The sequence below is a fragment of the Telmatherina bonti genome, assembly GCF_933228915.1.
Source record: "Telmatherina bonti genome assembly, chromosome: 24".
Classification (NCBI taxonomy): domain Eukaryota; kingdom Metazoa; phylum Chordata; class Actinopteri; order Atheriniformes; family Telmatherinidae; genus Telmatherina; species Telmatherina bonti.
In genome coordinates, this window is record NC_136633.1 from 31,314,947 (window position 1) to 31,386,693 (window position 71,747).

General features: G+C 49.5%; 1 protein-coding gene across 2 annotated transcripts; it reads left to right on the forward strand.

The window, feature by feature from the left end:
- Nucleotides 1-25,458: 25,458 nt before the first annotated feature.
- Nucleotides 25,459-52,619, forward strand: xirp2a (xin actin binding repeat containing 2a). 2 transcript variants are annotated; one of them, XM_079264193.1, is made up of 9 exons: nucleotides 25,459-25,618; nucleotides 31,140-31,285; nucleotides 36,847-36,984; nucleotides 40,907-40,981; nucleotides 41,097-41,157; nucleotides 41,465-41,568; nucleotides 42,056-51,107; nucleotides 52,262-52,395; nucleotides 52,481-52,619. In XM_079264193.1, exons 2-8 carry the CDS (start codon nucleotides 31,229-31,231, stop codon nucleotides 52,372-52,374), a joined length of 9,600 nt encoding a protein of 3,199 aa, XP_079120319.1. In that variant the 5' UTR covers nucleotides 25,459-25,618; nucleotides 31,140-31,228; the 3' UTR covers nucleotides 52,375-52,395; nucleotides 52,481-52,619. The 2 variants fall into 2 exon arrangements, with proteins under 2 accessions (XP_079120319.1, XP_079120320.1); XM_079264194.1 differs by lacking the exons at nucleotides 25,459-25,618; nucleotides 31,140-31,285; nucleotides 36,847-36,984 and adding an exon at nucleotides 39,486-39,588.
- Nucleotides 52,620-71,747: the final 19,128 nt, after the last annotated feature.

The following is a 71,747-nucleotide window of genomic DNA, read 5'->3' on the forward strand; positions in this document are numbered from 1 at the left end:
GGGAAATAAGCTAATCAGTCTCTTTGGGGATCTCCAGGGAGGCGTCCAACGCTACAAGGGTCAGCTTTGTTTCTGGCTCTGGCTTTGGCAGGAGCCAAATGTTAGGGTCGGCGGAGGTCACCGCCTCCTTTTCTGTTGCTGCTGCAGTCGGATGTAAACTCACGGACACGTCTGTCCAACCACATCTGTCGAATCACGTCCGTCCGTTTATCTCCCTCTACTGTACGGTGCTAGCGCTGCGTTGGCATCATGTTTTATCCCCCTCTACTGTACGGTGCTAGCGCTGCGATGGCATCATGTTTTATCTCCTGTACTGTACGGTGCTAGTGCTGCGATGGCATCATGTTTTATCTACTCTACGGTACGGTCCTAGCGCTGCGATGGCATCATGTTTTATCTCCTGTACTGTACGGTGCTAGTGCTGCGATGGCATCATGTTTTATCTACTCTACTGTACGGTGCTAGCGCTGTGATGGCATCATGTTTTATCCCCCTCTACTGTACGGTGCTAGCGCTGTGATGGCATCATGTTTTATCTCCTGTACTGTACGGTGCTAGTGCTGCGATGGCATCATGTTTTATCTACTCTACTGTACGGTGCTAGCGCTGCGATGGCATCATGTTTTATCTCCTGTACTGTACGGTGCTAGTGCTGCGATGGCATCATGTTTTATCTACTCTACTGTACGGTGCTAGCGCTGCGATGGCATCATGTTTTATCCCCCTCTACTGTACGGTGCTAGCGCTGCGTTGGCATCATGTTTTATCTCCTGTACTGTACAGTGCTAGTGCTGCGATGGCATCATGTTTTATCTACTCTACTGTACGGTGCTAGCGCTGCGATGGCATCATGTTTTATCTCCCTCTACTGTACGGTGCTAGCGCTGCGTTGGCATCATGTTTTATCTCCCTCTACTGTACGGTGCTAGCGCTGTGATGGCATCATGTTTTATCTCCCTCTACTGTACGGTGCTAGCGCTGCGTTGGCATCATGTTTTATCTCCCTCTACTGTACGGTGCTAGCGCTGCGTTGGCATCATGTTTTATCTCCCTCTACTGTACGGTGCTAGCGCTGCGATGGCATCATGTTTTATCTCCCTCATTGCCTTACAAACATGTAAGGCAGGGCGATATACCGCAGTGGCTCATCGTGGGAAATAAGCTAATCAGTCTCTTTGGGGAACTCCAGGGAGGCGTCCAACGCTACAAGGGTCAGCTTTGTTTCTGGCTCTGGCTTTGGCAGGAGCCAAATGTTAGGGTCGGCGGAGGTCACCGCCTCCTTTTCTGTTGCTGCTGCAGTCGGATGTAAACTCACGGACACGTCTGTCCAACCACATCTGTCGAATCACGTCCGTCCGTTTATCTCCCTCTACTGTACGGTGCTAGTGCTGCGATGGCATCACGTTTTATCCCCCTCTACTGTACGGTGCTAGCGCTGCGATGGCATCATGTTTTATCTCCTGTACTGTACGGTGCTAGTGCTGCGATGGCATCATGTTTTATCTACTCTACTGTACGGTGCTAGCGCTGCGTTGGCATCATGTTTTATCTCCTGTACTGTACAGTGCTAGTGCTGCGATGGCATCATGTTTTATCTACTCTACTGTACGGTGCTAGCGCTGCGATGGCATCATGTTTTATCTCCCTCTACTGTACGGTGCTAGCGCTGCGTTGGCATCATGTTTTATCTACTCTACTGTACGGTGCTAGCGCTGCGATGGCATCATGTTTTATCTCCCTCTACTGTACGGTGCTAGCGCTGCGTTGGCATCATGTTTTATCTACTCTACTGTACGGTGCTAGCGCTGCGTTGGCATCATGTTTTATCTCCCTCTACTGTACGGTGCTAGCGCTGCGATTGCATCATGTTTTATCTCCCTCTACTGTACGGTGCTAGTGCTGCGATGGCATCATGTTTTATCTCCCTCATTGCCTTACAAACATGTAAGGCAGGGCGATATACCGCAGTGGCTCATCGTGGGAAATAAGCTAATCAGTCTCTTTGGGGAACTCCAGGGAGGCGTCCAACGCTACAAGGGTCAGCTTTGTTTCTGGCTCTGGCTTTGGCAGGAGCCAAATGTTAGGGTCGGCGGAGGTCACCGCCTCCTTTTCTGTTGCTGCTGCAGTCGGATGTAAACTCACGGACACGTCTGTCCAACCACATCTGTCGAATCACGTCCGTCCGTTTATCTCCCTCTACTGTACGGTGCTAGCGCTGCGTTGGCATCATGTTTTATCCCCCTCTACTGTACGGTGCTAGCGCTGCGATGGCATCATGTTTTATCTCCTGTACTGTACGGTGCTAGCGCTGCGATGGCATCATGTTTTATCTCCCTCTACTGTACGGTGCTAGCGCTGCGTTGGCATCATGTTTTATCTCCTGTACTGTACAGTGCTAGTGCTGCGATGGCATCATGTTTTATCTACTCTACTGTACGGTGCTAGCGCTGCGATGGCATCATGTTTTATCTCCCTCTACTGTACGGTGCTAGCGCTGCGTTGGCATCATGTTTTATCTCCCTCTACTGTACGGTGCTAGCGCTGCGTTGGCATCATGTTTTATCTCCCTCTACTGTACGGTGCTATCGCTGCGATGGCATCATGTTTTATCTCCCTCATTGCCTTACAAACATGTAAGGCAGGGCGATATACCGCAGTGGCTCATCGTGGGAAATAAGCTAATCAGTCTCTTTGGGGAACTCCAGGGAGGCGTCCAACGCTACAAGGGTCAGCTTTGTTTCTGGCTCTGGCTTTGGCAGGAGCCAAATGTTAGGGTCGGCGGAGGTCACCGCCTCCTTTTCTGTTGCTGCTGCAGTCGGATGTAAACTCACGGACACGTCTGTCCAACCACATCTGTCGAATGACGTCCGTCCGTTTATCTCCCTCTACTGTACGGTGCTAGCGCTGCGTTGGCATCACGTTTTATCCCCCTCTACTGTACGGTGCTAGCGCTGTGATGGCATCATGTTTTATCCCCCTCTACTGTACGGTGCAAACGCTGTGATGGCATCATGTTTGATCCCCCTCTACTGTACGGTGCTAGCGCTGTGATGGCATCATGTTTTATCCCCCTCTACTGTACGGTGCTAGCGCTGCGTTGGCATCATGTTTTATCCCCCTCTACTGTACGGTGCTAGCGCTGTGATGGCATCATGTTTTATCCCCCTCTACTGTACGGTGCTAGCGCTGTGATGGCATCATGTTTTATCCCCCTCTACTGTACGGTGCTAGCGCTGCGATGGCATCATGTTTTATCTACTCTACTGTACGGTGCTAGCGCTGCGATGGCATCATGTTTTATCTACTCTACTGTACGATGCTAGCGCTGCGATGGCATCATGTTTTATCTCCCTCTACTGTACGGTGCTAGCGCTGCGTTGGCATCATGTTTTATCTCCTGTACTGTACGGTGCTAGCGCTGCGTTGGCATCATGTTTTATCTCCTGTACTGTACGGTGCTAGCGCTGCGTTGGCATCATGTTTTATCCCCCTCTACTGTACGGTGCTAGTGCTGCGATGACATCATGTTTTATCTACTGTACTGTACGGTGCTAGCGCTGTGTTGGCATCATGTTTTATCTCCTGTACTGTACGGTGCTAGCGCTGCGTTGGCATCATGTTTTATCTCCTGTACTGTACGGTGCTAGCGCTGCGTTGGCATCATGTTTTATCTCCTGTACTGTACGGTGCTAGCGCTGCGTTGGCATCATGTTTTATCTCCTGTACTGTACGGTGCTAGCGCTGCGATGGCATCATGTTTTATCTCCTGTACTGTACGGTGCTAGCGCTGCGTTGGCATCATGTTTTATCTCCTGTACTGTACGGTGCTAGCGCTGCGTTGGCATCATGTTTTATCTCCTGTACTGTACGGTGCTAGCGCTGCGTTGGCATCATGTTTTATCTACTCTACTGTATGGTGCTAGTGCTGCGTTGGCATCATGTTTTATCTCCTGTACTGTACAGTGCTAGTGCTGCGATGGCATTATGTTTTATCTCCTCTACTGTACGGTGCTAGTGCTGCGTTGGTATCATGTTTTATCTCCTGTACTGTACGGTGCTAGCGCTGCGATGGCATCATGTTTTATCTACTCTACTGTACGGTGCTAGCGCTGCGATGGCATCATGTTTTATCTACTCTACTGTACGGTGCTAGTGCTGCGATGGCATCATGTTTTATCTCCCTCTACTGTACGGTGCTAGCGCTGCGTTGGCATCATGTTTTATCTACTCTACTGTACGGTGCTAGCGCTGCGTTGGCATCATGTTTTATCCCCCTCTACTGTACGGTGCTAGCGCTGCGTTGGCATCATGTTTTATCTACTCTACTGTACGATGCTAGCGCTGCGATGGCATCATGTTTTATCTCCCTCTACTGTACGGTGCTAGCGCTGCGTTGGCATCATGTTTTATCTCCTGTACTGTACAGTGCTAGTGCTGCGATGGCATCATGTTTTATCTCCTGTACTGTACGGTGCTAGCGCTGCGTTGGCATCATGTTTTATCCCCCTCTACTGTACGGTGCTAGTGCTGCGATGACATCATGTTTTATCTACTGTACTGTACGGTGCTAGCGCTGTGTTGGCATCATGTTTTATCTCCTGTACTGTACGGTGCTAGCGCTGCGTTGGCATCATGTTTTATCTCCTGTACTGTACGGTGCTAGCGCTGCGTTGGCATCATGTTTTATCTCCTGTACTGTACGGTGCTAGCGCTGCGTTGGCATCATGTTTTATCTCCTGTACTGTACGGTGCTAGCGCTGCGATGGCATCATGTTTTATCTCCTGTACTGTACGGTGCTAGCGCTGCGTTGGCATCATGTTTTATCTCCTGTACTGTACGGTGCTAGCGCTGCGTTGGCATCATGTTTTATCTCCTGTACTGTACGGTGCTAGCGCTGCGTTGGCATCATGTTTTATCTACTCTACTGTATGGTGCTAGTGCTGCGTTGGCATCATGTTTTATCTCCTGTACTGTACAGTGCTAGTGCTGCGATGGCATTATGTTTTATCTCCTCTACTGTACGGTGCTAGTGCTGCGTTGGTATCATGTTTTATCTCCTGTACTGTACGGTGCTAGCGCTGCGATGGCATCATGTTTTATCTACTCTACTGTACGGTGCTAGCGCTGCGATGGCATCATGTTTTATCTACTCTACTGTACGGTGCTAGTGCTGCGATGGCATCATGTTTTATCTCCCTCTACTGTACGGTGCTAGCGCTGCGTTGGCATCATGTTTTATCTACTCTACTGTACGGTGCTAGCGCTGCGATGACATCATGTTTTATCTCCTGTACTGTACGGTGCTAGCGCTGCGTTGGCATCATGTTTTATCTCCTGTACTGTACGGTGCTAGCGCTGCGTTGGCATCATGTTTTATCTCCTGTACTGTACGGTGCTAGTGCTGCGTTGGCATCATGTTTTATCTCCTGTACTGTACGGTGCTAGCGCTGCGTTGGCATCATGTTTTATCTCCTGTACTGTACGGTGCTAGTGCTGCGTTGGCATCATGTTTTATCTCCTGTACTGTACGGTGCTAGCGCTGCGATGGCATCATGTTTCATCTCCCTCTACTGTACGGTGCTAGTGCTGCGATGGCATCATGTTTTATCCCCCTCTACTGTACGGTGCTAGCGCTGCGTTGGCATCATGTTTTATCTACTGTACTGTACAGTGCTAGTGCTGCGATGGCATCATGTTTTATCTACTCTACTGTACGGTGCTAGCGCTGCGATGGCATCATGTTTTATCTCCTGTACTGTTCGGTGCTAGCGCTGCGTTGGCATCATGTTTTATCCCCCTCTACTGTACGGTGCTAGCGCTGCGTTGGCATCATGTTTTATCTACTCTACTTTACGGTGCTAGCGCTGCGTTGGCATCATGTTTTATCTCCTGTACTGTACAGTGCTAGCGCTGCGTTGGCATCATGTTTTATCTCCCTCTACTGTACAGTGCTAGCGCTGCGTTGGCATCATGTTTCATCTACTCTACTTTACGGTGCTAGCGCTGCGTTGGCATCATGTTTCATCTACTCTACTGTACGGTGCTAGCGCTGCGTTGGCATCATGTTTCATCTACTCTACTGTACGGTGCTAGCGCTGCGATGGCATCATGTTTTATCTACTCTACTGTACGGTGCTAGCGCTGCGATGGCATCATGCTTTATCTCCCTCTACTGTACGGTGCTAGCGCTGCGTTGGCATCATGTTTTATCTCCTGTACTGTACGGTGCTAGGGCTGCGTTGGCATCATGTTTTATCTCCTGTACTGTACGGTGCTAGCGCTGCGTTGGCATCATGTTTTATCTACTCTACTGTACGGTGCTAGCGCTGCGTTGGCATCATGTTTTATCTCCTGTACTGTACGGTGCTAGCGCCGCGATGGCATCATGTTTTATCTCCTGTACTGTACGGTGCTAGCGCTGCATTGGCATCATGTTTTATCCCCCTCTACTGTACGGTGCTAGCGCCGCGATGGCATCATGTTTTATCTCCTGTACTGTACCGTGCTAGCGCTGCGATGGCATCATGTTTTATCTCCTGTACTGTACGGTGCTAGCGCCGCGATGGCATCATGTTTTATCTCCTGTACTGTACGGTGCTAGTGCTGCGTTGGCATCATGTTTTATCTCCTGTACTGTACGGTGCTAGCGCTGCGTTGGCATCATGTTTTATCTCCTGTACTGTACGGTGCTAGCGCTGCGTTGGCATCATGTTTTATCTCCTGTACTGTACGGTGCTAGTGCTGCGTTGGCATCATGTTTTATCTCCTGTACTGTACGGTGCTAGCGCTGCGTTGGCATCATGTTTTATCTCCTGTACTGTACGGTGCTAGCGCTGCGATGGCATCATAGCTGCAACGAAGGGAAAGCCGTGTTTTATCTCCTGTACTCTACGGGACAAACATTCGGCAGGGAACAGCTTCTAAACACCAGATAAGGCCGCCTCGCTGGCAGCTGTTTTATTGGGAAGCTGAAGGCCTGACTGCGATAGCGCCGCTGTGGCGGTCCCTCCACTTTGTTTTCCACTAGCAGACAGATGGAGCTGCCAGGACAGTCCCTGTTCCTTCCAGACACAACGAAAGGCAGGCAGAACTTCAGCAAAGGACTCAAACCTCCATCCTGTTTCTGGAAAATTTCTTTCTTCTCATGTGGAATGTGAAACATGTAAGGCAGGGCGATATACCGCAGTGGCTCATCGTGGGAAATAAGCTAATCAGTCTCTTCAGGGAACTCCAGGGAGGCATCCAACGCTACAAGGGTCAGCTTTGTTTCGGGCTCTGGCTTTGGCAGGAGCCAAATGTTAGGGTCGGCGGAGGTCACCGCCTCCTTTTCTGTTGCTGCTGCAGTCGGATGTAAACTCACGGGCACGTCTGTCCAACTACGTCTGTCCAACCACATCTGTCGAATCACGTCCGTCCAACCACGTCTGTCCAACCACATCCATCCATCCACATCTGTCCAACTACATCCGTCCAACCCCATCTGACCAACCACGTCTGTCCAACTACATCCGTCCAACCACGTCTGTTCAACTACATCCGTCCAACCACGTCTGTTGGAGAGAAACCTGGTGTTGGACGGTAAACTGAGAAGGTTTTAAACTAAATAAGGTTTTATCCTGACGGAATCTACACACACACACACACACACACACACTCACACACACACGAGATGAACCTTCCAGCTGTGTAATCTGATTGGAGGCTGGGTTGGTGTGTTGGTGTGTGTGCATGCCATCAGGTGGACACAGAGAACCAAACTAGGTGTTTACATATTTTCCCGACTTTGTTTAATAGTTTATTTCTTCCCGGTGTCTAGAGGCCGTAGAAGTGCTTCTAGCTGATATTCTGGACTTTCTCTGGATATCAGTGTGTAGTCAAACGGCCGACCTGACCTGGACCCAGTCTGGACACCATCACACTGCACGTTAACCCCTTAATCGGCGGGATGCATGAAGTTGAGCTAAGAATGCAAAGCTATGTGACGGTCAGAAATCTGGACAACGTACCACGAGATGAAAGTTATTGTACGTTTTCATGAAGCTCCATCGTCTAATCATGCTGAAACTCGTCCCGTTTGCTTCCTCTGTGTTGAGAAGGAAGCAGCTTTCTGACCTCTTCCTGATAACTTCTGACTTGGTAATCAGTAAATTTTCCCTCTTCTTTGGTGTAAATATGTGGTTTTATAACATTAATAAGACGAGTTTTCCCAGAAGTATTGTAGCTGTTAGTGTGAGAAGAGTTAAAAGCTGTTTATTTTAGTGTTTGTAACCGAAAGGTTATTGCATGTTCTTCGTACGGGAGTGCTTGTCTGGGAAAAACGGCTCCAGAAACGTGTGGGATAAAAGTCCCAGCACCATCAGACCAGTTGGAAGGTGACATAAAATCGTCCGTGTTGTCACAAAGACAAAATGCAAGATGATCACCAGCTTTAGTCTTTAACTCCCACGTCAGGATGGTTTGACTTGTGCCTTCTGCTTGTTTATCAGACCTGCAGCATGTCAGCCACGTCGTTTATTTGGGGAATGAATGACATCAAGTACATGACACCATATAGCAGATGACTTAGCTCCCTTTAAATAACCCTGGCATAACAACGGCAGGTGCTGGAAGTAAACTCCGAATGTCATTTGTGAAAAATGCCAAACTTGTTGATGTTAGACTGGAAGGACTGGAAAAGTAACCGAGATCCGCCTGATCTGCACCTTGCTGGTAAAATACCTCCAGCTGGAGGGTAAAGGATTTTCTCCATGAAAATATCTGAGGAATAAACCAAAGACTTTCCATGCTGGATAGAAGGCGGCGGAGCGCAGAGACACAAGTTTTCTCATGGACATCACTCAAAGTGTGTTCAGACAGAGGCTTCTTCAGCTTCACTGTAGTGAAGCATCAAGCTGAACTGCTCGGGTTGATGCAACACTGTTATGGGGGGGGGGGGGGGGGTAAAAGAGAGAGATAAAGAGAAAGAAGCTCAGTGTATCAGGAAATGTCCCTCAGCAGTCTAAACCTATAGCAGCATAACTAAGGGATGCTAACCATCCCTAGCTATAGGACTTATCAAAAAGATAAGTCTTCAGCCTAGTCTTAAAGGTGGGGAGGGTGTCTGCTTCCCTAACACTAACTGGGAGCTTATTCCATAAGAGAGGGGCCTGATAACCAAAGGCTCTGCCTCCTGCTCGGCTCTTTGAGACTCTAGGAACCACAAGTAAGCCTGCAGTCTGGGAACGAAGTGCAGAAATCTGAGGTCAAACCAAACCCTTCATTATAACCAAACGGAGTATGGACAGGGATGGGCAAGGAACTGCGGTTGCAAATAAAACTAGGTGCTAAGCAGGCGATTGACATGGCAGGTCCAAGTGTCAGCTCTGTGGAATGATCTGTCATAGAAGAAATTAAAGCAGGAGTAGATAAACCACAACCACAGCTTGATGATTGCAAGGCAGGTTGAGTTGCAAAGAGACCAGTAGTTTAGAATTAAGAAAACTAATTTACATCTGGAACATTGAGTTGTTTAAAACGTGTGATGGATAAAACCGAGTGACTTTTCTCTCAATCCACTTCAGTTGTGTTTCAGATGAAAGACATTATAAGTATTTGCCACAGAAGTTATAAGTAAAGTAACTCTCTGGTCTGTGTCATATTTTTGAAGGATATAAATGTTTGTATAATGGGTGCAGATGTGTTGGTGTGAAGGCAGTACAGGTAGGGTAGGTAGTACAGGTAGGGTAGGCAGTACAGGTAGTACAGGTAGGGTAGGTAGTACAGGTAGGGTAGGCAGTACAGGTAGTACAGGTAGGGTAGGTAGTACAGGTAGGGTAGGTAGTACAGGTAGTACAGGTAGGGTAGGTCGTACAGGTAGGGTAGGTAGTACAGGTAGGGTAGGTCGTACAGGTAGGGTAGGCAGTACAGGTAGGGTAGGTAGTACAGGTAGTACAGGTAGGGTAGGTCGTACAGGTAGGGTAGGCAGTACAGGTAGGGTAGGTAGTACAGGTAGTACAGGTAGGGTAGGTCGTACAGGTAGGGTAGGCAGTACAGGTAGGGTAGGTAGTACAGGTAGGGTAGGCAGTACAGGTAGGGTAGGCCATACAGGTAGTACAGGTAGGGTAGGTAGTACAGGTAGTACAGGTAGGGTAGGCAGTACAGGTAGTACAGGTAGGGTAGGCAGTACAGGTAGGGTAGGTAGTACAGGTAGTACAGGTAGGGTAGGCCGTACAGGTAGTACAGGTAGGGTAGGCAGTACAGGTAGTACAGGTAGGGTAGGTAGTACAGGTAGGGTAGGCAGTACAGGTAGGGTAGGTAGTACAGGTAGGGTAGGCAGTGCAGGTAGTACAGGTAGGGTAGGTCGTACAGGTAGTACAGGTAGGGTAGGCAGTACAGGTAGGGTAGGTAGTACAGGTAGGGTAGGTAGTACAGGTAGTACAGGTAGGGTAGGCCGTACAGGTAGTACAGGTAGGGTAGGCAGTACAGGTAGTACAGGTAGGGTAGGTAGTACAGGTAGGGTAGGTAGTACAGGTAGTACAGGTAGGGTAGGCAGTACAGGTAGTACAGGTAGGGTAGGCCGTACAGGTAGGGTAGGCAGTACAGGTAGTACAGGTAGGGTACGCAGTACAGGTAGGGTAGGCAGTACAGGTAGTACAGGTAGGGTAGGTAGTACAGGTAGGGTAAGTAGTACAGATAAGGGTAGGTAGTAAAGGCAGGGTAAGTAGTACAGGTAGGGTAAGTAGTACAGATGAGGGTAGGTAGTACAGGTAGGGTAGTCAGTACAGGTGGGGTAGGTAGTACAGGTAGGGTAGTCAGTACAGGTAGGGTAGGTAGTACAGGTAGGGTAGTCAGTACAGGTAGTACAGGTAGGGTAGGCAGTACAGGTAGGGTAGGTAGTACAGGTAGGGTAGTTAGTACAGGTAGTACAGGTGGGGTAGGCAGTACAGGTAGGGTAGGTAGTACAGGTAGGGTGAGTAGTACAGGTGGGGTAGGCAGTACAGGTAGGGTAGGTAGTACAGGTAGGGTAGTCAGTACAGGTAGTACAGGTAGGGTAGGCAGTACAGGTAGGGTAGGTAGTACAGGTAGGGTGAGTAGTACAGGTGGGGTAGGCAGTACAGGTAGGGTGAGTAGTACAGGTGGGGTAGGCAGTACAGGTAGGGTAGGTAGTACAGGTGGGGTAGGCAGTACAGGTAGGGTAGGCAGTACAGGTGGGGTAGGCAGTACAGGTAGGGTGAGTAGTACAGGTGGGGTAGGCAGTACAGGTAGGGTAGGTAGTACAGGTAGGGTAGTCAGTACAGGTAGTACAGGTAGGGTAGGCAGTACAGGTAGGGTAGGTAGTACAGGTAGGGTAGGTAGTACAGGTGGGGTAGGCAGTACAGGTAGGGTAGGCAGTACAGGTGGGGTAGGCAGTACAGGTAGGGTAGGCAGTACAGGTAGGGTAGGTAGGGGAGACAGTACTCGTAGTACAGGTAGTACAGGTAGGGTAGGTAGGGGAGACAGTACTCGTAGTACAGGTAGTACAGGTAGGGTAGGTAGGGGAGACAGTACTCGTAGTACAGGTAGTACAGGTAGGGTAGGTAGGGGAGACAGTACTCGTAGTACAGGTAGTACAGGTAGGGTAGGTAGGGGAGACAGTACTCGTAGTACAGGTAGTACAGGTAGGGTAGGTAGGGGAGACAGTACTCGTAGTACAGGTAGTACAGGTAGGGTAGGCAGTACAGGTAGGGTAGGTAGTACAGGTAGGGTGAGTAGTACAGGTGGGGTAGGCAGTACAGGTAGGGTAGGTAGTACAGGTAGGGTAGGCAGTACAGGTAGGGTAGGTAGTACAGGTAGTACAGGTAGGGTAGGCAGTACAGGTAGGGTAGGTAGTACAGGTAGTACAGGTAGGGTAGGTAGGGGAGACAGTACTCGTAGTACAGGTAGTACAGGTAGGGTAGGTAGGGGAGACAGTACTCGTAGTACAGGTAGTACAGGTAGGGTAGGTAGGGGAGACAGTACTCGTAGTACAGGTAGTACAGGTAGGGTAGGTAGGGGAGACAGTACTCGTAGTACAGGTAGTACAGGTAGGGTAGACAGTACAGACAGTACCCACTTTATTGCAATTGGTGAGAGTGTACCATTGGGAGCCATTTGGTCCCATTGACTTGCATTATAATCACACAGTTTGGACAAACTGTCCTTTTTATATAATGCATATTCTGTTTTTGTTTTTGTTTTCATAAAAGTTGGGTTTCTATAAATCTATATAAATCTATAAATATAATTAAAATATTTACATTTGCATTGAGATCTAAAGTTGCCACAAAGATCTGGTATGAAAACATTTAAATAAAACATTGATTTTCATATTTTAGTATATTTTTGTACTTAAGGGTGTAAAAGATTTTTTTTTCTCAACCATCGTCTTTGGTTAGAATTTCTGTGATTTAATTTCAATACATGATTGATAGATACAAGTCATTTCTATCTCTCTCTCTCTCTCTCTCTCTCTCTCTCTCTCTCTGTATATATATATATATATATATATGTGTGTGTGTGTGTGTGTGTATACAGCGAGGCTCCAAGGTTTGGGCACCCCTGGTAAAAATTTATTTTAATGCCAACAAAAGATGGAAAATCTCAAAGGCGTCAAATTACAGATTAGACATTCTTATAACACGTCAAAAAAGGTTTGATCTTATTTCCATCATTTTGACTTTTAAAATAACAGAAAACAAAAAATGGCCTCTGTAAAAGTTTGGGCACCCTGCGGAGTTTGTACGCCCCCAGTTTGACAACAGAGACCTGACAGTGTCCTGGACTGTTTACAGTTAGAGTCTGGAAAGACCAGGCGATGTCAGTCTCAAAGGTTTTAAATGCTCAGACTCATCTGACCTCGCCTCAACAATCGGCACCATGGGTTCCTCTAAGCAGCTGTCAAGAACACTGGAACTGAAAATAGTTGATGCTCACAAAGCAGGAGAAGGGTGTAAGAAAATAGCAAAGTGTTTTCAGATGCTAATATCCTCTGTTCCGAATGTAATCAAGAAATGTCGGTCATTGGGAACAGTGGAAGTTAAAGCAAAGTCTGGAAGACCAAGAAAAAATCAGACAGAACAGCTCGCAGGATTGTAAGAAAAACAAGTCAAATCCCAAGTTTGACTGCAGGATCCCTCCAGGAAGATCTGGCTGATACTGGAGTCATGGTACACCATTCCACTATAAAGAGGTACTTGTACAAATATGGCCTTCATGGAAGAGTCATCAGAAGGAAACTTCTTTTACGTCCTTACCACAAAAATCTGCATTTGAAGTTTGCAAAGGAACATATAGACAAGCCTGATGCTTTTTGGAAACAAGTTCTGTGGACTGATGAGGTTAAAATTGAACTTTTTGGCCGGAATGAGCACAGGTACGTTTGGAGAAGAAAGGGCACATAATTTAATGAAAAGAACCTCTATCCTACTGTTAAGCATGGGGGTGGATCAATCATGCTTTGGGGTTGTATTGCAGCCAGTGGCACAGGAAACACGTCACGAGTAGAAGGAAAAATGGATTCAATGGGATTTGAGCAAATTTTGGATGCTGACCTAATGCCATCTGTGAAAAAGCTGCAGTTAAAGAGAGGATGGTTCTACAAATGGATAATGATCCTAAAAACACCTCAAAATCCAGGGTGGATTACATCAAGAGGCATGAACTGAAGGTTTTGCCATGGCCTTCACAATCTCCTGACCTCAACATGATTGAAAGTCTATGGATAGACCTGAAAAGAGCAGTGCGCCACAGATGGCCCAGAAATCTCAAAGATCTGCAAGACTTTTGCAAGGAAGAATGGGTGAAGATACCTCAAACAAGATCTGAAAGACTATTGGCTGGCTATGAAAAGTGTTTACAAGCTGTCATACTTGCCAAAGGGGGGAATAGAAGGTACTAACTCTGCAGGGTGCCCAAACTTTTGCAGAGGCCATTTTTTGTTTTCTGTTTTTGACGTGTTATAAGAATGTCTAATCTGTAATTTGATGCCTTTTGGAGATGTTCCATCTTTTGTTAGCTTCTTTTTGGCACGTTAAAATAACTTTTTACCAGGGGTGCCCAAACTTTGGAGCCCCACTATATATATATATATATATATATATATATATATATATATATATATATATATATATATATATATATATATATATATATATATATACATATATATATATATATATATATATATATATATATATATATATATATATATATATATATATTCTGATAATCTGATATATATATTTTATATATATAAAATTTTAATTTTGCAATTTTCTAAATGTCTTGCTTGTTTATAAATCTGAGGAAAAAGTTTTGTTTGTATTTACTGGAGAAGAACATGGATACTGTTTTGTCAACATTGAGAGTAAGATTGGAAATATGATTTCACAACTTTACGTGTTTTGAGTCACTAATTTGATAGCAGTTCAAGCTAGCTGTAATGACGTGATGTGTTAGCTCCGTTTCTGTTTCCCATCAACCTGCAATAAACTGAAACATGGTTATGTTTTGACATCATGAAAATAGAAAACAGCAATGTGGTGACTGGTGAGTAGTTAATGTTATGGCTAGTGGACATGATGGCTAGTGGACGTTATGGCTAGTAGATGTTTTGACTAGTTAATGTTAAGCTAGTGGACATGATGGCTAGTGGACGTTATGGCTAGTAGATATTCTGACTAGTTAATGTTTAATTTGGCAATTTTCTAAATGTTTTGCTTGTTTATAAATCTGAGGAAAAAGTTTTGTTTGTATTTACTGGAGAAGAACATGGATACTGTTTTGTCAACATTGAGAGTAAGATTGGAAATATGATTTCACAACTTTACGTGTTTTGAGTCACTAATTTGATAGCAGTTCAAGCTAGCTGTAATGACGTGATGTGTTAGCTCCGTTTCTGTTTCCCATCAACCTGCAATAAACTGAAACATGGTTATGTTTTGACATCATGAAAATAGAAAACAGCAATGTGGTGACTGGTGAGTAGTTAATGTTATGGCTAGTGGACATGATGGCTAGTGGACGTTATGGCTAGTAGATGTTTTGACTAGTTAATGTTAAGCTAGTGGACATGATGGCTAGTGGACGTTATGGCTAGTAGATATTCTGACTAGTTAATGTTTAATTTGGCAATTTTCTAAATGTTTTGCTTGTTTATAAATCTGAGGAAAAAGTTTTGTTTGTATTTACTGGAGAAGAACATGGATACTGTTTTGTCAACATTGAGAGTAAGATTGGAAATATGATTTCACAACTTTACGTGTTTTGAGTCACTAATTTGATAGCAGTTCAAGCTAGCTGTAATGACGTGATGTGTTAGCTCCGTTTCTGTTTCCCATCAACCTGCAATAAACTGAAACATGGTTATGTTTTGACATCATGAAAATAGAAAACAGCAATGTGGTGACTGGAGAGGGTAGTAATCTGAAGCGACAGATGTGTTGCCAGGTCCCAAACCGGTGTCAAGGTACATGAGCGCTTGTGCTCGTAAATTTAACCAGCGCATGCAGAAACTCAGTATCTGGCTCCTGTGTTGTGTTTCACGCCGCTAAGTCTCAGTTTTCTAAAATTAGAGAGCGTTGATGATCCCGGCGATGCTCCGACTGAGCGACAGCTTGTGTTCAGGATGATGAGTTGACGGTGACAACACAACACTGCCAGGTCAGATGACTGACAATAGAAACAAAGTGTGGAGGAGGTGAAAAACCACCATGTTTAAATAAAGCGTAGCAGAGGAGTACCAGCACAGTAGTATGTGTTGATTTCTTTATAGCTATTTTCGTTTAATACAAATAGTGGCTGGCTCAAGATAAATGTCTGCGTCTGGAGGAGGATTAGCCACAATCCAGTTTTTATTTAAAGGTGGAGTATGTAAGATTTTCAATATTTTCAAAATAAATTACCTAAAAAAATAACTACAATCATAATTAGATAGTTTTTTTTAAAAAAGATGTAGGTTCCAGTCTGTCCATATTTGATGTGTTATTAAATTACAAGCTTAATTAATGACAAAGACCCTTCTTAAATGTTTGCCTACCAGTAAAAAAAAAAGTGCTTTTTGTCATTTGTCATTAATCAAACTTGTAATTTAATAACGCATCAAATATGAACAGACTGGAACCTACATGTTTAAAAAAAACTATCTAATTATGATTGTAGTTATTTTATTAGGGTTTTTTTTTTTTTTTTTTAAATATTGAAAATCTTACATACTCCACCTTTAAGGTAGTCTCCTGGATCGACTAATGATGTCATTATAATATCTAACAACCAGATAGGATGATGACTGAGGGGTTAATGTGTGACATATCAGATGTTTCTTCCTGCAACATGTAAGCCTGGGAAACTGCAAGAATCTTCTTACATAAAGAAAGTAAAGTCGCGCAAAATTCAGATTATTTATGTGATGAGGGATAGAAAATGAAAGCCAATATTTCACAGATTAATTGTGCCAGCAGATATCAGCAGATGCGATAGCAAGCAAAGGTCATAACTCGTGGAATTAAGGAAAATGGACATTGTTGATAGCAGACACTGGCAGATATTATGTTTGATGAACACCAGTGGACGTTAAGGCTAGTAAGCATTATGTCTAGCGCACGTTATGTCTAGAGGACATTATGGCTAGTGGACATTATGGCTAGCGGACATTATGGCTAGCGGACGTTATGTCTAGCGGACTTTATGTCTAGCAGACGTTATGTCTAGCGGACATTATGACTAGTGGACATTATGGCTAGCGGACGTTATCGCTAGTAGATGTTGTGGCTAGTTAATGTTATGGCTAGTGGACATGATGGCTAGTGGACGTTATCGCTAGTAGATGTTTTGACTAGTTAATGTTAAGCTAGTGGACATGATGGCTAGTGGACGTTATGGCTAGTAGATGTTTTGACTAGTTAATGTTAAGCTAGTGGACATGATGGCTAGTGGACGTTATGGCTAGTAGATATTCTGACTAGTTAATGTTATGGCTAGTGGACATGATGGCTAGTGGACGTTATGGCTAGTAGACGTCCTGAGTAGTTAATGTTAAGCTAGTGGACATGATGGCTAGTGGACGTTATGGCTAGTAGACGTCCTGAGTAGTTAATGTTATGGCTAGTGGACATGATGGCTAGTGGACGTTATGGCTAGTAGACGTCCTGAGTAGTTAATGTTATGGCTAGTGGACATGATGGCTAGTGGACGTTATCGCTAGTAGATGTTTTGACTAGTTAATGTTAAGCTAGTGGACATGATGGCTAGTGGACGTTATGGCTAGTAGATGTTTTGACTAGTTAATGTTAAGCTAGTGGACATGATGGCTAGTGGACGTTATGGCTAGTAGATATTCTGACTAGTCAATGTTATGGCTAGTGGACATGATGGCTAGTGGACGTTATGGCTAGTAGATATTCTGACTAGTTAATGTTATGGCTAGTGGAAATGATGGCTAGTGGACGTTATGGCTAGTAGACGTCCTGAGTAGTTAATGTTAAGCTAGTGGACATGATGGCTAGTGGACGTTATGGCTAGTAGATGTCCTGAGTAGTTAATGTTATGGCTAGTGGACATGATGGCTAGTGGACGTTATGGCTAGTAGACGTCCTGAGTAGTTAATGTTATGGCTAGTGGACATGATGGCTAGTGGACGTTATGGCTAGTAGACGTCCTGAGTAGTTAATGTTATTGCTAGTGGACATGATGGCTAGTGGACGTTATGGCTAGTAGACGTCCTGAGTAGTTAATGTTATGGCTAGTGGACATGATGGCTAGTGGACGTTATGGCTAGTAGACGTTCTGACTAGTTAATGTTAAGCTAGTGGACATGATGGCTAGTGGACGTTATGGCTAGTAGACGTCCTGAGTAGTTAATGTTAAGCTAGTGGACATGATGGCTAGTGGACGTTATGGCTAGTAGACGTTCTGACTAGTTAATGTTATGGCTAGTGGACATGATGGCTAGTGGACGTTATGGCTAGTAGACGTCCTGAGTAGTTAATGTTATGGCTAGTGGACATGATGGCTAGTGGACGTTATGGCTAGTAGATGTTCTGACTAGTTAATGTTAAGCTAGTGGACATGATGGCTAGTGGACGTTATGGCTAGTAGACGTCCTGAGTAGTTAATGTTATGGCTAGTGGACATGATGGCTAGTGGACGTTATGGCTAGTAGATGTTCTGACTAGTTAATGTTAAGCTAGTGGACATGATGGCTAGTGGACGTTATGGCTAGTAGATATTCTGACTAGTTAATGTTATGGCTAGTGGACATGATGGCTAGTGGACGTTATGGCTAGTAGACGTCCTGAGTAGTTAATGTTATGGCTAGTGGACATGATGGCTCATGGACGTTATGGCTAGTAGACGTTCTGACTAGTTAATGTTGTGGCTAGTGGACATTATGGCTAATGGACGTTATGGCTAGTAGACGTTCTGACTAGTTAATGTTATGGCTAGTGGACATGATGGCTAGTGGACGTTATGGCTAATAGATGTTCTCGCTAGTGGACGTTATAGCTAGTAGACATTCTGACTACTTAATGTTGTGACTAGTGGACATTATGGCTAGTGGATATTAAAGCTAATGGACATTATCACTAGCGGACAATATGGCTAGTTGACGTTACAGCTAGTAGATGTTTTGGCTAGTGCATGTTATGGCTGGTAGACCTTCAGGCTAGTTAATTTTATGGCTAGTAGACATTATGGCTAGTAGATGTTATGGCTAGTAGATGTTCTGGCTAGTTAATGTAATGGCATGTGGACATTATGGCTAGTGGACATTATTGCTCGATATGATTATCCACGCCTTTGTCACAATTAGCCTTGCTTCCTCCAGCATTGCTGCTTGCCACACCCCTAATCAGTTCACTGCTCTCACCTGCCTCTGCCACCTGTTCACAATCCACATCAGTTCAGCCTGCGCATATATGCAGCCTCCACCATTCACTCACTGCCAGATTGTCATTGCTCTCATGCCTGACCTTCCAGCACTCCGACCACAATTGCCTGCCCGTTACCGACCTGATCCGTCCCCGACTTCCGCTTCCTGCCTTTTCCTTGGAGCCTGCTCCCCAGTGGTTACTGGGTTTCTGTCCTGGAGGACCCCCAACCGTGAGTTGTGGATCTTCAGTCAGAGGAAAGTTGCTCTGCTCTGTTCTGCTCATTGGGAACCAGAGTTCAACTCCAGCACCGAACCTCACCAAGTGGCTAAAATAAAGACTGTTAACCTGCCCAGATCTCTTGTGCTGCTTTTGGGTCCTTTCTCCGATCATTTCAGTACAATCTGGCCATAAGATGGACCCAGTGCACAATCCCACTCCACTCAGCCGCCTGGAAACAATAGAGGGGGTTCTGCAGCAACATGAAGCCATACTGACTGCATCGGCTGCTGAGGCCAGACAAGCAGCTGAGATCCAAGGCCGCTCTCTGGCGGTATTGATAGCATAGATGCAGCAACTGACGGCTCAATTCTCACAGCTCGCTTCTTCTCCTCTGCAGGTTCCTTCCTCTGATGTGTCAGCTCCTGCCTCAGTCTCTTTGCCCAGTGACACTCCTGAGCCCTGGGTGGGAACGCCGGAGCGTTACTCAGGGGATCGAGAGACTTGTGGTCCCTTTCTCACCAACTGCTCTCTTCTGTTTGCCCTGCAGCCCCGAACCTTCGCATCAGAGTCGGCGAAGGTTGCGTTTGTCATCAACCACCTGTCTGGCAGAGCTCGCTTATGGGGAATGGCAGAGTGGGAAAGGAGATCAGCTGTTTGTTCCTCTTTTGACCTGTTTGCTGCCGAGCTTCGCAAAGTCTTTGGATTCGAGAGAAGTGGTTCTGATTCTGCAAGGGGCCTGGTGGGACTAAGACAAGGCATAAGGACTGTGGCAGACTACTCAATTGACTTCCGCATTCGGGCCAGTCAAAGTAGTTGGAACTGTTCAGCCCTTTGTGATGCCTTCCTTCATGGTCTGTCTGAAAACATTAAAGACGAGCTGGTGTCTCATGACACCCCAAACTCCCTGGATGGGGCAATTGAACTGGCAATACGTATAGACAGTCGTATCCAGACTCGTCAACAGGAGATGAGCCAAGGGAGAACCTGGAGATCTCCTCTTCCTCACCCCTGCCAACGGCCTTCAGGCATTACCGCCCCATTAGTGCAGCAGACGGGTGATCTGGAGCCTATGCAGTTGGGACTCACCTCCCTCCCTCCGGAAGAGAAGGACCGTCGCCGTAAGTCCAATCTTTGTCTATATTGTTGGGCTGCTGGACACTACGCCATCGGGTGTCCAGTAAAAGCCAAAGCTCACCAGTAAGGGAGGAGGCACTGGTGAGCTCAACAGCTTTGTCAACTCCTCACAGCCAGAGACTCCTGTTCCAGGGTCGTCTCCTTCTGCCCGAGGGGCCCAAGACTTTGCCTATTTTTATCGACTCAGGGGCTGAAGCCTGTATCATTAACGAGGGTATGGTCCATCAGCTGGGACTTGAGCGGGTTCCCCTGTCCCGTCCGGTTCCTGCCAGAGCACTAGATGGCCATGTATTGGGTACTGTCACACATCAGACCTCTCCTGTTTGTCTGCTGATATCAGGAAATCATCAGGAAACCATCCAGTTTCACATCCTGAGCTCTGCCTGCCTGCCACTCATCCTTGGGTATCCATGGCTTCGCCTCCACAACCCACACATCAACTGGACTACTGGGGCCATCTTGGAGTGGAGTCCTTCTTGTCTCCAAAGATGCCTCCAGCAAGCCTCATCCCCGCTTCACTCCTCCAATTCCTGTTCTCTGGTTGACCTCGCCAGAGTGCCTCCTGAATATCATGACTTCCGCCAGGTCTTCAGTAAGGCAAGGGCCATGTCTCTGCCTCCCCATCGCCCCTATGACTGTGCCATAGATCTCCTTCCTGGAACATCTCCACCCAAAGGACGCCTGTACTCCCTGTCTGAACCTGAACGAAGGGCCATGGAGACTTGTATCAACGACTCCCTGGCTGCTGGAATCATCCGTCCCTCTTCTTCTCCTGCTGGTGCAGGGTTTTTCTTCGTTGAAAAGAGACAAGACTCTAAGGCCATGTATTGATTATCATGGATTGAATGATATTACAATAAAGAACAGATATCCGTTGCCTCTCATGTCCACTGCATTTGAGCTTCTCCAGGGGGCCACCATTTTTTCAAAACTCGACCTGCGTAATGTAATGCCTACCACCTTGTCTGAATCCGGGAGGGGGACGAGTGGAAGATGGCCTTCAATACCCCAACAGGACATGAGTATCTTGTAATGCCATTTGGGCTCACAAATGCTCCTGCTGTCTTCCAACCACTTGTGAATGACGTTCTCAGGGACATGCTTAATCGGTATGTTTTTGTTTACCTAGACGACATTCTCATCTTCTCTCGATCCAAGGAGCAACACGTCCATCCCGTTCAGTCAGTCCTTCAGCGCCTTCTGGAGAATGCCCTGTTTGTCAAGGCTGAGAAATGTGAGTTCCATGTCTCTTCAGTGTCTTTTCTGGGACATATAATCACAAAGGGGAAGGTCAAGATGGATCCAGAAAAGGTCTCTGCTGTCTCGGCCTGGCCTGTTCCCAAAAATCGTAAACAGCTCCAGCGTTTCCTGGGATTTGCCAACTTTTACCAGCGCTTTATCTGCAACTACAGCTCTGTTGCTGCTCCTCTTACCACTCTAACCTCATCTAAAGTGCCTTTTCAGTGGTCACAGTCAGCTGCCTCTGCTTTCCAGTCTCTCAATGAGCGGTTTACCTCTTCTCCTATCCTCCAGATGCCTGACCCAGGGCAGCAGTTAGTGGACGTTATTGCCATTCGACGTTATGGCAGGTGAACGTTATAGCTTGTGGACATTCTGGCTTGTGAATGTTATAGCTAGTGGACGTTATGGCTAGCGGACATTATGGCTAGTAGACGTTATGGCTAGTTAATGTTATGGCTAGTAGACATTCTCGCTAGTGGACGCCATGGCTAGCAGATGTTCTGTCTAGAAAATGTATGGCTAGTAGACATTCTGGACGTTATGGCTAGCAGACGTTATGGCTAGTGGATGTTATGGCTAGTGGACGTTATGGCTAGTAGACATTCTTGCTAGTTAATGTTATGGCGAGTAGATGTTCTGGCTAGTTAATGTTATGGCTAGTGGACATTCTGGCAAGTGTATGTTATGGCTAGTAGAAGCTTTGGCTATTGGACGTTATGGCGAGTGGACATGATGACTACTGGACATTATAACCAGTGGACATTATGGCTAGCGGAGACATGGCTTGTGGACCTTAAAGCTAGCTGATGTTATAGATGGGGCATTGTTGAGGCTAGAGAACATTAAGGCTGCTAGTAAACGTTATTGCTAATGGACATCATGAATAGTGAAAGTCTCTATTTATTATCAATATGTCTTTAACACCAAATGTAAGCAGGTTTGATGATTCAGCAAAGAAAAACAAGGTTAAGATTAAAAGAAAGAGACAAAAGAAGTGTCATCGTAAGATCGTATTTTGCTAGCTGAAGAGAGCTAACGTGTCACGTAGGATGGAGGCTGAATAAGCTGTCAATAGGGGGTGCTGGATGGAAAATGGTAAAAGTTCTGAAGTGTGTCTTTAAAACCACAGACATTCCAAACTGGGATTTTTGCATACAATTAATGAATGCTCATGGACCTTCTAGGACCCTGCTGAGAATGTTGACCTGGTCCACTGTTTTATTTAACCCTTGCAAGCTAAAAGTAGAAAGTATCTGGACAGATGTTTTGGATATCTTTGAGTTGTGTTTTTTATGAGCTTAATTAGCTGCCGAAATGTGGATTTAGTGAAACACAAATCCATCTCATTGGTTTAACTGTTAGAAAAGTAAATCTCATTAAAAGCAGCTTAAGTGAATTCATTAAAGAAGCAAATCTGGTTCAGTCTTTGATTTTTCTGAGAGCCGTTCTTGTGTGAAACTTAGCGCATCTGAACTTCAGCTAGCAGATATTCACAGGCCTGTTCATTAGGTATTCCTCAGGAGTGTGTTTATTTTCTACTTCAGGAACAGGAAATCCATGTGCAATTTCAGTGGGATTATCAGCAGAGTGCAGCCTCTCCTCAAACCTGATAACCACACTTGACTCCAGTCGATGCGCTGCCAGAGGAAGCTCACAGGGTGGGCTCCAAGGGAGCAGGTGGAGTCCAGGAAGTCAGTTAGAAACCACCATTGTAATTTATTAAACAGATAGAAGAGACGCTGATTTGTGTGAATGATTTGTGTGTGAATGTTTGTTATATTCTATACGGTTTTGTGTACTGGGATGAGGTGATGGCCAGTAAACAAGAGAAAACACATCCCATTGATGAATGTTGAAAGGAACGCTAGAGACAAAGCATATGTCAGTTTAATAGATAATATCCATAATCAATGGAGACATTATCTCCATAAATCAATTTGTCTCTTTTCTTCTTGTTTTCTGGCTTTAAACAGTAATAAATCCACTTTATATTTAGGCTCCTACTTCATTCTGATTGCTGCGACACACAGGAACCATTCTTTTTACCATGTACCATTTACCATATCCAGATAGCAGGCATGTTGGGGTTGAATCCAGACCACTTCTGGCAGCTATGGCTCAGTTTACGCACTGACAAGTCTCCTGTGGACCACATGTGGTCCAGATGCCAGTTGTGGGCCTGGACCTGGGTTAAGGAAAGTCTCATTTCATCCCACATCATGTCACCATGGAAACATCACATTTCCATGGAAACATCACGTCACCATGGAAACACCACATTTCCATGGAAACGTCACATCACCATGGAAACATCACATTTCCATGGAAACATCACGTCACCATGGAAACATCACGTCTGTGTGGAAACATCACATCTGTGTGGAAACATCACGTCTGTGTGGAAACATCACATCTGTGTGGAAACATCACGTCTGTGTGGAAACATCACGTCACCATGGAAACATCACGTCACCATGGAAACATCACGTCTGTGTGGAAACATCACGTCTGTGTGGAAACATCACGTCACCATGGAAACATCACGTCTGTGTGGAAACATCACATCTGTGTGGAAACATCACGTCTGTGTGGAAACATCACGTCTGTGTGGAAACATCACATCTGTGTGGAAACATCACGTCTGTGTGGAAACATCACATCTGTGTGGAAACATCACGTCTGTGTGGAAACATCACGTCACCATGGAAACATCACATCACCATGGAAACATCACGTCTGTGTGGAAACATCACGTCTGTGTGGAAACATCACGTCTGTGTGGAAACATCACGTCACCATGGAAACATCACGTCTGTGTGGAAACATCACGTCTGTGTGGAAACATCACGTCTGTGTGGAAACATCACATCTGTGTGGAAACATCACGTCTGTGTGGAAACATCACGTCACCATGGAAACATCACGTCACCATGGAAACATCACGTCTGTGTGGAAACATCACGTCTGTGTGGAAACATCACGTCACCATGGAAACATCACGTCTGTGTGGAAACATCACGTCACCATGGAAACATCACGTCACCATGGAAACATCACGTCTGTGTGGAAACATCACGTCACCATGGAAACATCACGTCTGTGTGGAAACATCACGTCACCATGGAAACATCACGTCACCATGGAAACAACACGTCTCCATGGAAACATGAATAAAATGTACATGTGATTTATGTTATTATGGGATGTATTTTACATCACTTGGTGAAGCTGTCGCTGGTGCTAGCTCTGTGTTAACCCTTTAAAGCCCACCCAAGACAAAAAGGGGAGAAAACCATCCAACCATCCATCCATCATCCATCCATCCATCCATCCATCCAACATCCACCCTTCTATCCATCCATCCATCCATCCATCCACCCTTCTATCCATCCATCCATCCATCCATCCAACATCCACCCTTCTATCCATCCATCCATCCATCCATCCACCCTTCTATCTATCCATCCATCCATCCATCCAACATCCACCCTTCTATCCATCCATCCATCCATCCATCCACCCTTCTATCCATCCATCCATCCATCCATCCATCCAACATCCACCCTTCTATCCATCCATCCATCCATCCATCCACCCTTCTATCCATCCATCCATCCATCCATCCAACATCCACCCTTCTATCCATCCATCCATCCAACATCCACCCTTCTATCCATCCATCCATCCAACATCCACCCTTCTATCTATCCATCCATCCATCCATCCATCCAACATCCACCCTTCTATCCATCCATCCATCTGTCCATCCATCTTATCCGGGATCGGGTCGCGGGGGCAGCAGCCTAAGCAGGGAAGCACAGACTTCCCTGTCCCCAGTCACATTTGCCAACTTTGTGGGGTGTGTGTGTCTTTCCACCGCTCCATGCTGAGGGACATGTGTGTATGTGCGTGTGTGTGTGACATAAGGCGGGGGGAATGTTCCTCTGGACGTGAGGCTAAAAACAGCCCCTGGAGCCCCCTCTGAAATAAAAGCAACTGGTGTCGGACGGCCTCAGTTTGCTGCTGGAGCTGGTCTCCAGGCCTCGCCGCCTGCTACGCTTGGCTTTCTGTGGTGACTGGACCTTGTTGGTTTGTGGAACCGGCCACTCCTCTGGAGTGTATTATCACTGGATCTGACGAAGGAGGCGTGCAGACGGTACGTATGCGGTCCTTCTCCAGCACGTGGAGGTGTGTGTTCCGGCTGTGTGGGAATGTGTGGTGCTGTTGCTCCTGCTGGACTGGTTCCTTCACCAGACACCACTGGCGGCTCTGGAAGCCGGGCCGACAAAGTGCTGGCGGCAGCAGGAAGTGCTGCGTGGCGATCCGCTCGTTGTTTGAACAGCTGGGAGATCTGACACCTTAACTACAGTCCCTGTTTCAGTTCGTTGGCGAGGAAGAAGGCGCTGCCGACATTTCTATTAGCGCCACTGCTTTGGGCTCAACTTTCACACCTGCCAGCCCGAAGCTCCACCCAGGAAGTCGTGCAGAGGAAATGTTGCTTCTGTTGAGAGCAGAGAGCGGCGGCGAGAGCGGCGGCGAGAGCGGCATTTTTCTTTTTGAAATGAAATATTTAAATAAACTGTTTCTAAAATCAAAATATACAAAGAAATAAATGATAAAAGAAATGTTTTTGCCTCTATCGAAGAAATAAGTAAATAATAAAAATAGGACAAATATCCATAATAACTCATAAATAATAAACACATGGACAATGTGACGGAGGAAAAGTCAGATGGAAGTTGTTTGTTTTCTTTTCATCTCCAGTAAACAAAGTTTTCGCCTCGTTATTTTCATCCTGATTATTCCGGGACAATAAGACGTGTCTGAACGTTAGCATTAATGCTAATTAAGCTTCCGCTGCTTCCTGAACTAATGAGCTGTAGCTTGGAGAGTAAACTCTCTTTCAGACCCCCCTCCTGCAGCTCCATGAAGCCCCCCCCCCCCCACCGCCCCCGTTACGAGGGAACATGACGCTGCAGACGGACACGCAGCGTTATAAAAAGACTGGGTTTATTTTTTCCTCCAGTCAGCATCCTGCTGACTTCAACTCTGCACTATGGCAGCTTGTATATGCAGCGCTAGGGGGGGGCTGTTTTTGTCCCACCTAGCCATGAACCCCCCCACCGACAACATGACGCTAACACTTATCCTGGGTGATAAACAGGGCATTATCCTCGTCTCATCGGACTGCTACTGAGACCAGAACGACCTCCGGAGTTGGATTTCTGACCCATATTTATAGTCTGGAGCACCACAGACAGCCTCCAACCCCCCTCCATCTCTCCGAGTGGGTTGCTGCTAGCATGCCGTATGTAACGGAAAGCTAAAAGTGGGGGGGGGGGGGGGGGGGGGGGGGGGGGGGTGAGAAGATGGTCACATGGCGTGTGAATGAAGGCTGGTCTCGCCATCATGTGGACGGACGATGCGTTGGTAACTGTTAGCTGCAGCCGCTAGCATTTCAACAGGTTCTGGTCCTGGTGGGAGGGTTTCCACCATGGCTAACCCTAACCCTTCTGGTCCTGGTGGGAGGGTTTCCACCATGGCTAACCCTAACCCTTCTGGTCCTGGTGGGAGGGTTTCCACCATGGCTAACCCTAACCCTTCTGGTGCTGGTGGGAGGGTTTCCACCATGGCTAACCCTAACCCTTCTGGTGCTGGTGGGAGGGTTTCCACCATGGCTAACCCTAACCCTTCTGGTGCTGGTGGGAGGGTTTCCACCATGGCTAACCCTAACCCTTCTGGTGCTGGTGGGAGGGTTTCCACCATGGCTAACCCTAACCCTTCTGGTGCTGGTGGGAGGGTTTCCACCATGGCTAACCCTAACCCTTCTGGTGCTGGTGGGAGGGTTTCCACCATGGCTAACCCTAACCCTTCTGGTCCTGGTGGGAGGGTTTCCACCATGGCTAACCCTAACCCTTCTGGTGCTGGTGGGAGGGTTTCCACCATGGCTAACCCTAACCCTTCTGGTGCTGGTGGGAGGGTTTCCACCATGGCTAACCCTAACCCTTCTGGTGCTGGTGGGAGGGTTTCCACCATGGCTAACCCTAACCCTTCTGGTCCTGGTGGGAGGGTTTCCACCATGGCTAACCCTAACCCTTCTGGTGCTGGTGGGAGGGTTTCCACCATGGCTAACCCTAACCCTTCTGGTGCTGGTGGGAGGGTTTCCACCATGGCTAACCCTAACCCTTCTGGTGCTGGTGGGAGGGTTTCCACCATGGCTAACCCTAACCCTTCTGGTGCTGGTGGGAGGGTTTCCACCATGGCTAACCCTAACCCTTCTGGTGCTGGTGGGAGGGTTTCCACCATGGCTAACCCTAACCCTTCTGGTCCTGGTGGGAGGGTTTCCACCATGGCTAACCCTAACCCTTCTGGTGCTGGTGGGAGGGTTTCCACCATGGCTAACCCTAACCCTTCTGGTGCTGGTGGGAGGGTTTCTACCATGGCTAACCCTAACCCTTCTGGTCCTGGTGGGAGGGTTTCCACCATGGCTAACCCTAACCCTTCTGGTGCTGGTGGGAGGGTTTCCACCATGGCTAACCCTAACCCTTCTGGTCCTGGTGGGAGGGTTTCCACCATGGCTAACCCTAACCCTTCTGGTCCTGGTGGGAGGGTTTCCACCATGGCTAACCCTAACCCTTCTGGTGCTGGTGGGAGGGTTTCCACCATGGCTAACCCTAACCCTTCTGGTCCTGGTGGGAGGGTTTCCACCATGGCTAACCCTAACCCTTCTGGTCCTGGTGGGAGGGTTTCCACCATGGCTAACCCTAACCCTTCTGGTCCTGGTGGGAGGGTTTCCACCATGGCTAACCCTAACCCTTCTGGTGCTGGTGGGAGGGTTTCCACCATGGCTAACCCTAACCCTTCTGGTCCTGGTGGGAGGGTTTCCACCATGGCTAACCCTAACCCTTCTGGTGCTGGTGGGAGGGTTTCCACCATGGCTAACCCTAACCCTTCTGGTCCTGGTGGGAGGGTTTCCACCATGGCTAACCCTAACCCTTCTGGTCCTGGTGGGAGGGTTTCCACCATGGCTAATTTAAACCCTGCTAAATAAAAAACATAGTCAGCATCTGAAATAAAAATAAACCCAAACGTTCTTTTCCTCTTTTATTCCAACAGGAAAACAACATCGATGTGTTTAGATACTCTTCCGTTTGGATATGCAAGTGTTGGGACGTGTATTAAACGCAACGTTTGGCCATCTCATTCTGCTCAAGGCGCTGGAGTGGAAGGGTCCATCAGGATCTGGTTGGACTGGTTCTTTTCATTCCAACCTGACACGCTCTTTATTGTAGCTCCATTTTGGGCCACTTCAAGGTTCTGTTTTGGGGTTTCTGCTGATCCTGTTGTACTTACTCCGTGTTTAGACCCATTCTGTCTCCCTTTAAAGCTGGGGTAGGTAATGTTGGGGAGCCAGCGTGACCCTGTCCTGGCTCCTCCCCCTGTCTTGACCCCTTCCATATACTGGCTTCTCCCCAATATTGGCCCATCCCATTATCTTCGCCCCTCCCTTGTCCTGTCTCCTCGCAATGCATCGGCTCCTCCGAACATCCGAACGTTTGGATTGGTCAGAGTTTTTACAGATTTACAGTAAACTGAGGGGTCTAACTATATTTCTTATTGTTCATGATTACAGAATGTATAGACTACTATCAGGATGAGGAAACACTTCACCCAGAGGAACTTGTCTCTGAGCAACATTACCTTCTAGAGATTTAATGGCATCGAGAGTCCCTTCTATGCAGATGATGTTCAGCTGTATGTGACTATACAGATTATTCCAGGGAGTTTTCTTTAATGAAATCAAGACAAAACTAAAATAATTATCTTTGCAGCAGGAAACTTCATGTGTGGGGTAGAGGAGACACTTTGAGCTCTTGGTTCTTTGGTAAAATCAACTGTTAGGAACCTCGGCATAACCATTGGTTTGATGTTGGACGTTAATGTGCAGTCTGGTTCTTCTCTCTTCTCATTACCTGAGAAATTTGCCACGCTGAGCCCCATTATGCCCAGTCCTGAACAGGGAATCGTTATTTATGCTTGTCATGATTGGATTATTGCAACAAACAAAATCTTCCTCAGAATGCCAGTTGTTAAAATGCTGCTTCCAGGCATAGTTTTCACTTGCATGTGGCTCCAGTCATGGTGCATCTTCCGGATTATTTCAGAGTAACATTTAGGATTCTTTTAGTAGTTTGAAGAGCTCTTCATGCACAAGCACCAGGTTACATCACAGGACTGCATCATCCATGTCTTTCTGCCAGGTCCCTGAGGGCCTGGTCCCTCTCTGGGACCTGCCACTTCAGAGGTGGAGCTTGAACATTTCCAGTGATTCCGAATGTATTCAGGAAGGATGTTCCAGCTCATGGTTCTTGGTTCTGGATTAGATAAATACTCAAAACCAAGACCCTTCAGAAAAACCAATAAAAGGATCTTAAAATCAACTCGATTAAAGTCCTGCAGGTTCCAATGTTTCCTGTCTGGATGTGCAGTCCAGTCCAGTTGTGGTCCTGCATCAGGCCTGGAAAAGAAAGGAAACGTCTTTTTAACTATAATTAGGTTTCATATGAAGTATATATCTTATAGTATTTATCTGCTAATTCCTTCATGCCTAATTCAGACGTGTAATTTAGAATATAAATCAAAAGATTTTAAAAATGAGAAAAACAGATTGATATGCAGAAGAAGAAGCGTTGAGTACTCGGATTTTGAACCTTTTTCAGAGTTTAGGATTCATTTCGCTGCACAGAAACAGTTACAACAACAAAAAATACATTTTTCCTGTAAAAAACAGCACTATAATAAAATAAATACATGTAAAACATTTACATATTGTAATTGAATCGGCACGTGTTGCATCATGATGAATCGATCCCTCACATCCCCGTCCCATCGCACCTGATTCCCATGAAACGTGTGGAACAGCTTGCAGCTGGAAACATCTGCAGGGCAGCCGAGGACCTTCCCGGACGGTTGCTACCTGCGTTGGTCTTCATCTCAGTGCCATGTCACAGTTTTCAGCTCGCATCCTCTGCAAAGGCGCAGCTTTTCCAAAGTTTTACTCACCTGTTGGAGAATCTCAGAAAACAAGAAGTAGGAGGACTTGAAAATGTCAGAAGGTGAAAGCATGAGCACATAATGAAGGTGAATATTTTCTGTTTAGCCTGCTCTTTCATCCCACAGCGCTGTTACCCGGGAAGAGAAAACACGCCGGGGGCTAAAAGGTCCGGCGTGGGCGTACGCTGAGGCTGAACAGAGCCTTCTGTGCTGCCTAACGATGCTTTGTAGCTCAGAAAAATCAAACGTAAAATCAATCTTTTTTATCTAATTGGCTATCCGCCGGGATATGCTTCAGAATATGAAGAAACGGGGAGTAGTTCTTCATGACTGACGGCGTTGGAGCTCCTTAAACGCAACGCCGACACGTTCAGTTTTCTGGCTTGTTGTATTTTACTGATTGTTCTGTTTCAGACAGCTAATGGAACAAAAGGAAATCTGTTGCATTGATTCAGGCTTTCTGCACTGTGATATTAGAAGCTTTTTCTACAAAACTGTCCCACAAGTCCAGCTATTAGAGGCAGCTTTAACTGAAGGAGGGAAATATCAGCAGATCTCCTGAGGACACCAACCTTCCAGCTTCCCTCCGCTGCCTCCATGACTCCTGATGTTTGTGTGTTCAGCTGCAGGCAGCACGAGGACAGCCGTCTCTGAGGAGAGGACCCCGAGGCCCGAGGACCCCGAGGCTGAGCCGGTGTCGGTGAGGGAGAGGATGGCCATGTACGAGGCCACCACGTCCAATAAAGACAGCAGCGTGTCCTCTGCTGCGGTAAGACAATACGTCCACGTGCATGTAGACTGTCACCATGGCGGCAGACGGCATACTGTCGCCATGGCGGCAGACGGCAGACGGCAGACTGTCGCCATGGCGGCAGACGGCAAGGATGGAGGCAGCGACCTCTGCAGGACCCTGGCCTGATGGTCAGCGTCACGTCGAGGGTTAATCGTCGGTCCACAACACACTGAACATTTTAAATAAAAACTTTTAGTTATTCTTAAACCAAAATATTTGTAATTAATCTGAATTTGTTTTTTATTCAGTTTATTTCTTTTTTCTTTCAGTTGTGGTCCTGCATCAGGCCTGGAAAAGAAAGGAAACGTCTTTTTAACTATAATTAGGTTTCATATGAAGTATATATCTTATAGTATTTATCTGCTAATTCCTTCATGCCTAATTCAGACGTGTAATTTAGAATATAAATCAAAAGATTTTAAAAATGAGAAAAACAGATTGATATGCAGAAGAAGAAGCGTTGAGTACTCAGATTTTGAACCTTTTTCAGAGTTTAGGATTCATTTCGCTGCACAGAAACAGTTACAACAACAAAAAATACATTTTTCCTGTAAAAAACAGCACTATAATAAAATAAATACATATAAAACGTGGACCAATCAAAAGCCGGCATGGTGGCGTAGCGGTCACAGAAAGAAGGTTGCTGGTTCGAGCCTCAGGTGGGGGGGTTGTTCAGTGGTCTTTCTGTGTGGAGTTAGCATGTTCTCCTCGAGTATGCGTGGGTTGTCTCCTGGTTCTCTGGCTTCCTCCCACCCGCAACACATGCGTGTTCCACATGCCAAATGGAAAAACCAAATGGAAAACCTCCAGTTGGACGAACAAACGGCTTTTCATGATGAGTTTGTACCAAGCAGCAACAGTGATACATAAAACTGCAGTTCCCCCTTCATCCACTAGAGGCTGCAAAACAGCAAATCCTCATAGACTCCCATGTTAAAAAGACCAACTTCACAGCAGGAATAAACACGTTTACAGCAGGAATAAACACGTTTACAGCAGAAATAAACATGTTTACAGCAGAAATAAACACGTTTACAGCAGGAATAAACATGTTTACAGCAGAAATAAACACGTTTACAGCAGGAATAAACACGTTTACAGCAGAAATAAACATGTTTACAGCAGAAATAAACATGTTTACAGCAGGAATAAACATGTTTACAGCAGAAATAGACATGTTTACAGCAGAAATAAACATAGAGATAATTTCATATCAAAGTTGTTAAATATAAAATAGTGATGTAATTTGGGGTGTGTCCTTTTATCTTACAGGTATTCAAATTAGATTTTGAATGCCGAGTGTAGCACAACTGCAGCCTTTAGACGGCTAACAGTTGGTTAGCTTCCATTAGCTATGGGTTAGGTCAGTTAGCTCTTAGCTACCGGCAGCTCAGCCAATGAACAGGTGATGTCACGAAGGATCCGCCCATCTTTCTATACAGTCTGTGGTTGTGACTCTAAGGTTGCATTTGGTCCACTTCCAGGGATCGTACGATCCATTTGCCGGAGTATGAACACCAACTGGACCAAAGAAACGAACCGTGGTCCGGCTGGATGCTAGAGGTTTGGGTTGGCTTGCAACTGCACTGTCCAGCAACCAATCAGAAAGTGACGTCTGCAGACCACAATAAAAGCAGAAGAAGAAGAAGTGATGAAGATTATTGTTTGGAAGGAAAAACAAAGCCAACAGCATGGAGCTCCGCCCAACAGCATCACAGTAAACTCAGGAACCCCTGCAGGACTTCAGGATGAAGATCTTGATCAGTAAAACTCCTCACGTTCACAGAAACGAGGAAATAAAATCCTCCTGGGTGATGTTTCATGTGCCATCTCTACCTAAGAAACTTTTCCTCTGGGAGTTTCCACTGCTGAGATCAGCTGTTTGCCCGTCACCGGGCTTTTCCGATGGACACCTTTGGCATCAGTAGAGACCGTGCTCCAAGACCGTCACCGGGCTTTTCTGATAGACACCTTTGGCATCAGTAGAGACCGTGCTCCAAGACCGTCACCGGGCTTTTCCGATGGACACCTTTGGCATCAGTAGAGACCGTGCTCCAAGACCGTCACCGGGCTTTTCTGATAGACACCTTTGGCATCAGTAGAGACCGTGCTCCAAGACCGTCACCGGGCTTTTCTGATAGACACCTTTGGCATCAGTAGAGACCGTGCTCCAAGACCGTCACCGGGCTTTTCCGATGGACACCTTTGGCATCAGTAGAGACCGTGCTCCAAGACCGTCACCGGGCTTTTCCGATGGACACCTTTGGCATCAGTAGAGACCGTGCTCCAAGACCGTCACCGGGCTTTTCCGATGGACACCTTTGGCATCAGTAGAGACCGTGCTCCAAGACCGTCACCGGGCTTTTCTGATAGACACCTTTGGCATCAGTAGAGACCGTGCTCCAAGACCGTCACCGGGCTTTTCCGATGGACACCTTTGGCATCAGTAGAGACCGTGCTCCAAGACCGTCACCGGGCTTTTCCGATGGACACCTTTGGCATCAGTAGAGACCGTGCTCCAAGACCGTCACCGGGCTTTTCCGATAGACACCTTTGGCATCAGTAGAGACCGTGCTCCAAGACCGTCACCGGGCTTTTCCGACAGACACCTTTGGCATCAGTAGAGACCGTGCTTCAAGACCGTCACCGGGCTTTTCTGATAGACACCTTTGGCATCAGTAGAGACCCTGCTCCAAGACCGTCACCGGGCTTTTCTGATAGACACCTTTGGCATCAGTAGAGACCGTGCTCCAAGACCGTCACCGGGCTTTTTCCTCTTTTATCTGAACCAGTCAAATAAAAAGCAGAAAATAAGAAAATGAAACTGAAAACCCTCCGCTGAAGAACCAGCAAGTAGTTTTTAAAGATCAGAACTCAGTTGTCAGAGCAGTTTGTCAGCCAAGGCCATAAACATCAGCCCACTTCTTTCCAAACAGAAATCTTTTCCTCATGCAAAATGGCTGTTTTTCCTGCAACACACCTTCCCCACCATCCACAAAGCACCATGTTTGACACGTTCAGCGCTACACACAGCTGCACCAGAAGCCTCTCTCAGTTCTTATCGTGTCTGTTTGACGTAATCACCCTTTAACAAAAGCATCAGTCAGATTAAATCCTTTCTTTTCTTGAAGTTTCGGCCCGTCTTCCTCCCTCAGCAGAGCTCGGGGAGAAGTCCACTCCAGTGATTACTGCTGCAACCTCTGCTGATCCTCGCTGTCAAGCCTCATGTACTGGACACCGAGCATGGAATGCGAATGTGTGTGTGTGTTCTGCATACGAGTGTGTGTGGATGGTGGAGGTTATCCAGTCGGTCTCTGTGCTAGTTTATGCTTCCAACCTTCAGCAGCTGCCGTTTAAACGACAAGGTGGCGTTGGAACGATGGACATGGTTTAGCTGATCATACAGCATCTCCTCTAATAACTTCATCTTTTAAGATGTTCAACCTGAACCAATAAAGTCTGGTTATAACAAGCTGTTTGTATAAAGTTTGCAGAAATTTCCTATTTATATGCATGAAAACATTCTAATCTAAAACTATTTTACAGCTGTATAATGCAAACGTCTACAGTGAAAGCATTAGAGATCATTTCAACTGCAGAACAGGAAAGACTTCTACGTTTTCCTCATTTTAAGGAATAAACCATTCAAATTTACAAGTCAGAAGAAGGAAATGAGAACTGTTTTATTCATTTGTTATCTGAAACCGCCCAATCCGACCAAGGGTTGCGGGGTAGCTGGAGGTTACCCTGGCAGCCGGCAGGCGAAAGACATGGGACACCTTGGACAGGTCGCCAGTACATCGTAGATGAGAAGTGTTTATGTTCATTAACCTGAATAAATCTGTGTGTATTTCATTGCTGTTTCAGTATTATTCTACAAATACCAGAACTGAAAAGGTTTTGACCAGATTGGTCTGAAAACTAGCGGAAATATTGGTGTGGTTTCTACAACTAACATTTACAGGTGCAGGAGGGAAGTACAGCCCAGGTATCTGCTCAGTGCTTCCACATCGGCGAGTATTCAGACATCTAGCTAATGAAAAGCAACAAGCAGGTGCTGCCAGGGTCTCCCGTTCCAGTGTTTCCCAACACTGGTCCTCAGGGCCCCCTGCCCTGATAATAAGCCGTTGATTTGAGTCCGGTGTGTTAAAGTAGGGCTACCTATAACACCTGCGGGGCAGTGGGCCCTGAGGACCACGATTACCAAACACTGTCCCATACATATTGATAATGTACTTGTACTAGCTTACACCTAGCTTATCAAGCCTACAGCTAGCTCACCTTACAGCTAGTTTACACCTAGCTCACTCAGCAAACACCTTGCTTACACTAACAGTGTGTTCAGACCAAACGAACCGAACCAGACCAAACACTCAACGCTGGTCACCAAACTGCCACTTTTATGTCTGACTCCCAAAACGCTCCTGCCACCTCTGCCGCTTGTCTGCAGCGAGCGGCAAATGCAGCAGAAAGGAGAGGAAGACTGATCCTTCCGGCCAGTCTGAATGATGGCGGTGCAGTAGAGATATGGCATGGTTTTATTTAATAAATAAAGCTAGAGAACGTCGTCGTAGGGCGGTGATAGTCACTGTTAATGCAACTAGAGCCGCACTCAGCAGAGAATCCACCCCCCCCCCCAAACAAAGCGTTGCCAGGCAACGTGTCCTGCTACGTTGCCAGATCAGTAACATTCAGCTTTTTAGCAAAGAATGGTTATCCTAAATATAACACGGATTAACGGCGTTCTTATGCAACAGTATATGGTGAAAATACAATACCTCCAGAATATGGCCGTTTCTTTTTCAATATATATATATATATATATACATATATATATATATATATATGTATATATATATATGTGTATATGTATATATATATATATATATATATATATATATATATATATATATATGTGTATATGTATATATATATATATATATATATAAATGTGTATATATATATATATATATATATATATATATATATATATATATATATATATATATATATATATATATATATATATAAAACCATATTTATGTTAAGTATAAATAATCTACAACTGTATTTGAAATAAATGATACATGACTAGACATGGACCATTGATTATTATTGTATTACTATTATAAACTTATTGTTTTAATGTATTTATTTTATCATTATAACCTTGAAATAAATAATTATATTAGATTTAATATAAATAATAGACATCTTCATTTTCTTTCCAATGTTTCATGATTATGTTGCTTTAAAGGTAAAAAGTAGCAAACGCCTTCCTGTGCGGGTATTATTGTCATGCGTGTTTTGTCATGTTCATATTCTTCCCAACAGCAAGGCTTCTGAGCTCTCAGGAAACATTATGGAGCTTCACGTCTGTGAAACAAATATGAGTAAATCAGAACAAACAGTGAAGACAGAGATGAGTTCTCTGGAGATGAGTCGTCCTAAATCCCATGAAGCTGCTGGCAGACGGAGTGTTCCGTCTCTAATCGGTGTACGGTGAATAAATCCTGGTTTCCCTGCTCCTCCGATAGGTGATGGATGAGTCGGAGGCCTTCTCACTGCCTGGTGGTCTGGCCAGCGTCAAGAGGCAGTTTGAGAGCCGGGAGTTGGCCTCGTCATCCTCTCAGTCCAGCATCACCCAGGTCCACGTCCAGAAGAGAACAGTCCAGGTGAGACGGATCCCAACACTTCGCTTCTTCTTTCCAGGAATTTCCTTTTTCTTTCCAGTCCAGCTCTGTCCGTCTGGAACAGCAAAAACCTGGACCGGTTGGACCACATGGGGAATCTGGACCGGTCGGACCACATGGAGAGTCTGGACCGGTTGGACCACATGGGGAGTCTGGACCGGTTGGACCACATGGGGAGTCTGGACCGGTTGGACCACATGGAGAGTCTGGACCGGTTGGACCACATGGGGAGTCTGGACCGGTTGGACCACATGGGGAGTCTGGACCGGTTGGACCACATGGAGAGTCTGGACCGGTTGGACCACATGGGGAGTCTGGACCGGTTGGACCACATGGGGAGTCTGGACCGGTTGGACCACATGGAGAGTCTGGACCGGTTGGACCACATGGGGAGTCTGGACCGGTTGGACCACATGGGGAGTCTGGACCGGTTGGACCACATGGGGAGTCTGGACCGGTTGGACCACATGGAGAGTCTGGACCGGTTGGACCACATGGAGAGTCTGGACCGGTTGGACCACATGGAGAGTCTGGACCGGTTGGACCACATGGGGAGTCTGGACCGGTTGGACCACATGGGGAGTCTGGACCGGTCGGACCACATGGGGAGTCTGGACCGGTCGGACCACATGGGGAGTCTGGACCGGTCGGACCACATGGGGAGTCTGCACCGGTCGGACCACATGGGGAATCTGGACCGGTCGGACCACATGGGGAGTCTGGACCGGTCGGACCACATGGGGAGTCTGGACCGGTCGGACCACATGGGGAGTCTGGACCGGTCGGACCACATGGGGAGTCTGGACCGGTCGGACCACATGGAGAGTCTGGACCGGTCGGACCACATGGGGAGTCTGGACCGGTCGGACCACATGGGGAGTCTGGACCGGTCGGACCACATGGAGAGTCTGGACCGGTCGGACCACATGGAGAGTCTGGACCGGTCGGACCACATGGGGAGTCTGGACCGGTTGGACCACATGGGGAGTCTGGACCGGTTGGACCACATGGGGAATCTGGACCGGTCAGACCACATGGGGAGTCTGGACCGGTCGGACCACATGGGGAGTCTGGACCGGTCGGACCACATGGGGAGTCTGGACCGGTCGGACCACATGGGGAGTCTGGACCGGTCGGACCACATGGGGAGTCTGGACCGGTCGGACCACATGGAGAGTCTGGACCGGTTGGACCACATGGGGAGTCTGGACCGGTTGGACCACATGGGGACATGGAGAGTCTGGACCGGTTGGACCACATGGAGAGTCTGGACCGGTTGGACCACATGGAGAGTCTGGACCGGTTGGACCACATGGGGAGTCTGGACCGGTTGGACCACATGGGGAGTCTGGACCGGTCGGACCAGATGGAGAGTCTGGACCGGTCAGACCACATGGGGAGTCTGGACCGGTCGGACCACATGGGGAGTCTGGACCGGTCGGACCACATGGGGAGTCTGGACCGGTCGGACCACATGGGGAGTCTGGACCGGTCAGACCAGATGGAGAGTCTGGACCGGTCGGACCACATGGGGAGTCTAGACCGGTCAGACCACATGGGGAGTCTGGACCGGTCGGACCAGATGGAGAGTCTGGACCGGTCGGACCACATGGAGAGTCTGGACCGGTCGGACCACATGGGGAGTCTGGACCGGTCAGACCAGATGGAGAGTCTGGACCGGTCGGACCACATGGGGAGTCTAGACCGGTCAGACCACATGGGGAGTCTGGACCGGTCGGACCAGATGGAGAGTCTGGACCGGTCGGACCACATGGGGAGTCTGGACCGGTCGGACCACATGGGGAGTCTGGACCGGTCGGACCACATGGGGAGTCTGGACCGGTCGGACCACATGGGGAGTCTGGACCGGTCAGACCAGATGGAGAGTCTGGACCGGTCGGACCACATGGGGAGTCTAGACCGGTCAGACCACATGGGGAGTCTGGACCGGTCGGACCACATGGAGAGTCTGGACCGGTCGGACCACATGGGGAGTCTGGACCGGTCAGACCAGATGGAGAGTCTGGACCGGTCGGACCACATGGGGAGTCTAGACCGGTCAGACCACATGGGGAGTCTGGACCGGTCGGACCAGATGGAATCTGGACCGGTCAGACCAGATGGAATCTGGACCGGTCAGACCAGATGGAGAGTCTGGACCGGTCGGACCACATGGGGAGTCTGGACCGGTCGGACCACATGGGGAGTCTGGACCGGTCGGACCACATGGGGAGCCTGGACCGGTCGGACCACATGGGGAGTCTGGACCGGTCGGACCACATGGAGAGTCTGGACCGGTCGGACCACATGGGGAGTCTGGACCGGTCGGACCACATGGAGAGTCTGGACCGGTCAGACCAGATGGAGAGTCTGGACCGGTCGGACCACATGGGGAGTCTGGACCGGTCAGACCACATGGGGAGTCTGGACCAGGGGGATCTGGATCGGTCGGACCACATGGGGAGTCTGGACCAGGGGGATCTGGATCGGTCGGACCACATGGGGAGTCTGGACCAGGGGGATCTGGATCGGTCGGACCACATGGGGAGTCTGGACCAGGGGGATCTGGACTAGTCTGAGCCTGACGTACGTACCTGGCCTTCCCCAGCCGTAGTATCAGAAGTGGTTCTGTAGGTTCTGGCCCACAGCGCCGGCGGCTCGGCGCCACAGCAGAACCCGGCAGCCATTGAAGTTTCCATGACTCTGTTCTGTGAAATAAAAGCGATATTTGTACGTCTGGACAGACGGTGTTTCCACTGAACACTGTTTCGTCCATAAGCCTCGGGTTGCGTCTACGAGTTCCGGCTGACGTTGCCACGTCGTCTTATTTCAGGTTTTCTACTTGTTGAGGAGAATTTACTGCATTTTTTTTTCTCCCTCGTTTCCTTTTCTAAGTGGAATCCGGTCGGACCACATGTTGGTTCCACACCGCGCCATCTTTACCTGAAGAGAACCAGTCACGTGACCACATCATGTCCAGGGACACCTCAATGTGTTTCCATCACACTTCTGCTGTTTATTCCTTGATCTAAACGTCAGAAGACGCTCCCACTGGGAGCATAAAAACGTTTCAGTGATTTCTAAAACCTTAGATGTTTCCATCTGCAGCTTTTTCCTCTCACATTTAGTTTTTGTGGAGTTCTGGCGTGATGGACAGGCACCTTCAGACAAGCAGACCAACATGTTTTCACACCTCCTCCACGTTGCATCAGGCGGCAGCTGCATGCAGGAATCATCCGTTCGGCTCCGACCTGTTCGCTGCATCTGGTTTTCAGCTCCGGGAAGCAGGAAGATGAAACGCTGACTCATTTACATTCTGCAGTCGTGCTTTCTGGAAAGACTTGGCCGCTGCGTCCGAGGTCAAATCAAAGAGGGCACCTTGAACTTGGCTCGTCTCTGTGAATCTGTCATCTGGTGCGTGAGGAAAATGCCAGAACAGGTGAGCAGCAGGCCGGGACCGGAGCCGGATCTCATGGCTCCATCCCCCCCATGCATGTTCCTCCGTTCAGGCGGAGAAGCAGAAGGGATTCATGGAGGGCCGACTCCATCTCGCTTTGTTAGAGAAAACGTTGGTGTTTGATGAATCCTGATGAAGGCTGTTTCTCAGGTGAAATCCAGACTGCTCTACATCGTGTTGATGTCCTGGAATGTGTCGGCCATCTATGTCCTGTTGCATGAATCCCAGAGGAGGAAATGAAAGAAGGCATTTTCTCCCAGAAACTTTCCACAGAGGGAGGTTTATTTGGCTTCTCTCCAACGTGAAAATGACTTACCCTCCTGCTGTTTCTTCCAGCTGGCAGCCAGAAGGCGATAAAAGCTGTGTTGCGTTGCGTCTGCAGACGTTTCTATGCAGGGTAGAAGGGATTTGTGTGACAGACATTCAGCATGTCCACATTTCTGACAGGAGATGTCGAGCTCCACGGAGGTGACGGTGAGAAGCAGAGAGATCCTGCCGGCAGCGACCCTGTCTCAACAAGAGGTACTTTTCACCAGATGTATGGCGGCATCACAAACATCGTTGTGATTATTTCATACGTTCCTGAAACGGGCCTCGTACTAAAACCATCTAACGATTTCCTGCCATCATCTCACAGGTGATCCACGATCAAAGAGTCCAGCATAGCAGCGTGGCGAGGAACCATTACAACCAAACAGGTTATTCTGTTCAGGCTGCCATTTGCACGTTTTTATCACGGTCCTGTTTATTAATGATTGTTCCCACGGCTAGCAGAAGAAGGCATGAGGTTGAGTGCAGATGATTTTTATATTCAGCAAAGGAGAAAATCTAATCAGGAAGGTAAAGTATTGGAAAGTAGAAATTGGGCGATCGCTGCTGCATGGTTTTGGAAAATGAAAACTACTCAGGTTTTTAACTAAATGATTTATTTCTCTTTCCAATTCCCCCGAGCTTCCTTAGCTCCAATGATCTAATGAGGCAGACTTCTTCTTCTGTCTAATTCAGTTATGCTTGTCGGAGGAGAGGACCTGCCGAAGGTTTCCACGCAGGCTTTGAAGCAGCAGTATGAAAAAACCATAGAAGAAGCCGCACCAGCCAAAGAAATTAAGGTAACGATGCTGTCTGATTGTCTCAGTAGATGACAGGTTGGCTTTTTTCCCCTCTGAGTTATCAGCCACAACATGAAATTCATCAAAAAGGAGCCGAGCACGCCGCGAGCTGATGGAAAATAAATTGGACGTCATCGTTTTAAAAAGCCAAAGTTAGAAATTTTTCCATTTTAACGTGCTAAAAGGAAAACTCTTCCCGACCAAAGAGCTGGATTTCCGTCTACAGTTCAATGAATACTTGAATGATGAAAACTAGTTCAGCTTGGAGATGTGACTTTTTTATGCATTCTCAGTCAAACTGGGGATTTTTATCTGAAAGAGATTCAACTGAGCAGCATAATTACCTAAAGCTCACACGTTATGTCTGTGTTTCTTACTCTCAACTTTAAAGCTGTCCTTTTCTGTTCTTTAATGTCACTAGTCTTATGATCTCTGTCATCCTTCTCCTTTCCTTCACTCGATCACTAAACTCACATTCAAACCAAAGGCTGATGTGGATCTGAACCAGTTTCAATGGGCACCGGTAAACCAGTCCTCCAAAGTTATGGCAAGTCATGGTTCTTCCAAGACAGTAGCTGCCTCATCCATGGCTCACGAGGCAGCAGAATATTTTCCCCCTCCGCCGACCAACTTGCCAGAAGAAATGGCTCAACACGGCATGTCTGCCCAGGCTCAGGTGCAATCCTCCCGGAAGCTCAACATAGATAAGGAACAGTACTTCAAGCACAAGAGTTTGGCCGAGCTGAAGCGCCTTTACAAGCACATTCACCCAGAAGTGCGCAAGAACCTCGAGGAAGACTTCATGAGTCAACTCACCAAGGAACAAAAGACGGCGTTGGAAAGGAAGGACATAGTAGGCGAAGTCCAGCAGGCATGCTACATGTTCGAACATGAGGGCAGCGACTCTGGGGAGTGTTCAAGCAGCGACGGGGAATACGTGGAGTGGGACGAGATACTCAAAGGCGAGGTGCAATCGATGCGCTGGATGTTCGAGAACAAGCCACTGGACACAATCAAAGATGCTTCCCCAAATGGCAACGAGGAGAGGAACATCGGCCAGCAAGAAATCATCGCTGGCAAGGATGTCAGATACACGGCGTGGATGTTTGAGACTCAGCCCATGGATGCTCTTGGGACAGAGACGACAGAAACCACCGAGCAGTCGCAGAAAAGCAGTGATCTCGCAAGAGGAGACGTCCGAACCGCTACCTGGCTTTTCGAAACTCAGCCTCTCGATTGTTTGAATAAGATCTATCAAGAAGACGAACAAGAAAGTGATGTTGTAGTCGCCAAAGACATCACTGGTGGGGACGTAAAAACGGCCAGGTATCTGTTTGAGACTCAACATCTGGACTCCTTGGGTAAAACAGAAACCATCGAGGAAAGTCACTTCCTGAGTCTGAAGTCGGAGCTGGAGGAGATTAAGGGCGATGTAAAGACAACCACCCGTATGTTTGAGACATTGCCTATGTGCGTGATCAGGGGAGATTCAGGGGAGATGTTAGAAATCACCACCATCCGCAGGGAAGAAACCGCAAAGGGAGACGTGAAGTCATCTCGCTGGATGTTTGAAACCCAACCTCTGGATATGATCAACAAAGACCCCACCAGGGTAAAGTTAATATGCGGCATCTCCATGGAAGACAACGTTCAGGGTGGTGTCAACAAAGGACGATGGCTTTTTGAGACAAAGACGCTTGACACCATCAAGGATGAGGAATGGGAGACTTCCAGACAGCTGAGGGAAGAAATAGTCGGAGCTGATGTGAAGAAGCACTGTCTTGTTTTCGAAACTCAGCCCATGGATACGCTGAAAGACAACGCCAACGCTCGACCTTTGCTTCCAGACGACATCGTAGGAGGAGATGTTCGATCAGCCAAACATCTTTTTGAAACGGGGCCAACAGAAAATCTGAAAGAGCTGCTTGAAGTGGGGAAACTTAAGAAAATGGTCACGTCGCAAGAAGAGAAAGGCGACGTGAGGCATCAGAGGTGGGTCTTCGAAAGCCAGCCACTGGAGAACATACGGGAGGAGAAGAAGGAGATGACAAGAACGGTGCATATCGAAGCTCTCGACAAAGGAGATGTGACCAACTATAAGGAAAGGTTTGAGAGCATGGATTTGAGTAAATGCGAAGGAACACAGAAAATCCACGTCGAAGGCGTGACAAGTGGCTCGGTCCAGTTCAACAGGGTGCTCTTTGAATCTACCCCGATGTATGCCATGCAGGACAGCTCTGGGCATTTCCACGAGGTGAGGACTGTTCGGCGGGAGGAGATTGTGAAAGGAGACGTTCGCAGCTGCAGGTGGATGTTTGAAACGCGTCCCATTGACGAGTTTGACGACAGCATCAATAAGTTCCAGCTCATCAAAGGCATCTCCAAAGAAGAGATCGAGTCAGGTGACGTGAAGACGGCCAAGTGGCTGTTTGAAACTCAACCACTCCACGCCATTAAATGTTTCAGCGACATCGAGGAGGAGCTACGAGAACCTAAGGAAGGCATTGAAATTGAGAAAGGAGATGTGAAAACGTGTCGGTGGCTGTTTGAAACTCAGCCGATGGACGTCCTGTATGAAAAGGAAGAAAAGAGCAAGGCCAGTTCAGAAGAAGTGCAAAAAGGTGACGTGAAAACCTGCACTTGGCTTTTTGAGACCCAAATGCTGGACAACATTCGTGATCATTCAGAGACGGAGACCATTCTGAAAACCTGCACAGTAAAGCAGGAGGACATTCATGGCAAAGACGTGCGCCTGGCTCGTTTCCTTTTTGAAACCGAGAACCTGGAGAACATCACGGAGGAGGACCGCGGCTCTTTCACCAGGGTCACTGAAATCGACATCCAGTCGGGCGACGTATCCAGGATGAAGTATAACTTCGAAAACCGCTCCTCCGACATCATGAGCTCTACCTCGGAGGAAACGATGCAGAGGCTGAAGACACAGCAGGTTGAGGACATCCAGAAGGGAAACGTGGTCAACTGCACCTGGATGTTTGAGAACCAGCCAATCGACGCCATCCACGACGAAAGCAAGACGGGGAGGGAAACTCGCACGGTGACCGATGTTCAGGGGGGTGATGTTGACAAGGGCCGCTTCATTTTCGAGACGTACTCTTTGGACCAAATCAAAGAGGAGTCCTCTGAGACAGATAGATCGAAACTGACCAGCGTCTTTAGACTCGACACAGAGAAGGGAGACGTGAAAAATTACACCATGATGTTTGAAACTCAGCCGTTGTATGCGATCCGTGACAAGGAGGGGCATTACCACGAGGTCACAACCGTTACTAAAGAAGAAGTCGTCCGAGGGGACGTGGTGGGGGCCCGATGGCTGTTTGAGACAAAGCCTCTGGATTCTATCAGAGAATCAGAGGAGGTCTACGTTATTAAAGCTGTGACTGAAGAAGGGATTAACAAAGGAGACGTCAGCTCTGCCAGGTGGAGGTTTGAGACGCAGCCTCTGGATGAAATCGCCGAGGACATGAAGGTAAGGTCGAAGACGGTTGCCGACGTCCGAGGCGGTGACGTGAAGACGAACAAACAGCGGTTCGAGACCGATGAAATGAGTCAAAAGTACATCAGAACGGTGAGCGTGAGCGAAATCCAAAAAGGCGACGTCAGATCTGCCACATGGATGTTTGAAACCCGCACTATCGATGAGATCCGCGGGGACGGCGGGGCGTACGATGGCATGGAGAGGGTGACAAAGGAGGAGGTCATGGAAGGAGATGTCAAGCAGTCTGTGTGGCTGTTTGAGAAGCATCCTCTCGACAGCATCAACGAGGCCGACGGCAGGGAGCTCATCGTGACAAAGGAAACGATCCCGCAGGCCGACGTCAAGACGACGACGTGGCTGTTTGAAACCACGCCGTTTCACGAATTCAACGAGAGCAACATAGAGAAAACGGAGATCATCGGTAAAAGCATCAAAGAGACACTTGAGGAACTTTACAGCCAGAAAATGGTGGATTCGCAGGGCATCCTCATTGAAGCAGATGAAATTGGTGATGTGCGAATGGCAAAGTATAAACTTATGAACCAGGACGCCCCACAGATCCAGAAAGAGGAGATCATCAGAGGAGACTTGAGCAACATTATGATGAACCTCCTGAACCGCCAGGAGACTACTGGAAAAGCCATCACCATCGACAGCGAGGAGCGGGGCAACATCGACACCACGGTGAAGCAGCTGTTCAGGCAGGGAAGGGGGGTCAATGTGGAGAAGGAGGCCATCGTACGTGGGGACATTCAGGAGGCCATGAACAAGCTTCTGAAGACAGAAGGCTCCTCCAAGCGGGGCATCCTGATTCAGGAAGACGAGAAGGGAGATGTGAGGATGACTATTTATTCTCTGTTGAACAAAGGGGAAAGCGCCAGCATGGCGAAGGAGGACATCATTCAAGGGAACGTCAGCAAAACTCTTCAGCGTCTTCTGTCCAACTCAGGAGAAGAGGAGTCGAAAAAGATTAGAATCGGAGACGTAGAAAGGGGTAATGTGAGTTTCTACACGACGTGCATCGAGTCTGGAGCGTTGGATTACCTGAAGCAGCTCCAGTCCGAGTCTGATGAAAGCCAGGAAGAAGTGCAGAAGGAGCGCATCATTGGCGGCGACATCGAAGAGACGAAACTGTTGCTGAAGAAGAACCAGCCGCAGATCGGTCGCACCGTTGCAGAGGACGACATTGTTCCAGGAGACGTCTGCAGCATCGTTCAGGTGTTCATGACAGAGCCGGCTGTTTCCTACAGAAACCTGGAGAAAAAGGACATCGTTAAAGGAGACCTCAACGCCGCCCTCGATTCCCTGACTCAAGCCATCAACCAGAGAGTGATCCTAGAGAAAGAGGAGGTGGTAAAGGGAGATATATCCACGACCCTGAAGTCTCTGGAGGAGGCCCAGCATCAAGCCAAGGAGATGGAAAAGCCTGAAATAATCAGGGGAGACATAAGAGGGGCTCTTGAGTCGCTTGAGAAATCTGCGTCCACTAAAACAGAAGTAACTGTTGAGGATTTAGTGGCAGGTGATATCAAAGGAACCCTGAAGTCCCTGGAGGAGGCCACACAAGCTGTGAAAGAGGTGGAGAAAGAGGAGATCGTCAGAGGAGACATCCACACTGCCTTGCAGAGTTTGCAGGAGGCGTCCAGTGAGAAGAAGATTTACCAGCACCAGGTGAGCGAACAGGGGAACGTTAAAGGCACCATTCAGCTTTTACTGGAGCCTGGAACCTCGCCAAGAACGCAGCGCAGAGGGAGCATAGAAGGAGACGTGAGGACGTCCATAAAATCCCTTTATGAAGGGCAGGAGGCCACGCAGCTGGAGAAAGAAGAGGTAGTCAAAGGCGATGTTCAAGGGGCGATAAAGTGTCTCATGCAAAGAAAACAGTATTCGAGCAAGAAGCGCATGCATCCTTCTAAGAAAGCAAAAGTGTCTGTGAAAAACCCATCAAGCGTAAAGCAAGTGGAGCATGAATGCTTACACGAGGCTAAGAGTGTAGCAGTCGCTGTGAAAAACATCTCTCAGAGCAGTGAGTCACACAAGCACACACAGAGGCAGCATGAAAGCAAATCACTGAAAACGCAGGTAATAACCCAGGAGGGCCACTCCGTCGCTGTAGTCAAAACAGACAATCCTGCCAGGGCCGCTCATCGGAAGAGCCTGCCAGAGCAGAAAGCGCTGCCCCCGCAGAAAACCCAAGCCCCGAAGACGGCGGCGATGAAGAGCAAACAAAAGGCCAGTAATGATCAGACGGCGGCGAAAGTGGCCGACGTGACTGTGATGGAAGAGGTGCAGAGCGCGCCGCAGAACGCGCCGCAGAGCGCGCCGCAGAGCGCGCCGCAGAGCGCGCCGCAGAGCGCGCCGCAGAACGCGCCGCAGAACGCGCCGCAGAGCGCGCCGCAGAGCGCGCCGCAGAACGCGCCGCAAAGCGCGCCGCAAAGCGCGCCGCAGAGCGCGCCGCAGAGCGCGCCGCAGAGCAGTGTTTCCAGCAAGCAAATCGGCCAGACGAAGACAACCAAACAGGTGCAGACGACGGTGACGGAGAAAAGCACCGTGCATAAAGAAAACCAAACTGCGACGGATCAAACCGGCCGAACGGAAACCAAGGCTCTCGTGCACGGGCCCAGCATCAGAAACATTAATGCTGATCACAGAGGCCTTGACATGAGAGTGAAGAGTCCAGTTAAAAAGCCAAATCCACAGATTCACTTCCCTCCCCCGCCCTCTGAGTCTGACCTCTCCCTCCCTCCACCGCCGTCCCCCGTAGCAGAAAGCCCAACTTCGCCCACATCCAGGCCTTCCATCACGAGGCAGGACAGCGACCTGCCTCCTCCGCCACCCCCACCACCCATGGAGTGCCTAAAGTCTGAGACGGATTTCTTCCCACCTCCTCCCCCTCCTCCACCTCCAACCTCTGCAGGCAGACTAGATTTTCTCCCTCCACCTCCGTCACAGCAAGAGCTGAATGCAATGCCTCAGACTCCTCCTGCGAAGAAGCCTTTCGGCAAACCTTTATTTAAAGTTCCCAAACCGCCACAGCCGCAGAAGCCTGTTCAAGTCAAACCCAAATGGCAAAAAAACCAGCTGACTTCTCCCCCGCCTCCCCCTCAGCTGCCCCCCGCTGCAGAAACAACCCGGTCTCCGGTCCACAAAGAGGAAAACAAAGTTCAGAAGGTCAAGCAAGAAACAAGCCAACAAGCTGAAACAGAAGCAGCGTCTCAGACAACACGACCGGCTGTAAAAGCAGAACCGAGCCCTCAGCCCACCAAGAAAGTGTTTGTGCCTCCCATCAAGCTGCCTCCACCTCCAGATCCGACTCCCGCCCCGAAGGCCAGACCGAATGCTCGCAAGTTTAAAACCCCTCTCATGCTTGCAGAGGAAAGATACCGCCAGCAGAAGCTGGAGAAAGAGGAAGAGGACAAGAGTAAGGTCTCCACCCCCCCTTCACCACCAGCTGGTACCCGATCCTCTGCAGGCAGCGGGGAGGTCTCAGCAGCTGAACGTTTCCAGAGCGAAGCGGCCACAGAGGCGACAAAAGCAAAGAGCAAAGAGGGAATGTCGACTCAAGACTCCCCTGCCCAGAAAACCCCGTCCCAGATCCCTCTCAGCAAGCCCTCAATCTCAGGAACAAATAAAAAACCAGCTCCTGCATCTTCAAACAAGCCTTTAGATAAAAACAAGCTCCCCAGCAAGCAAATGGTCTCAACTGATGCCACGAGTCAGACTGCTTCTGAGGCCTCCTCTTCCAGCGCGGGGCCTTCCTCGGAGCGGCAGCAGTTTGTTCAGAAATCCAGCATCGCCTCTGTTGCTGTCCGGGAAAATGGAAATCTTCTAAGCCAGTCTGCGGTCACATTGACAAGTGATGGTGTGAAGAATATTAATGTGCCTCCGACACAGGAGGGGAAAACGAGCGCCTCTCAGCCTACGAAAATTCCTAAAGTAAGTCCAAGTTTCAAAGTGAAAACGTTTAAAACGCCAACGAAGAAGAGAGAGGAGCCGCTGGACGGTTTGGGCCAAAAGGAGACGATGAAAAGCCAAACACAAAGAAGTGAATCAAAGATGAATTTGGAAAGCAGCCAGATGGATTCAACTAGAACTGAAATGAAAACAGAAATGAAAATAAAACAGGTGAAAAATCAGGTGCAAGGAGCTGAGGTGGAGAAAGGAAAGACAGAAGAAAAGTCGTCGCCATTGGTTACTGCTTCAGTGCCTAAGGTGGCGAAGATAACGTCTTCATCAGCGCGTCAAGGACAAAACCTTGTGTCTGTCTCTCAGACTCAGCAGAGCGTGAAGGCAGAGCACATCCAGAGACACAAGGAGGTTGTCGTGACCGAGGGCTTGGTGCAGCAGCAAATTAAGCTACAAGCAACGGCGGTAAATAAAGCGCAGATAAAAGCAGGGAAGTCGAAGGAAGTGTTGGTAAAACAGGAGCATAAAGACGGGGCTGAGACACAAGAGGTCACAGATGTAGAGAAATGTAATGTGATGCACAAGCTGATTGCTCAAGTAAAGGAGGTGGAGGGTTCGCCCGGCAGGATCGACGCCAACACGGTCGGGACGATCATAAACGGAATTCCGGACTGGGCTATGGGCTCGGACCAGAAGAAAAAGTTCAGCGAAGTCGCAAAACAGCAAAGCAAGAAGAAGCTGAAAGAGATGCTGGCTCATGTGCGGAGCATCGTTCAGACAAAGCTAACACTTGTGGAGAAAACGGTGGCAGCAGTGGAAAAGGAGGTGAAAGAAGAGAAGCAGGACGAGCCGGTGCCACCGCCGGTGCCTCCGAAACCAGACAAGAAGCTCCTCGGTGGCGCCATGGCAAAGCCATCGAAGGTTGGCACTAGCTCTCACCACAGCCAGAAGAGGATGGTGGAAGAGAAGTCCCTTCAAGAGATGACCCAAGTGGCCGAGCAGAGGGTTTCCTCCCCGTTGACGAGCATCCGGACTCCATCGCCGACTTTTATTATGATTGAATCAAGAAGGGTAGACTCGCCGCTCAGAGTGACTCCTTCCCCTCCGCCCTACAAGTCCGTAGGGACGCCTCCACCTCCTCCCCGTAAAGCTTTCACGTCTACGTCAACCTTCAGCAGGGCAACGCCGTCTCCAACCCTGAGCCGCTCTGAAAAGCTGATGAAACTCAGGGATACGACCTCCAAGCTTTCTGGTGGGATCACTCCGCCACCTGCTATGCCGGAGCCCTTCGTCGCTGAAGGAGAGCGCTCAGCCTCGTTTGGCGACGGGGAAACTCCCGCTGAGAGAGGCGAGCTTGGGCTGGTGGACGTCACAGAGATGGTCGACTCCATGATGACGGTGAAGGACAAAAAGTCGTTCTTTGAGGAGGCGCAGTGGGCTGAAGTGAACAAGATGTACATCCGGAAGGATCCCATCGACATCCCTGAGCGTTTGGAACCTGATGCAGAGGAAACCCCTGAGACTGTGACCATAGATCTAATGAAACAGGATCTTCCAAGAGTCGATTTGTCTAAGCTTGTCAACAGATTTGAGTCTCCACAGCCCAAGATTTACACCAGAAAAGAGCCCATTGTCATAGCAGAGAGGCTGGGGAGCGACACGGAGGATGCCGAGGCCGAACTCCAGACTGCAAGGGCAGAGGAAATCCCGACCTTCAACGTCAAAGCCATAAAAGATGTGTTCGAGACAGGGGAGCACGGTTCTCAAGCAGCTCGAGAGCTCAGAGAGCAAATAGAAAGAAGAGAATCCGAATCTGTTTGTTCAGAACCGGTAAGTCACTCCGAAACCACGTCGGTCACCGAGCAGTTCTGCAGCATCGACGACTTCGGGAACGTAACGGAGACGAGGCGTGAAATGCATTCTGGGAGCTCGGTGGGCCGAGGTAACCCTCCGTCCTACGCCGATGTGGTGAGGGGCAGGGTGCCCACGGTCGCCGTACCCCCCGAGGCCTCCACAGAGGAACTGCTGAGGAACTTCCAGCAGTCCTGGGCCGAGAGCCAGGGAGTATTCCAGAATCTGGGTTTCAGTGTGACGGAGCAGAGGATCGTAACCCGCCAGCAGGACACCTTCGTGTCGGGTAAACCGTCCTGCATGGCGACGCTAAACAGCATCGGTGTGTTTAACCTGCTTTGTGTTTGTGTGGAAAAAACCAGAAGCTTTAACATCTCACTTCGTTTTATTCTGCAAGTTTACACTGAAACGTCATTTCTAATTGCCATTAACGTTTCATCCGAAGCCAAGTCCAGGAATAGAAGCATAATTACTTTTCCTGAGCCTGAGAAGTCGTCGTGAAACTCACTCTCAGTCCTTCAAACACGTCACGTTGGAAAGGTTTACTGCAACTCCGACGGTGATTACAGAGGAAGCATCTGCATAAACCTCCCCTCTACAATCTTCTGTTTGCTCTCTGCTTCTAACATGATTTAATCAGGACATTTCATCACAACTTCATGGGAAATTCACAGTAAAGGAATAAAAAGGATTTTTATTTAATCAGGAATTTTCCTTTTCTGACATGGAAAAGCAGGAAAAGCTGAACTGTCTGCAGCCAATGGTGTAAATGTTGACGACGTTTTGAGTCATAACACAAATAAACAAGATGTGTTCAACAAGATGTAAACAACCACATTAAACTAACTTAATAGAAATTGTTTTATTAAAATGAAATCAATTTGTAAAAATCTATCATAATTAAAACAATGATAAATTGACACTATTTATTAAGTTTAATAAATAGGAATGTTTCTCGAAAATAATTTAATAATTTTAAAAAAAGAAATAATTATTAATCATGTAATAATCAATAATTCTGTATTGGAATTTCTCCAGGAGTAAACTTGAACGTATGAAACATGGTTAAGACTTTTGGACTTCATTGTCATTGTAAAAATGACAAAAATGGAATTATTGCAATAGTTAAAACTGTTTGAATTTATGAAAATTATGTTTATAAAAACCGATTTATTATAAATCTGATGCACTTTAAAAGTATAGTTTTGTCAGTATAACATGTTTATGAGCACTTATAAATACGATATAACTAACTCACATACCTGAAACGTCCAACATGTTGGCTAAAAGGCCGTCTGTCGTCAGACTGACTCATATTCATGCTCGTGGATTAAGATAGAAACTCAATAACCCAAATCTATAGAGTGTGATTAAAATAATTAGACGAATTAGTCGCTGCAGGATTTTACCCAGAATGAAAATTTCCCTCCTCTTTTGTAGAAAATTCGAGTTCCAGAATCCGAGCTGTGCCGGGTGTGTCGGAAGAGAGTGTACCCGATGGAGTCGCTGATGGCGGACAAACAAACCTTCCACAAAAGCTGCTTTCGCTGTGAACACTGCAGAGGCAGACTGAGGTGCAGCTTCGCCACAGAGCAGAAATATTCTGACTTTTAACAGAACTCTGTGAGTTGATGGTTTCTGCTCTTTCCTCCCGACTAGCCTCGGCAACTACGCCTCTCTCCATGGACGAATGTACTGCAAGCCACACTACAAGCAACTCTTCCAGTCCAAAGGAAATTACGACGAGGGATTTGGACAAAAGCCTCACAAAGAACTTTGGAACAACAAGAACCAGCAGAATTCCACCATGAAGTCACTGAAACCTGAAAGGAAAGTTCCAGATTTCAGATATTCCACAGCTCAGAGTGCAGCGATCGCTCCGGATAACAACATCGGAAAACTATCGGATGAGAACAAAAAGCCTGCCAGTAAGATTTCCGTCGTGTGGCCTCCACAAGTCGACTCTCCAAAGAAATCCTTCACGATTGAGGAGGAGCTGAAGGTGGTGAAGCCATCATGGCCTCCGAGGGAGGGCTCAGCTCAGGAGAAGGACTTCAGCACGCCTCCGTCCAAACGGACCACAGAACAAAATGGACCGCAGGAAAGCGAGACAGAGCCTGGAGAGACGCCAGCAGCGCCACAGGCCGCCCCGACGACCACCATGGCCGAGGAAGCGGCGAGCGTCACAGTAGATGGCAGCTCCGAGGCTGAACACCACGATGGAGGCGAGGAGATGCAGCAGAGGGAAGATGGCGGAGAGAACTCAGAGGAGATGAAGGAAGAGAAAAGTCCAGAAAAGGAGGAGGAAGTGAAAGAAAATGGACATGAGGAGGTAGAGGAGGGAGTGAAGGTCACGTTCATAGACGAGGAGACATCCGAGGTTGTCGTGCAGAATGGAAACACCAACAACAACAACAACAAGCAGGAGAAGGAAGAACAGCTCATCGCAGGTTCCTGGAGAGAATCCCAGTGGATGCCAAGCCAACCGCCACGTTCGGCGCCGAGGGAGGAGGCTTTTGTCTCAGACGATGCCAACAAACACATGGAAGCTGATGGAGCGCTCGCCGTCATGGACGCCGAGTCCAGCTTCCTGCGGGATGTCTTCGCCGGTCTGAGCTCCAGTGATGTAACGTCGGACGGTGCGAGGCCCGCGGTGTCGGCGCTGGATGACCTTTTAGACTTTGGGATCGAGGCAGGAGACGTGAGCGGCGACATCTCGGCGGACACTTTCCTCTGGACAGAGAACGAGGACGTCCTGACGGTGGAGGAGCAGATCAAGACGAACAGATGCTACGATAGCGAGGACGAAGACGGCTTCTGAATCAGGATTATTTACGTAAAGATCAGTTTTTTGACATCCGGGTCCATGGAGAGACGAACTGCTGGGAAAATTCGGTTTCTACCAGTTCATCTGGCTTTGTGTGATGCTGAATGGCACCTGGCGTGCACGGCGAATGTTAACGTTTAGTCGCTTCTTCTGTCTGAATAAAGAGCTTTAACATTTTCTCCATGTTGATTATTTCTGCAGTTTGGCATAAAGTTGCACAAATGGTTTCACTGGTTAGAAGTTTTCTTATTACATAAAATTACTACATGGCAAACAGGTGTCTAGGGGAGGGACCAGACCAAGCACGGCTCAAAGACCTCTATGATGAACAGAAACCTGGGCATAAATGTTCCCTTGCCCGGACGCGGGTTACCGGGACCCCCCTCTGGAGACAGGCCTGGAGGTGGGGCACGAGAGAGAGCATCTGGTGGCCGGGCCTTCGCCCATGGGGCCCGGTCGGGCTCAGCCCGAAAGGGTTACATGGGCCCCACCTCCCGTGGGCTCACCATCTGCGGGAGGAGCCGTAGGGGTCGGGTGCAATGTGAGCTGGGCGGCAGCAAGGGGCGGGGACCCTGGCGGTCCGATCCCCGGCTGCAGAAGCTGGCTCTAGGGACGTGGAACGTCACCTCTCTGGTGGGGAAGGAGCCTGAGCTTGTGCGCGAGGTTGAGCGGTTCCGGCTAGATATAGTTGGACTCACCTCGACGCATGGCTTGGGCTCTGGAACCAGAACCCTCGAGAGGGGCTGGACCTTCTTCCACTCTGGAGTTGCTCATGGTGAGAGGCGCCGAGCAGGTGTGGGCATTCTCATCAGCCCCCAGCTTGGTGCCTGCACGTTGGGGTTTACCCCGGTGGATGGAAGGGTAGTTTCCCTCCGCCTCCGGGTGGGGGGACGGGTCCTGACTGTTGTCTGTGCTTATGCACCGAACAGCAGTTCAGAGTACCCACCCTTTCTGGGGTCCTTGGAGGGAGTGCTGGAGGGTGCTCCTTCTGGGGACTCCATTGTTCTGCTGGGGGACTTCAATGCTCACGTGGGCAATGACAGTGAGACCTGGAGGGGAGTGATTGGGAGGCATGGTCCCCCCCCCTCTGAACCCAAATGGTGTTTTGTTATTGGACTTCTGTGCTCGTCATGGATTGTCCATAACGAACACCATGTTCCAACATAAGAGTGTCCATATGTACACCTGGCATCAGGATTCCCTGGGCCGCAGTTCGATGATGGATTTCGTAGTCGTATCGTCGGACCTGCGGCCACATGCCTTGGACACTCGGGTGAAGAGGGGGGCGGAGCTTCAGCTGATCACCACCTGGTGGTGAGTTGGCTCAGATGGTGGGGGAGGAAGCCGGTCAGATCTGGCAGGCCCAAACGTGTTGTGAGGGTCTGCTGGGAACGTCTGGCTGAGTCCCCCGTCAGAGCGAGCTTCAACTCCCACCTTCAGCAGAGCTTCAACCATGTCCCGAGTGAGGCGGGGGACATTGAGTCTGAATGGACTGTGTTCCGTGTCTCTATTGCTGAGGCGGCCGGCCGGAGCTGTGGCTGTAAGGTAGTTGGTGCCTGTCGTGGCGGTAATCCCAGGACTCGTTGGTGGACACCAGCAGTGAGGGATGCCGTCAAGCTGAAGAAGGAGTCCTATCGAGCCTTCTTGGCCTGTGGGACTCTGGAGGCAGCTGATGGGTACCGGCGGGCTAAGCGGCATGCGGCTTCGGCCGTTGCCAAGGCAAAAACTCGGGCATGGGAGGAGTTCGGCGAGGCCATGGAGAAAGACTTCCGGACGGCTTCGAGGAGATTCTGGTCCACCATCCGGCGTCTCAGGAGGGGGAAGCAGTGCTCCATCAATACTGTGTACAGTGGAGATGGGGAGCTGCTGACCTCAACTCAGGACGTTGTGGGTCGGTGGTAGGAATACTTCGAAGACCTCCTCAATCCTACCAACATGTCTTCCGATGAGGAAGCAGAGCTGGTGGACTCGGGGGTGGACTCTCCTATCTCTGGGGCTGAAGTCGCTGAGGTGGTCAAAAAGCTCCTTGGTGGCAAGGCCCCGGGGGTGGATGAGATCCGCCCGGAGTTCCTTAAGGCTCTGGATGCTGTGGGGCTGTCCTGGCTGACACGCCTCTGCAGCATCGCGTGGACATCGGGGACAGTGCCGCTGGATTGGCAGACTGGGAATGAGCTGTGGGTCGTGACCGAAAGAACCAGATCTCGTATACAGGCGGCTGAAATGAGTTTCCTCCGCAGGGTGGTCGGGCTCTCCTTTAGAGATAGGGTGAGGAGCTCGGTCATCCGGGAGGAGATCAGAGTAGAGCCGCTGCTCCTCCACATCGAGAGGAACCAGTTGAGGTGGCTCGGGCAACTGGTCAGGATGCCTCCTGGACCTCCCTGGTGAGGTGTTCCAGGCACGTCCCTCTGGGAGGAGACCCCGGGGAAGACCCAGGACACGCTGGAGGGATTATATCTCTCGGCTGGCCTGGGAACGCCTCGGGATCCCCCCGCAGAGTTGGCAAATGTGGCTGGGGAGAGGGAAGTCTGGGCTTCCCTGCTTAGGCTGCTGCCCCCGCGACCCGACCCCGGATAAGCGGCAGGAGATGGATGGAAATCTTTAATTTTAAGGATTTAGATAGTTTGACAGAAACATAGATGGATGGAGACCGGTTCTGGTCCAGGTCCCGTGGTTTACTGAAACCGGTTCTGGTGGATCACCCAGTGCCCCTGCAGCAGAACCGGGACGCGGATCTGGACCGGTTCTCCAGAGCACCACCTCTCTCTCTCTCTCTCTCTCTCTCTGTCTCTCTCTCTGGCTGCGCGTGCCCTCCCCCTCAGCCCTCCCCTGATTGGCTGCTCTCCTCTCCTCGCGCTGGCACGCGAGACGCCAGCAGAAGGTAGTCCGAAACGGACCGGAGATCGCAGGTTGGAGTAAACTGGACCGGGACCTACGGCTCGGCTCGGCTCGGCTCGGGTAGGTGACCGTAAAACGCGCCCGCGCGCGTGCTTTGCAGCCTGTGGCGCACGCGGCTGCCTGTGAGTCCTGCTCTGTTTGTGGTCCTTGAACGCATTAATTCACTTCTTTCAGCTGCTGAGACATTTCTGCCGTCCTCGCGGCTCGCGCACGCGCAAACGCGCAGGTTTATTCTGTTTTTACTTTTGTTTGTTTCCCCACGTGACGTCACGCCAGAGCCACGCAGCTGGTCCAGGAACAAAGCGGAGCGGGATTAATCCAGATTAGTTCCTGGGAGCGGTGTTCAGTTCCAGCCTGATCCGGGACCTTGATGCTGGTCCGCCTCAACTCCACCAGGCGGGTCCAGTTCCCGGTCCAGCTGCAGGACCAGCTGCAGGTCCAGCTGCAGGTCCAGCTGCAGGTCCAGTTGCAGGTCCAGTTGCAGGTCTAGGTGCAGGTCCAGTTGCAGGTCCAGTTGCAGGTCCAGCTGCAGGTCTAGGTGCAGGTCTAGGTGCAGGTCCAGTTGCAGGTCTAGGTGCAGGTCCAGTTGCAGGTCCAGTTGCAGGTCCAGTTGCAGGTCTAGGTGCAGGTCTAGGTGCAGGTCCAGTTGCAGGTCTAGGTGCAGGTCAAGGTGCAGGTCCAGTTGCAGGTCCAGGCTTGTTGGGATCGTTGCAGGTTTAATCTCAATGAAAGCTTTAGTTCCATTTGGGAAATAAAGGACGAGTTCAGTCTGAAACAACGATGATGTTCAACATTAATTTTTCATCCATCTGTTTTTATTCGTCCCAAAAAATATTTAAAACTTTTGTTTTAACTTTTTAAACATCTAAATATTGTTTAAACATTAAACTTCATGTCAACACTGAATCCTTGTTACCCTGTCAGCCTGCAGACATGACGTTTCCATGGAGACGTGACGTTTCCATGGTGACGTGAGGTTTCCATGGAGACGTGACGTTTCCATGGTGACGTGAGGTTTCCATGGTGACGTGAGGTTTCCATGGAGACGTGATGTTTCCATGGAGACGTGATGTTTCCATGGAGACGTGACGTTTCCATTGAGACGTGATGTTTCCATGCAGACGTGACGTTTCCATGGAGACGTGACGTTTCCATGGTGACGTGAGGTTTCCATGGAGACGTGATGTTTCCATGCAGACATGACGTTTCCATGGAGACGTGATGTTTCCATGCAGACATGACGTTTCCATGGAGACGTGATGTTTCCATGCAGACATGACGTTTCCATTGAGACGTGATGTTTCCATGCAGACGTGACATTTCCATGGAGACGTGACGTTTCCATGGTGACGTGAGGTTTCCATGGAGACGTGATGTTTCCATGGAGACGTGATGTTTCCATGCAGACATGACGTTTCCATGGAGACGTGATGTTTCCATGCAGACATGACGTTTCCATGGTGACGTGATGTTTGCATGCAGACATGACGTTTCCATGGAGACGTGATGTTTCCATGCAGACATGACGTTACCATGGTGACGTGATGTTTGCATGCAGACATGACGTTACCATGGTGACGTGATGTTTTCAGCCTCAGCCGTCTGATTCTGAGGCTTAAATGATGTAAAATGAACGTATGAACAGATAAAGCAGCATAAAGACTCATCTCCACGTCTTCCTGCTACTATCTACCTGCTGTCCTCACTGCAGCACCTCCACCTCAGCTGCATCCCAAACGTCTTCCTGGCTTTATTCCAGCCATAGAGGATCATTATTTCCCTGCTTTTCTCATCACTTGTTGATCTTTGGCTGCTCCTGATTGGACGTTACCGTCAGTTTAAGCTCTCTGATTGGTGGAAAGTCTGACAGGAAGTGTCTTCATCATCATGTCCAGGTGGAAATAGAGGTCTCTTAGCAACATGGTAGTGATGGTGATGAAGATGTGATAAATAATGGTGGATTTACCATCTAGAGTCTCTGAATAAACACTACATCTGGATTGTAGACCTCCTGGACGGATAGAAACGCTGGAAAACCTCCGTAGACCAGCTGGAGGGTCACATGACCAGCTGGAGGGTCACATGACCATCCCAGTTCCACACTGCTGGTCCTGATGGACTGATGATGATATGAAGGATCGGGTTCTGCGGATCTGAGTTAGCATGAACGACATGTTTTGAAATCCTGTGGGAGGAAGCTGCCTCCGGCTGTGCATCTAATCAGCTTTGCCCTCCTGGTTTCGACCTTCATGTGTCTGGTTGTCTCTGTAACGGCTTCCCATCTGGACGCCTGCGACACACAATCGATGGCTAGAAACGTTTAGCACATCGTTTCTCATGGAAAACAGAACAGGCATGTCTGGCTGAAGTGACTCTGCAGAAGAAGCTGCAGGCGCAACCAGACGGTCTTCCTTGCATCATATTTAAGTTCTGGACATGATTTCGGGACAGCACGGACCCTCCCAGCACAGATGAACTGTGCATGGCATTGATGAATGGCGCTTGTAATGACTGGAACAGAAAAGTGGATTACAGCCGAGCTTATGAACTCATTCATAGTTCGGCTCTCATTGTGCTTTGATGTTGCGTCGCGTGTCAACGTGAATTAAAGGCAGAATCTGTCGGCTGGTCGGCAGCGTTGCTGTGTGCCATGGCATTTTGCTTTTTCCTCGGGGAAACATGCAGCTTTCAAGTGTTCAGCTCCACTCAACAAATGTCAGCGCCGGTTTTTTTCCACCAGTCTCTTGATGAAAACCATCAGTTTAAATTTGGCGATTTTCCTGTCATCAGGGTTGGTTTCACTTCCTGCTCCGCTGTTCGGCATCAGTCACCTTTAAGCCGGCTGAGATGTAAAACCTGCTGAGAAAGTCCGCTTATTCTGTCTGGTTTGTCATAAAACAGCTGGTTTAACCAACAGAAAAGTGATTCTCCTGCGTGGCTTTCCTGCCTGCATTTCATTTCACACACTGAGAGTCGGCACTGGAACCACGAAGATCCGGTCTGAATGAATGGAACTGGACTGAAATGGACCATCTGATTGGATTTGTACTGATTAAAGGTCCGGTGTTTTCCGGTTCAGGCACCTTCGGACTTGTTTGCAACAAACATGATGGGACTAATTCTTTGTTTTTTAACATCGGTTAAATTATGGGATGGCAACGCAGTAAACAAGAAGAAAACAAGCCTGTAGCTTCCTGTAAGGACCTGCGTCCAACTGGACAGTCCACCAGCAGCGAGGAGCAACGTAGGCGAGGAGCAACGTAGGCGAGGAGCAACGTAGGCGAGGAGCAACGTAGGCGTGGAGCAACGTAGGCGAGGAGCAACGTAGGCGTGGAGCAACGTAGGCGAGGAGCAACGTAGGCGAGGAGCAACGTAGGCGAGGAGGAACGTAGGCGAGGAGCAACGTAGGCGAGGAGCAACGTAGGCGTGGAGCAACGTAGGCGAGGAGCAACGTAGGCGAGGAGCAACGTAGGCGAGGAGGAACGTAGGCGAGGAGCAACGGAGGCGAGGAGCAACGTAGGCGAGGAGCAACGTAGGCGAGGAGCAACGTAGGCGAGGAGCAACGTAGGCGAGGAGCAACGTATGCGAGGAGGAACGTAGGCGAGGAGCAACGTAGGCGAGGAGCAATGTTGGCGAGGAGCAACGTAGGCGAGGAGGAACGTAGGCGAGGAGCAACGTAGGCGAGGAGCAACGTAGGCGAGGAGGAACGTAGGCGTGGAGCAACGTAGGCGAGGAGCAACGTAGGCGTGGAGCAACGTAGGCGAGGAGCAACGTAGGCGAGGAGCAACGTAGGCGAGGAGGAACGTAGGCGAGGAGCAACGTAGGCGAGGAGCAACGTAGGCGAGGAGGAACGTAGGCGTGGAGCAACGTAGGCGAGGAGCAACGTAGGCGTGGAGCAACGTAGGCGAGGAGCAACGTAGGCGTGGAGCAACGTAGGCGAGGAGCAACGTAGGCGTGGAGCAACGTAGGCGTGGAGCAACGTAGGCGAGGAGGAACGTAGGCGAGGAGGAACGTAGGCGAGGAGCAACGTAGGCGTGGAGCAACGTAGGCGAGGAGTAAAGTAGGCGAGGAGCAACGTAGGCGAGGAGGAACGTAGGCGAGGAGCAACGTAGGCGAGGAGCAACGTAGGCGTGGAGCAACGTAGGCGAGGAGGAACGTAGGCGAGGAGCAACGTAGGCGAGGAGCAACGTAGGCGTGGAGCAACGTAGGCGAGGAGGAACGTAGGCGAGGAGCAACGTAGGCGAGGAGCAACGTAGGCGAGGAGGAACGTAGGCGAGGAGCAACGTAGGCGAGGAGCAACGTAGGCGAGGAGGAACGTAGGCGAGGAGTAAAGTAGGCGAGGAGCAACGTAGGCGAGGAGCAACGTAGGCGAGGAGCAACGTAGGCGAGGAGCAACGTAGGCGTGGAGCAACGTAGGCGAGGAGTAAAGTAGGCGAGGAGCAACGTAGGCGAGGAGCAACGTAGGCGAGGAGCAACGTAGGCGAGGAGCAACGTAGGCGTGGAGCAACGTAGGCGAGGAGTAAAGTAGGCGAGGAGCAACGTAGGCGAGGAGCAACGTAGGCGAGGAGCAACGTAGGCGTGGAGCAACGTAGGCGAGGAGGAACGTAGGCGAGGAGCAACGTAGGCGAGGAGCAACGTAGGCGAGGAGCAACGTAGGCGAGGAGGAACGTAGGCGAGGAGCAACGTAGGCGAGGAGCAACGTAGGCGAGGAGGAACGTAGGCGAGGAGCAACGTAGGCGAGGAGCAACGTAGGCGAGGAGCAACGTAGGCGTGGAGCAACGTAGGCGAGGAGTAAAGTAGGCGAGGAGCAACGTAGGCGAGGAGCAACGTAGGCGAGGAGCAACGTTGGCGAGGAGCAACGTAGGCGAGGAGGAACGTAGGCGAGGAGCAACGTAGGCGAGGAGCAACGTAGGCGAGGAGCAACGTAGGCGAGGAGCAACGTAGGCGTGGAGCAACGTAGGCGAGGAGCAACGTTGGCGAGGAGCAACGTTGGCGAGGAGCAACGTTGGCGAGGAGCAACGTAGACGAGGAGCAATGTTGGCGAGGAGCAACGTTGGCGAGGAGCAACGTTGGCGAGGAGCAACGTAGGCGAGGAGCAACGTAGGCGAGGAGCAACGTAGGCGTGGAGCAACGTTGGCGAGGAGCAACGTTGGCGAGGAGCAACGTAGGCGAGGAGCAACGTAGGCGAGGAGCAACGTTGGCGAGGAGCAACGTTGGCGAGGAGCAACGTTGGCGAGGAGCAACGTAGGCGAGGAGGAACGTAGGCGAGGAGCAACGTAGGCGAGGAGCAACGTAGGCGAGGAGCAACGTTGGCGAGGAGCAACGTAGGCGAGGAGGAACGTAGGCGAGGAGCAACGTAGGCGAGGAGCAACGGAGGCGAGGAGCAACGTAGGCGAGGAGCAACGTAGGCGAGGAGCAACGTTGGCGAGGAGCAACGTAGGCGAGGAGGAACGTAGGCGAGGAGCAACGTTGGCGAGGAGCAACGTAGGCGAGGAGCAACGTAGGCGAGGAGCAACGTAGGCGAGGAGCAACGGAGGCGAGGAGCAACGTTGGCGAGGAGGAACGTAGACGAGGAGGAACGTAGGCGAGGAGCAACGTTGGCGAGGAGCAACGTAGGCGAGGAGGAACGTAGGCGAGGAGCAACGTAGGCGTGGAGCAACGTAGGCGAGGAGCAACGTTGGCGAGGAGGAACGTAGACGAGGAGGAACGTAGACGAGGAGCAACGTAGGCGAGGAGCAACGTAGGCGAGGAGGAACGTAGGCGTGGAGCAACGTTGGCGAGGAGCAACGTTGGCGAGGAGCAACGTAGGCGAGGAGCAACGTAGGCGAGGAGGAACGTAGGCGTGGAGCAACGTAGGCGAGGAGCAACGTAGGCGAGGAGGAACGTAGGCGAGGAGCAACGTTGGCGAGGAGCAACGTAGACGAGGAGCAACGTTGGCGAGGAGCAACGTAGGCGAGGAGCAACGTAGGCGAGGAGCAACGTTGGCGAGGAGCAACGTAGAGGAGGAGTAACGTAGAGGAGGTGTAACGTGGAGGAAGAGTAACGTAGAGGAGGAGTAACATGGAGGAGGAGTAACGTAGAGGAGGAGTAACATGGAGGAGGAGTAACGTAGAGGAGGAGTAATGTAGAGGAGGAGTAACATGGAGGAGGAGTAACGTAGAGGAGGAGTAACATGGAGGAGGAGTAACGTAGAGGAGGAGGAACGTGGAGCAGGAGTAACATGGAGGAGGAGTAACGTAGAGGAGGAGTAACTTGGAGGAGGAGTAATGTAGAGGAGGAGTAACGTAGAGGAGGAGTAACATGGAGGAGGAGTAACGTAGAGGAGGAGTAACATGGAGGAGGAGTAACGTAGAGGAGGAGTAACATGGAGGAGGAGTAACGTGGAGGAGGAGTAACGTGGAGGAGTAGTAACATGGAGGAGGAGGAACGTGGAGGAGGAGTAACGTGGAGGAGGAGTAACATGGAGGAGGAGGAACCTGGAGGAGGAGTAACGTAGAGGAGGAGTAACGTAGAGGAGGAACGTGGAGGAGGAGTAACATGGAGGAGGAGTAACATGGAGGAGGAGTAACGTGAGGGGGAGTAACATGGAGGAGGAGGAACGTGGAGGAGGAGTAACGTGGAGGAGGAGTAACATGGAGGAGGAGGAACCTGGAGGGGGAGTAACGTAGAGGAGGAGTAACGTAGAGGAGGAGTAACGTAGAGGAGGAACGTGGAGGAGGAGTAACGTGAGGGGGAGTAACGTGGAGGAGGAGTAACGTGGAGGAGGAGTAACATGGAGGAGGAGGAACCTGGAGGGGGAGTAACGTAGAGGAGGAGTAACGTAGAGGAGGAACGTGGAGGAGGAGTAACATGGAGGAGGAGTAACATGGAGGAGGAGTAACGTAGAGGAGGAGTAACGTAGAGGAGGAGTAACGTGGAGGAGGAGTAACATGGAGGAGGAGGAACGTGGAGGAGGAGTAACGTGGAGGAGGAGTAACGTGGAGGAGGAGTAACGTAGAGGAGGAGTAACGTAGAGGAGGAACGTGGAGGAGGAGTAACATGGAGGAGGAGTAACATGGAGGAGGAGTAACGTGGAGGGGGAGTAACATGGAGGAGGAGTAACATGGAGGAGGAGTAACGTGGAGGGGGAGTAACGTAGAGGAGGAGGAACGTGGAGGAGGAGGAACCTGGAGGGGGAGTAACGTAGAGGAGGAGTAACGTAGAGGAGGAACGTGGAGGAGGAGTAACATGGAGGAGGAGCAACATGGAGGAGGAGTAACGTGGAGGGGGAGTAACGTAGAGGAGGAGTAACGTAGAGGAGGAACGTGGAGGAGGAGTAACATGGAGGAGGAGTAACATGGAGGAGGAGTAACGTGGAGGGGGAGGAACGTGGAGGAGTAACCTGGAGGGGGAGTGACGTAGAGGAGGAGTAACGTAGAGGAGGAGGAACATGGAGGAGGAGTAACGTAGAGGAGGAGTAACATGGAGGAGGAGTAACATGGAGGAGGAGGAACCTGGAGGGGGAGTAACGTAGAGGAGGAGTAACGTAGAGGAGGAACGTGGAGGAGGAGTAACGTAGAGGAGGAGTAACATGGAGGAGGAGGAACGTGGAGGAGGAGTAACGTGGAGGAGGAGTAACGTAGAGGAGGAGTAACGTAGAGGAGGAACGTGGAGGAGGAGTAACATGGAGGAGGAGTAACATGGAGGAGGAGTAACGTGGAGGGGGAGTAACATGGAGGAGGAGGAACCTGGAGGGGGAGTAACGTGGAGGAGGAGTAACGTAGAGGAGGAGTAACGTAGAGGAGGAACGTGGAGGAGGAGTAACATGGAGGAGGAGTAACATGGAGGAGGAGGAACCTGGAGGGGGAGTAACATGGAGGAGGAGTAACATGGAGGAGGAGGAACCTGGAGGGGGAGTAACGTAGAGGAGGAGTAACGTAGAGGAGGAACGTGGAGGAGGAGTAACATGGAGGAGGAGTAACATGGAGGAGGAGGAACCTGGAGGGGGAGTAACATGGAGGAGGAGTAACATGGAGGAGGAGGAACCTGGAGGGGGAGTAACGTAGAGGAGGAGGAACGTGGAGGAGGAGGAACCTGGAGGGGGAGTAACGTAGAGGAGGAGTAACGTAGAGGAGTAACATGGAGGAGGAGTAACATGGAGGAGGAGTAACGTGGAGGGGGAGTAACGTAGAGGAGGAGTAACGTAGAGGAGGAGTAACGTAGAGGAGTAACATGGAGGAGGAGTAACATGGAGGAGGAGTAACGTGGAGGGGGAGTAACGTAGAGGAGGAGTAACGTAGAGGAGGAACGTGGAGGAGGAGTAACATGGAGGAGGAGTAACATGGAGGAGGAGTAACGTGAAGGAGGAGTAACGTAGAGGAGGAGGAACGTGGAGGGGGAGGAACGTGGAGGAGGAGTAACATGGAGGAGGAGTAACGTGAAGGAGGAGTAACGTAGAGGAGGAGGAACGTGGAGGGGGAGGAACGTGGAGGAGGAGTAACATGGAGGAGGAGGAACCTGGAGGGGGAGTAACGTAGAGGAGGAGTAACGTAGAGGAGGAACGTGGAGGAGGAGTAACATGGAGGAGGAGTAACATGGAGGAGGAGTAACGTAGAGGAGGAGTAACGTAGAGGAGGAGTAACGTGGAGGAGGAGTAACATGGAGGAGGAGGAACGTGGAGGAGGAGTAACGTGGAGGAGGAGTAACGTGGAGGAGGAGTAACGTAGAGGAGGAGTAACGTAGAGGAGGAACGTGGAGGAGGAGTAACATGGAGGAGGAGTAACATGGAGGAGGAGTAACATGGAGGAGGAGTAACGTGGAGGGGGAGTAACATGGAGGAGGAGTAACATGGAGGAGGAGGAACCTGGAGGGGGAGTAACGTAGAGGAGGAGTAACGTAGAGGAGGAACGTGGAGGAGGAGTAACATGGAGGAGGAGTAACATGGAGGAGGAGTAACGTGGAGGGGGAGTAACGTAGAGGAGGAGGAACGTGGAGGAGGAGGAACCTGGAGGGGGAGTAACGTAGAGGAGGAGTAACGTAGAGGAGGAACGTGGAGGAGGAGTAACATGGAGGAGGAGCAACATGGAGGAGGAGTAACGTGGAGGGGGAGTAACGTAGAGGAGGAGTAACGTAGAGGAGGAACGTGGAGGAGGAGTAACATGGAGGAGGAGTAACATGGAGGAGGAGTAACGTGGAGGGGGAGGAACGTGGAGGAGTAACCTGGAGGGGGAGTGACGTAGAGGAGGAGTAACGTAGAGGAGGAGGAACATGGAGGAGGAGTAACGTAGAGGAGGAGTAACATGGAGGAGGAGTAACATGGAGGAGGAGGAACCTGGAGGGGGAGTAACGTAGAGGAGGAGTAACGTAGAGGAGGAACGTGGAGGAGGAGTAACGTAGAGGAGGAGTAACATGGAGGAGGAGGAACGTGGAGGAGGAGTAACGTGGAGGAGGAGTAACGTAGAGGAGGAGTAACGTAGAGGAGGAACGTGGAGGAGGAGTAACATGGAGGAGGAGTAACATGGAGGAGGAGTAACGTGGAGGGGGAGTAACATGGAGGAGGAGGAACCTGGAGGGGGAGTAACGTGGAGGAGTAACGTAGAGGAGGAGTAACGTAGAGGAGGAACGTGGAGGAGGAGTAACATGGAGGAGGAGTAACATGGAGGAGGAGGAACCTGGAGGGGGAGTAACATGGAGGAGGAGTAACATGGAGGAGGAGGAACCTGGAGGGGGAGTAACGTAGAGGAGGAGTAACGTAGAGGAGGAACGTGGAGGAGGAGTAACATGGAGGAGGAGTAACATGGAGGAGGAGGAACCTGGAGGGGGAGTAACATGGAGGAGGAGTAACATGGAGGAGGAGGAACCTGGAGGGGGAGTAACGTAGAGGAGGAGGAACGTGGAGGAGGAGGAACCTGGAGGGGGAGTAACGTAGAGGAGGAGTAACGTAGAGGAGTAACATGGAGGAGGAGTAACATGGAGGAGGAGTAACGTGGAGGGGGAGTAACGTAGAGGAGGAGTAACGTAGAGGAGGAGTAACGTAGAGGAGTAACATGGAGGAGGAGTAACATGGAGGAGGAGTAACGTGGAGGGGGAGTAACGTAGAGGAGGAGTAACGTAGAGGAGGAACGTGGAGGAGGAGTAACATGGAGGAGGAGTAACATGGAGGAGGAGTAACGTGAAGGAGGAGTAACGTAGAGGAGGAGGAACGTGGAGGGGGAGGAACGTGGAGGAGGAGTAACATGGAGGAGGAGTAACGTGAAGGAGGAGTAACGTAGAGGAGGAGGAACGTGGAGGGGGAGGAACGTGGAGGAGGAGTAACATGGAGGAGGAGTAACATGGAGGAGGAGTAACGTGGAGGGGGAGTAACGTAGAGGAGGAGTAACGTAGAGGAGGAACGTGGAGGAGGAGTAACGTGAAGGAGGAGTAACGTAGAGGAGGAGGAACGTGGAGGAGGAGTAACATGGAGGAGGAGTAACATGGAGGAGGAGTAACGTGGAGGGGGAGTAACGTAGAGGAGGAGTAACGTAGAGGAGGAACATGGAGGAGGAGTAACGTGAAGGAGGAGTAACGTAGAGGAGGAGGAACGTGGAGGGGGAGGAACGTGAAGGAGGAGTAACGTAGAGGAGGAGGAACGTGGAGGGGGAGGAACGTGGAGGGGGAGGAACGTGGAGGGGGAGGAACGTGGAGGGGGAGGAACGTGGAGGGGGAGGAGGGTCAGGACTTCTCCTGTAACCGTCGAACAGTCGATTGGATCGTCCTGTCGTCTCGTTGGCTGCAGCTCGGCCATGCGGCGCTTCGCGGCTGGATGTGATTGTCGGCCGGCGCAGATGATGGATTTAAATCCAGCAACACCAGACTTTGATCACGATGAATTCTTTTTATCCGTCTGTCAGACCTGGTGTTTTCCACAGATCCAGTCTGCACCATGCTGATATGACATAAAGGCAGACGCTGCATGACGTGCAGCTTTGTCCATTTTTCTGCATTTGTTTACAAAAGTGACAAATCGTTTCATAAAAGGAGGAATTCTAATCAAATTGAACTTTATTTATAAAGCACTTTTAATGCATAACAGCTACTTTCCATCAGTTTTTTTCCGTCTTCAAAACACAAAGAATCACAGTTTATTACTATTCAGATTAAAACACACACACACACACACAGAATAAACAAACATGGAGGCAAATAAATAAAAACAAAGATCCAATCTGTAAAAGCATTTCCAACAAATTAGTCGATTACAACATAGTTGTAATTAATTACATGCTTCGTAACTAAATAATCTTGTTTATTCGCAGAACAATATTTTGCCAAAAAGCAACACATTATTTTGAGTCAAATAACAGATATTCATGTTGGAATTTCAAGATCTATTAATGTCTGAAAAATACATTAAATTTATTTCCAAATCTGTAGAAAAAGACAATATCTCTGGAGTTGAACCAGCAGCTCTAGTCTCCATCATGTTCTCCGTGTTCCCGTCCACACGCCTCACCAACAGACACGAACACGTGACAGTAAACAGAGAAATTATGTTTATTTTCATGCTATTGATGATTCAAAATCAATGCGTTAAAGTCGCACCCTTAATTAAAAATGTATCAAATCTATAAATTTATAATCAATAAATAAATAAATCAATTCATATAAATGTCTATCTGGTTAAAATCTAACATAAACAGGCTGCAGTTTGAGAAAATTTAAGCAAACAAAATAAGGTGAAACTGGATCAGTTTAAAGGAAAGAAATGAAGAATTTATCTATTTACTGATGTTTTCCTGCAGGGCAGCATGATGGGAAGTGATGCGAGGTCCTCGTTGCAGCTGCAGTTACTTTGGTTAGCTGGACTTTATCTCAGTAATCCATATTAAAAGCTCTTTATTCCCTTTGTGGCGGCCCGCGGGGCCCGCCGGCTCCCATTTGAAGTCTCATAGCTCAGAGCTGAGCTAGCTTCCTGCACATCCCCCGCATCCCATTATCTCCTGCTCCCCCAGCTGTGGCTGCATGCTGGCTGCTGTTGTCTTCTCCTTTCTAGTGGAGACTCTGCTGCAAAGCCAAACCCCTAACGCTACGCAAGGCTGCGTCCAACAGTACGTTTCTACCGCAAGGCTGCGTCCAACAGTACGTTTCTACCGCAAGGCTGCGTCCAACAGTACGTTTCTACCACAAGGCTGCGTCCAACAGTACGTTTCTAACGCAAGGCTGCGTCCAACAGTACGTTTCTACCACAAGGCTGCGTCCAGCGTCTCTTTCTGGGGCAAGGCTGCGTCCAACAGTACGTTTCTACCGCAAGGCTGCATCCAACAGTACGTTTCTACCGCAAGGCTGCGTCCAACAGTACGTTTCTACCGCAAGGCTGCGTCCAACAGTACGTTTCTACCGCAAGGCTGCGTCCAACAGTACGTTTCTACCACAAGGCTGCGTCCAGCGTCTCTTTCTGGGGCAAAGCTGCGTCCAACAGTACGTTTCTACCGCAAGGCTGCGTCCAACAGTACGTTTCTACTGCAAGGCTGCATCCAACAGTACGTTTCTACCGCAAGGCTGCGTCCAACAGTACGTTTCTACCACAAGGCTGCGTCCAGCGTCTCTTTCTGGGGCAAGGCTGCGTTCAACAGTACGTTTCTACCGCAAGGCTGCGTCCAACAGTACGTTTCTACCGCAAGGCTGCGTCCAACAGTACGTTTCTACCGCAGGGCTGCGTCCAACAGTACGTTTCTACCGCAAGGCTGCGTCCAACAGTACGTTTCTAACGCAAGGCTGCGTCCAACAGTACGTTTCTACCGCAAGGCTGCGTCCAACAGTACGTTTCTAACGCAAGGCTGCGTCCAACAGTACGTTTCTACCGCAAGGCTGCGTCCAACAGTACGTTTCTACCGCAAGGCTGCGTCCAACAGTACGTTTCTACCGCAAGGCTGCGTCCAACAGTACGTTTCTACCGCAAGGCTGCGTCCAACAGTACGTTTCTACCGCAAGGCTGCGTCCAACAGTACGTTTCTACCGCAAGGCTGCATCCAACAGTACGTTTCTACCGCAAGGCTGCGTCCAACAGTACATTTCTACCGCAAGGCTGCGTCCAACAGTACGTTTCTACCGCAAGGCTGCGTCCAACAGTACGTTTCTACCGCAAGGCTGCGTCCAACAGTACGTTTCTACCGCAAGGCTGCGTCCAACAGTACGTTTCTAACGCAAGGCTGCGTCCAACAGTACATTTCTACCGCAAAGCTGCATCCAACAGTACGTTTCTACCGCAAGGCTGCGTCCAACAGTACGTTTCTACCGCAAGGCTGCGTCCAACGGTACGTTTCTACCGCAAGGCTGCGTCCAACGGTACGTTTCTACCGCAAGGCTGCATCCAGCGTCTCTTTCTGCCGCAAGGCTGTGTCCAGCATCTCTTTCTGCTGCAGGGCTGCGTCCAGCGTCTCTTTCTGCCGCAAGGCTGCGTCCAACAGTACGTTTCTACCGCAAGGCTGCGTCCAACAGTACGTTTCTACCGCAAGGCTGCGTCCAACAGTACGTTTCTACCGCAAGGCTGCGTCCAACAGTACGTTTCTACCACAAGGCTGCATCCAACAGTACGTTTCTACCGCAAGGCTGCGTCCAACAGTACGTTTCTACCGCAAGGCTGCGTCCAACAGTACGTTTCTACCACAAGGCTGCGTCCAGCGTCTCTTTCTGGGGCAAGGCTGCGTCCAACAGTACGTTTGTACCGCAAGGCTGCGTCCAACAGTACGTTTGTACCGCAAGGCTGCGTCCAACAGTACGTTTCTACCGCAAGGCTGCGTCCAACAGTACGTTTCTACCGCAAGGCTGCGTCCAACAGTACGTTTCTACCGCAAGGCTGCGTCCAGCGTCTCTTTCTGGGGCAAGGCTGCGTCCAACAGTACCTTTCTACCGCAAGGCTGCGTCCAACAGTACGTTTCTACCGCAAGGCTACGTCCAACAGTACGTTTCTACCGCAAGGCTGCGTCCAACAGTACGTTTCTACCGCAAGGCTGCGTCCAACAGTACATTTCTACCGCAAGGCTGCATCCAACAGTACGTTTCTACCGCAAGGCTACGTCCAACGTCACGTTTCTGCTGTAAGGCTACCTCCAACGCCACGTTTCTGCTGTAAGGCTATGTCCAACGCCACGTTTCTGCTGTAAGGCTACGTCCAACGCCACATTTCTGCTGTAAGGCTACGTCCAACGCCACGTTTCTGCTGTAAGGCTACGTCCAACGCCACGTTTCTGCTGCAAAGCCACGTCCAATGCCACGTTTCTGCTGCAAGGCTACGTCCAACGCCACGTTTCTGCTGCAAGGCTACGTCCAACGCCACGTTTCTGCTGCAAAGCCACATCTAACGCCACGTTTCTGCTGTAAGGCTACGTCCAACGCTACGTTTCTGCTGTAAGGCTACGTCCAACGCCACGTTTCTGCTGCAAGGCCACGTCCAACGCCACGTTTCTGCTGCAACGCCGCGTCCAACTCTACGTTTCTGCTGCAACGCCGTGTCCAACTCCACGTTTCTGCTGCAAAGCCACGTCCACTGCCACGTTTCTGCTGCAACGCCGCGTCCAACTCCACGTTTCTGCTGCAAAGCCACGTCCAACGCCACGTTTCTGCTGCAAAGCCACGTCCAACGCCACGTTTCTGCTGCAAAGCCACGTCCAACGCCACGTTTCTGCTGCAAAGCCACGTCCAACGCCACGTTTCTGCTGTAAGGCTACGTCCAACGCCACGTTTCTGCTGTAAGGCTACGTCCAAGGCCACGTTTCTGCTGTAAGGCTACGTCCAACGCCACGTTTCTGCTGCAAGGCCACGTCCAACGCCACGTTTCTGCTGCAAAGCCACGTCCAACTCCACGTTCCTGCTGCAAAGCCACGTCCAACGCCACGTTTCTGCTGCAAAGCCACGTCCAACGCCACGTTTCTGCTGCAAAGCCACGTCCAACGCCACGTTTCTGCTGTAAGGCTACGTCCAACGCCACGTTTCTGCTGTAAGGCTACGTCCAACGCCACGTTTCTGCTGCAAGGCCACGTCCAACGCCACGTTTCTGCTGTAAGGCTACGTCCAACGCCACGTTTCTGCTGCAAAGCCACGTCCAACGCCACGTTTCTGCTGTAAGGCTACGTCCAACGCCACATTTCTGCTGCAAAGCCACGTCCAACGCCACGTTTCTGCTGCAAGGCCACGTCCAACGCCACGTTTCTGCTGCAAAGCCACATCCAACGCCATGTTTCTGCTGCA

Excerpts from the sequence above, each read along its gene's own strand:
- xirp2a (XM_079264193.1), top strand. The coding sequence starts at position 31,229 with ATGGCCATGTACGAGGCCACCACGTCCAATAAAGACAGCAGCGTGTCC. Across the intron at positions 31,286-36,846 it reads GCAGCGTGTCCTCTGCTGCG|GTGATGGATGAGTCGGAGGC; the intron begins GTAAGACAATAC and ends CTCCTCCGATAG. Across the intron at positions 41,569-42,055 it reads CACCAGCCAAAGAAATTAAG|GCTGATGTGGATCTGAACCA; the intron begins GTAACGATGCTG and ends TTCAAACCAAAG.